Below are 70,558 nucleotides of genomic sequence, written 5' to 3'. Positions count from 1 at the left end.
CGGTGGCTATAGTGGGACCAGCCAGTACTTGGACTCATTGATGCTCTATGATCCCAAACTTGAGAAGCCTGAGACACTTTTGAGTCCAATGAAAGTAGCTCGGGCTAGTCATGTGATGGCTGCTCTGGGTGGGAAGTTGTATGTGGCTGGTGGGATAGGTGACACTGGGGACCTACTGAGCTTTGAAGTCTATGAACCAAAGACCAATAGCTGGACACACCTGGCACCCTTGCCCTCCCCCCACGTGGGGGCTGCAGGTGCTGTGCTACAGGGGGAGTTACTGGTACTGGGGGGCTATAGCCACCGTACTTATGCCATCTCCCACCTTGTTCATGCCTACTGCCCCGGTCTGGACCGCTGGCTCTGCCTGGGAACTCTGCCGAGGCCTCGGGCTGAGATGCCTGCCTGCATCTTGACATTGCCCAGTGTGTAGCACATGGCTTTGGTCCCTACCCAGCACCAAAACAAACCTGCTGGGTGACTGAGTATGACCAGTGTATGAGGGAAGAAGGGATGAGTACCATGACAAAAGGACAAAAATTATGAGAGGATAAAAACAATTGTACTTGCTTGCTTACTTTTAAAAATTATCAAAATATATAATGAGAAAGGCTCTTATTATTGTAGCTCTGGCTGGCCTTGAACTTGATGTGTGGCCTAGGCTGGCCTCAAACTCAAAGTCCTGCCTCAGTCTCCTGAGTGCTAGGATTGCTTGTACTACCCCACCTTGATTGAGAGGTCTGATGATGATAATGATGAATGATGATTGACAGGGACTCATGTATCCCAGGCTGGCTTACATCAAGGATGACCTTGAGCTCTTACTTAATACTCCTGACTCCATCTTGAAAGAATTGAGTTCACAGGCATATACAACATACCTGGTTTGTGCTAGAGATCAAACTCAGGACTTCCTGCATGCTAAGTGGGTACCAAACCAACTTAGCTACATCCATAATCCTAAAAGAAGGCTTTATTCTTTTTTGCTTGCTTGTTTTTAAATTGTGTAATATTTATTTTATATGTATTGGTGTTTTGCTAACATGTATAATATGAACCACATGTTTATCTAGTGGCTGCAGAGGCCAGAAGAGGGCAGCAGATCCTCTGGAACTGGAGTTACAGATGGTTGTGAGCAGTCATTTGGGTGCTTGGAACTGAATCCTGATCCTCTAGAAGAGCAGCAAGTATTCTTAACCATGGGGCCATCTCTCTAGCCCTGTATTTTGTGTTTAGGGGCAGACTTATCATGTAGTGCAGGTGAGAACGCTTTATTCTTGTTAGTATTTTACTCCACCTCAGACCCTGAAGCTCATAAACTTCCTTTGTGTATTTGATCTCTACTAAGGACCAGGCAGTTCTGGAACTCATGGAAAATGGGCCTTGGGAGAAAAACTGGCAAATAAATACTCCAGGAGAGACAGGCACCTAGGAAGAATTCCCAAAGATTAATGGTTAGTTGGGAGGTAAAGCTGGAGCTCATTGATGGAGTGCTTACTCAGCATAGGTAAGGTTCTGGTTTAATAATTTCTGGCATCAAGAAAAATAAAACTACAAAAACCAAACTTCAGTAGTCAAAATATATGGATCAAGAAAGGACATTGGGACAATTGGGAAACTGATGAAGGAATGTGGAAGGAATTAAATAGTCCTCCCTTTCTTGGCACTTTCCCATTTTACTCTCCCATCTCAGGAGACCTAAGTCATCCTAACAATATTCTTTGTAGGGTAGACTTGTAGACCCATCCTTGGCTCTATAGGCTGCCTGTAGAGTCTTTTGGTACACTTGAGACAGAAATCCCCATTAGGTCTAGACATGGTGGTGCACACTGAGAATTGCATTTGAGAAGTGTAAGCAGAAGGACCAGGACTTGAGACCGTTTTAAGAGAACCAAACCAAACCCAACAGAACAAACAAAAACACCAAAAAGAAGAGCTCCCATTAAGATTTGGACCCCAGGTATGGAGATCTGAAGCCAGTGTATGATGGGAATATTCATCATACAGGCTGGGGAGAAAGACAGAGGCCAAGGAGAGAGTATCCATGGTGACAAATGGGCAGTATGAGGTTGAGAAGACGGGAAGAATCTACTCCCAGGACTAGAAAAAGGACAATTGTTTGAGGTCTTCTGGGATCAAGAAGGGGAAGACATGGCTGAGGAAAGTGAAGGCTTTTCAAAAAGACTTGGGAGAGCTGTTTCTTCTTTCAGTCCCTTTCCCCTCATATTGTTTTGAACCTATTTCCCCTCTATTTTTTTTTTTTTTTGGTGTAGGTTTTTATTTGTTTTAGATAAGGTTGCATGTAGCCTAGGCTAGCCTTGAACTCATTTTGTAGCTGCTATGAACTTGAACTTCCAGGCCTCTTGCTTCTAACATGGGAGTGTTGGGATAGCAAGTGCGGGCCACCATGTTAAACTATATGTCTCTGTTTAAGATAGATAAGGACTATAGTTGAAAAATGAAGAAGGTTAAGTAGAATGTATAAAAAAGAAGATTGAAGAAGGAAGGGAAGAGGGAAGTTGGGGGCATGAACACATTTTGCTTGTGATTTGTTCATAAACACTGCTGTAAATAAATGTTTCATACTGACAAAATCATTCTTATTTGAATGCCTCTGCTATAAACATCGTCCAAAGTACAAGTCCTGTAATTTGGCTTCTGCATCATTATTCTCTGAAACCTCCCTCCATTCATTGTTACCAATGGAACAATCCATGGCATCCTCATTTTCCCTCATCTTTCTCCAGGATCTGGTTGGCTGAAAACTGACTCTCATCCTAAAACTGTCTCTTCTCTTGGCTCCAAAGATAGCACAACCTCCTAGGTAAGCTTTTCCATCTTTCCCTAACCCAAAGGCAGCGATCCTCCTCGAGGGGTGTGGCTTTGTCCCAGGTGACAGCCATCAGTTTTGGGTTAGAGCATCAAAAATAGCTAACCTAGTCTGAAAAACTAAACTGACCCCACAGTTATTCTCTGATCTCCATACATGTGCGCAGCACACCCCACATAACACCTATCATGCACTCATGTGTACAATAGTACATAAGTGATTTCAAAAGTGAGCACTGTACAGAAAGATTATGTAATAGAATTGTGGAATGGAGAGATTTTGGAGAGAACATAATTCAAACATGTTTTCTTTTTAAGATTTAGTTTTTGAACATTTAAAGCATGTATATACTGTTTTCATCAAGTCCAGCCCCCATTCATCTCTAGCCCCTCCCATACTTCTCCACTTTACCCTCCCAATTTCCTGTGTTCTTTTTATAATCCAATGACTCCACTTAGTGCTGCCAGTATGGGCATCTCTGGGGCCACTGGGGCTAACATTGATCCCAGCGAGATGCAAGAAGGAAATCAGGTTCAGCAAGACTTAGTCAGGCTGGCTCAAACTTCCAGAGTCTGACCCCAAGCAGTTTACTGTAAGCATATTTAAGTAAGCACAGTATTGGGGGGAATAAACTTTCCTGGTGTAATACAATCCCCTGTGCATAAGGAGGCATAGTTACATTGAAACTCAACTCAAACTAATGTCATTTCTTCCAAGAAGACAGGTTCTAGAGATAGCTGTATTAGCTGAAGGGCCTAGGGAGGGGTCTGGCCTGGTCTCAATCATACAGATAACATAGAAGTCATCTAGGCAATTAACTCCCTCTGGTCTTGGATGGGGAAACTTGGGGGAGCCTCTGGCCATACAGATAATGCAGAGGTCACCTAGACTACTAGGTATTGCAGTAGTTGCTATGGCCTGGCAATTCAGATAATATAGATCACCACGCTATTAATCTACTCCTTTCCCAGCTGTATTGGTGGGAAATCAAGTTATGTATCATTTTCTTTAAAAAGACAACCTTGCAAACATTCCTGGTGTCCCTAGTGATCTGAGCATGTAAGGACATTTATGGTTCCAACACTGCCGGCATGGGCATGGGTTTTCTGGACAGGACAGTGCTGCTGCACATATAAACTCACATGGACTGTGACTGCACATACAACACTTGCACATGGTCAAGCCAGATAGGAATGCTGGCATAGATAAGGGAGGGTCTCACAAAGTAGTACTCCTAGCTGGGTAGCTATTGGCAACTGATGGTTTCTGGAGACAGGAGAATGAAATGTTTTTTTTTTTTTTAACTACATTACATTTATTTATTTATTTGTGTGTGTGTGTGTGTGTGTGTGTGTACATGTGTACATGTGCAATTACTTCAGCACTTGTGTGAAGATCAGAGGATAACCTGCGGAATCAATTCTTTCCTTCTACTATTTGGGTTCCAGAGATCACTCTCAGATTGTCAGGCTTGGTGACAAGTACCCTTATCTACTGAGCCATCTTGCTGGCCCACCTCTTTTTAAAAATTGAATTTTATTTATTATGAGCTATGTGTATGTTATGTATGAATGTGGGAACTCATGGACCATTGTGCATATTCTGTTTTGATTCTGTTACTGTGATATACATTGACCAAAAACAACTTGGGAAGGAAAGGGTTTATTTCATCTTACAAGCTGTAGCCCATTAGTGGAGGGCAGGATCTTGAGGCAGGAACCTGGAGGCAGAGACTGAAGCAGAGACCATGCAGGAGCGCTGCTTACTCACTTACTCTCCACAGCTTGCTCAGCTTGCTGTCTACTTGCCCAGGGGATACTCAGCCCATAGTGGCAGGGCCTTCCCACATCAGTCAAGAAAATGCCCACCACATGTGTCCATAGATCAATGTAAGAGAGACAAATCCTCAGCTGAGGTTCCATTGTCCCAGGTAACCTCACTTTTATCAAACTGACAACATCTAGCCAGCACAATGTATATGCAGGAGTCAGAGGAGAACTCTGGGGAATTAGTTCTATCTTCCATGGGGATGGTTCCAGAGAATGGACAGGTCATCAAGCTTTCACGGTAAGTGTTTTTACAGGCCTGCAATCCATCCTTTATAAGGGAAAAAAATTAAAAGCAGGGGTTACCCCATGGAACTTAGAAAGCGAAGAGGAGGGGTTTTTTGATTATGCCCCTAAGAGGACTGAAAGCCTGGCCAGCAAGACCATCACAGTCGCAGGTGAGGTTTGAAGACAGGACTGTCCTAATTACTCTCTTATGGGTATAGACTATGTTCTAAATCCTAGCTAACCTTTAAGTTCAAGGGGTTGTAGACAATGATTATGAATTTATATAGTTCCTGATAACTGTTTTTAAAAAGTATGTGTTTGTACATGCACATGTGGGTCCAGCTTTGAAAGATGTTCATGTATTGAAGGGCACACAAACCAGTCAAAGATGGCACCAAGGGGAAGTCAGGAGGGCAAGCCCTGAGATGTTTACAAAAAAGAGTGATTGGCTGCCAAGATTGAACCAGATGAGGTCACTGCATGAATGGCTCATGTTCACTAGGTAAAGCATAGAGCACCTAGGCAAATGATAGGTTGACCTTTAAAACCATTGGTTAGCTGTTTTCCTGCCCTGTGGTTTTTTTGCTTTAAAAGATGCTTGCTATGGGGCAATAAATTAGTTCCTGCTTGACTAGACTCCCTGCTGCATCTGATTGTCTCCTGGATCCTGGAAGGCACACTTATCCTTCTTTGGACCCAGCTCAACCTTCTTTGAGGTTGGGCTAAGACCCTACAATGTATGTTACCATAGCTGACTTAGAATATAGTGACCTGTGTCCCCTCTGAAACAGATAAAGCTTTGAAAGCCTACTGAGCTAGAATACAAACATGGATACAAGTTCCATTTCAGTTGCTGCTTTGGTATCCATTAATCAGTCATTCAGTCAGTTTCTATGCTAATGTCCTAATCTATAATATTGGCTTATACTATAATTGCCTATCCTATCCTATAAACACCACAGGGTTACCACGGTTCTGAATATGGAGGCATATTTGGGAAAAGTGGCCTCCGTAGGCCACAAATCAAGTTCCCAGTTATCTTGCTGTGAAGAGACTCCATGAACATGGAAGCTTTTATAAATGAAAATATTTAGTTGGGGTGGCTTGCTTATGGTTTCAGAGGTTCATCAATTATTATCATGTCAGGGAGCAATGTAGCATACAGGCAGGCAGACATGGTGCTGACTACATCTTGATCAAAAGGCAACAGGAAAGTGGACTATGACACTGGGCAGTATCTTGAGCATAGGAAACCTCAAAGTCTGTCCCCACAATGACACACTTCCTCCAACAAGGCCACACTCACTCCAACAAAGCCACACCTCCTAATAGTGCCACTCCCTTTGGGGACCATTTCCTTTCAAACTACCACAGGAGAAGATGATTGCCCTGGTATACTGTCCCCACTTCTACTTCCACCATTGCTCTACTTTCATGTATATGCTCAAGCCACATCCAGTGTCTCAGACTACTTCCTATTGTCTGTAATGTAGAACTCTTGGCTCTTCTCCAGCATCATGTCTTGTATGCATGCCACCACCATTGTTGGAGTACCTGCCATGATGATAATGGACTAAACCTCTGAAACTGTAAGCTGCCATCTCAATTATAAGAGTTGCTGTGGTCATGGTGTCTCTTCACAGCAATAGAAACCCTAACTAAGACATATGGGATGACATACTTCCTTTGTGAATAGGGCTCACCTCATGAACAAAATGATGCTGCCCAAACAATTTATTAATCAAAACATGTATTATAATTTTGGAAACACAGATGCAATCACCTGTCACAGAGGCACAACCTTGTACAGATCCTTCAATATATAACTCATCCTTGGTTTTATGTCCCGGTATCCATTCCAGGGCTACAAACACTCCTTCATGTAGGTCATCTCATATAGGTGATAGGAATGCAATCAGGCTGTGGCAGCTGTTGCATGGCTTTTGCTGTGAGTGAGAAGACATACAACTGAGGCCAAGCTATCTGCCTAGAAAGAATGTGCCCATGCAAGACAGGAATTATGATGAAGACACATTTATCCTATCTTTACATTAGCCGGGAAAAGTAGGAAAGGGATTTTGAGATGGATGTGTTGGTTTGCTGCTTCTTATGTCTAGTAGACTGTGGGGGAGAGGGTTATGCTAAAGAGCCTTTCTTAGGGTCCAAAATCTTGGGACTCATGAAAGAATTGTATAGTGAGTATATTATTAGTTCTCTGACAAAAGACCATGGCCAACAAAGAGAGAATCCATTTGATTTGTAGTTGGCTTGCAGTTCCAGAGAGGTAGGAGTCCATCTGAGTGAGGAGACATGGCAACATGGAGGTGTGGCTGTTGGAGAATAAGCTGAGACATATCCTCAACCGTAAGCATGAAGTAGAGAAAACTAGAAGCAGAATGAGGCTATGAAATCTCAAAACCTGGCCCTTGTGGCATACTCCATCATCCATACTTCTTCCATCAAGGCTACACCTCCTACATACACTTCCTTAAACAGTTCCAACTGGGGATGAAGTTTAGATATCTGTGAGTCTGGGGAGGGAGCTATTTCTTATTCAAGCCACCACAGTGAGGAAAAAAAAAGACCACTGTAGAAGTAATAGAGGATATCACCTAGGCCTGAATACAGAAGCTTTACTAATGGCCTCCTGCAAGTAACCATGATAATCAGGTGAGCACACCAAATCTGAATTGCTTGACTTGGAATGCATGTATGTATGTATGTATGTATGTATGTATGTATGTATGTATGTATGTATTGACTGAGGGGGAAAGGCTCCTAAGGCTGTGAGACCTGGGACCAGATTGGACTAATTTGAGAGCTGTGGAAGTGGAAAGATTGGGTAAAACAAGTATCCATCCCTTTTGAAGATAAAACTGACTAAACCTCAAGCGCTGATGGGCTAACTAGAACTGAGTTCATAGGATAATTTAAAAAGAACCTGAGCTGAGCCAATCAGTGGTGGCACACACCTTTAATCCCAGCACTTGGGAGTAGAGGCAGGTGGATTTCTGTGAGTTTGAGGCTATCCTGGTCTACAGAGTGAGTTCCAGGACAGGTTCCAAAGCTACACAAAGAAACCCTGTCTGGAAAAACAAAACAAACAAACAAACAAACAAAGAACCTGAGCTGGACGCTGGACATGGTGGCACATAGGTGGAGATCAGACAACAACGGGCAGGAGTCAGCTCTTTCTTTCTACCATGCTGAAGGAGAACAGCAGGGGCAAGCCCCATCAGGAGGGGCTACCTGTTGCTTCTGGGGTTGTTCCCTTCCATGGTCCCAACCGTTACAAACTATTAATGCTGGAAGAAAAGAGCTTACCTGAGGGAGGATACCGTGGATGGGACAAATCTGGGCGAAGGAGAGGAAGTCAGGAAGGGGAAGGGCCAGGAGCCTTAGCTCCACTCAGAGTGAGGCCTCTCCCATCTCCTTGATGGGAGCAGTTTGCCTGTTCTTTCATGCTACTTTTTATTTTTTGAGATTATAATATAATTACACCATCTTCTTCTTTCTCTTCCTCCCTCCAAACCCTATCCCTCCTATTGTTCTCTTTCAAATTCATGGCTTCTTTGTAAAAATTTAGTTGTTATTACACACATATGTGTGTGTATACATAGATATATTACTAAATGCATAAATACAACCTGCTTAGTCTCTATAGTATTAGTCATATGTATGTTTTCAGTGGTGACCATTTGGTATGGGATAGCAAACTTCCTTGGGGAAGATTATTTTTTCCCAATCTCAGCACTCCAGTTGACTGTAGTTCTTTGTGTAGGGGTGAAGTCTCTTAGACTTCCTTATCCATGTTAACATGTCTATTGGTGTTACCCCTGTCAGTCATGCTTGTGCAGTCATATTGGTGAGACTTTATGGGTGCATTTTCTGACATTTCTAGGAACACAGTCTCACAGTAAACTCCTTGATTCCCTGGTTCCTTCAATCTTTCCACCCTCTCTTCTACAGTGACCCCTGAGCCTTAGTTGTATCACTGGGATAGGGATCCACAATTGAATGTTGATTGGTTATAGTTCTATATAATGATCTACATCTGTTGCCAAGTTGCCTTGATGTGGGGTGAGGACTATACTTATCTTTGGTTGTAAAGGCAAATATTTAGAATGTAGTTAGGGAGTGCACTGGATAGTTTCAGGCCAACTTGACACAAGCTAAAGTCATCTGAGAGGAGGGAGCCTCAATTAAGGAAATGCTTCCATAATATCAGGCTGTAGGCAAACCTGTAGGGCATTTTTTAAAATTAGTGATTGATGGGGGAGCTCTCAGCCCATTGGGGTTTGTGGTGCCATCCCTGGGCTGATGGTCCTGGGTTCTATAAGAAATCAGGCTGAGCAAGCCACAAGGAACAAGCCTTTAAGCAGCACCCCTCCAAGGCCCCTGAGTCAGCTCCTGCCTCCAGGATCCTGCCCTGCTTGAATTCTTGTCCTGACTTCTTTGATACTGAATATGGCATAGAAGGATAAGCCAAACAAACCCTTTCCTCCTCACCTTGCCCTTTCATGGTGTTTCATCACAGCAATAGTAACCCTAACGAAGAAGACGGGGATCAGGATGGTTTAGTAAAGTGTCGGGTCTGTCTATTCTAATAAAGTTTGTCTTTCTTCTCTGTGTCTGCTGCTTTAAATCTCCCAACTGTCACCCGAATTCCCTTGGTGCCTGCTGCTGTTGTCCTTTCACGTTCTGTCTACTATTTTTCCCAGAGGTCCAATCATTTGTCATCCCACAGAACAAACCCAGCTGATTCCCTAACCAGCTGCCTCTAACCCCATATCTCTCCCATAACATTGTGAGTTTCAGGGATCAAGCTCAGGTTGTTGGTCTTGGCAACAAGTGACTTTACCCTCCGAGCCAACTAAGATTTTCACATATGCCAAGATTTTTTTTATTAGAGAGAACTAGTGCAAATGAATGGACATTAATAATTCATTTGGTAGAAATAGAGAAATCCTCATACATGTCAGGGAATGGTGCAGACAACTCATAGTTAGAACAACGAAAACATTATAAGCCCAAGTTTTCTGAATAGCTTCACTATTAAAATTGGATAAAGCAGAGCTTTTTCACATAGTCCATTAGCCAAAGAACAAGATTGCTTCCTGAGAGCTTATAATTTAATTACTCTCTCTCCTGGATAAAGACGTTAAGATTATGTGCAAGCCTAATTTTTTTTTTTTTTTTTTTTTTTTTTTGTAAATAAAAGTAACAGAACTACGTGTAGATGGCTTTTTTTTTTTTAAGTAAAGTTAATGGTATTTTAAAAGGAGAAATATAAATCTATAAATCTAAAGAAAGTTGTTGGAGATGAAGGGGAAAACATTCAGGTAAAACCAATGGTGTTTTCATTCCTGATTTTCTTACTCCCCTTTTAGCTTCTTATCAGAGGTTTATCCTTCCTAGTTCAAAGTCTGTCTTCTCCAGGAAGTTGCTGGAAATTCTCTAACCCGAGACACTATATATCCCTGTAGTTTATGCCTTGTAGCAGTGCCCTTTGTGCTTGACAGATGTTTGTTGAATGAAAGTGGAGGATAATGAGTGGGAAATAAAACTGACTACTACAGCAAGCAATTTTAAAATATGTAAGGGTCTTTTCAAAAAGGCTTTCCAGGCCTGCCAGATGGCTCTGCTGGTAGAGGCATGCTGCTTAGTCTGACCACGGAGTTTGATTCCCAGAGCCTTCCTGGTATAAGAAAGGCAACTCCTGCCGGTTCTCCAGCTGTGAGCACACACGTGTGTGTGTGTGTGTGTGTGTGTGCATACACTCAAACCAACTTCCAAAGATTGAAGGGAAGGGATACAACTCAGAGGTAAGTCAGTGTAGATATTAGCCAATGGCCACTGAAGCTCAATGTCATTCAGCAACAATTAGGGGTATAGGTAATGAAGAGCGGAAAACATGATAGGGAAGACGAGATCTTAAGGCAAGGGTGGAGAAGGTATAAAAGAAAGGTGATGGAGTACATGTGATGTGACAGTAGAAGGGACAGCTATTGGGGAGGAGTGGAGCAAGAGGAAGACAGGGAATTGGGGTCAGGTAGTGGGGGAAGAGAAGATAGCCAAGAGTAAAATATAATGACATGTGTATGAAAATGTCAGAAGTATCAGGGGAGGAGCAGGGTATTAATATAATCAAAATACATTGTATGAAATTCTCTAAGAATTCGTAACAATACTTAAAAAAGAAAATGCCACAATTAGACCCATTATTTTGTATGCTAACTTAAAAAAAATAAATTGTAGAGGTTATAGATATGGTTCAGTAGTTAAGAGTATGCACTGCTCTTCCAGAGGACCTGAGTTCAATTCCCAGCACTTGTGTCAGGTGACTCATAAATACCTGTAACTCCAGATCCTCTAACTCCAACACTTCTACCCTCCCCTTCTGAGGGCACCCATGCACATACCCACTCACAGACACACTTGTACATGTTATTAAAAGTAAATCTAAAGCTAAAACATTTAAAGGTGAGTGGTTCTCTAAGCACTTGAAAATAAAGAAAATATGAGGCTTGGGGATTAAATAAATTTATGGTGGTGGAAAATGACAGAGTGTCTCATTGGCTCTGAATAGTTACTTGACTGGCAAAACTCCTAATTCAGCAATGTAAAGAAAGAATGTTTTAACTTGAAAAAGCTGCTACTTGGGGAAGTAGGGTGTATCGAAGCAAATGTGGATAATGGACATTTAGCACCAACCACCCCAAAGACAAGCTGAGACTGGACTTGGTCACCATCTTCTTAGTTAACAGTTTTCTTTGTTCCAAGCAAAGACAAAAGTTATGCTAACTCCCAGCAGAAATGTCCTTTAGCACTCAGTCAGTGACTGTCTGGAAATGAAGTCCAATTCTTAGTTTAGTTTTTGTTTTGTTTTGCTTTTTAATAGGACCTCATGTAGTTCTAGCTGATTTGAAGCTTGGTCTCAAACATAACAATTCTCTTGCTTCTGCCTCTGTACTTTGGTTACAGGCATGTAATTATGCCTATCAAATTTTTAAACTATATACTTGTAATTCAGACTGGAAGGTGTATTCCTTTTTAAACTTATTCAATAAAAATTACAGGAAACGGTTGTTTTGGATTAAGTTCCTACACTATGGTTCAATAGGCTAAAACTAAAAATGGAAGCTGGTGTGGTAGAGCATGCCTATAAACCCGAAGCACTGGGAATACAGAGGCAGGAGGATCACTTCAAGTTCAAGGCTAGCTTAGTCTCCATATGGAGTTCCAGGCCAACCAGGACTTGGTAGTAAGTAAGACTCTATCTCAAAGAGCCAAACCAATAAATCAAAGAAATTAGAAAACAAAACAAAACAACCTCATTGATATTGAAACTCCCCAATGCTGAGTGCTTTCCCTGAGTGGAGAAATTTTATTTGAGGATGTTGGGCATATTTTCAACTGCAGAGACAGGGATTTCTTTGCTTTAGTCCATGCAGGGAAGAAGTCACCAAAAATCACTGGCTGTTAACCAATGTTTCCTGCTTAGCCTATAGGAATGTGTACTTTCCCAAGTGCTACTCAATTCTAGACTCATATCTAGTTAAGATCTTTAATGACTGAGGGTGTAGTTTTGTCCTAGAGTGCCTGCTTAGCATGCTTTAGGCCCAGAGTTGGACCCATAGCACCTCCATTCCTAAAAAAGAAAGTCATAGGTGGGGGTCTCCTCTCTTATTTCCCTTTTCTCCCTATGTCTCTTGCAATGGCTGTCCTTTTTTAAAAAGATGTATTTACTCATATATATACAGTGTTCTGTCTGCCTGTCTGCCTGCATGCTAGAAGAAGAATTCAGATCTCATTATAGATGGTTGTGAGCCACCATGTGGTTTCTGGGAATTGAACTTAGGACCTCTGGAAGAGTAGTCAATGTTCTCAACCTCTGAGGCATCTCTCCAGCCCCTGACTATTCTTCTTTTAAATACAATTTTTATTTACTTTAATTCTATGTATATATGTGGTTTGTCTGAATGAATGTAATACACCACTTGAGGGTATTGCCTGAAGAAGCCAGAAGAGGGACTCAGATCCTCAGGAACTGGAATTATGATTGTTAACCACTGTTTAGGTACTGGGACTCGAACCCTGGTCCTCAGCAAGAGTAGCCTCGGTGCTTCTAACTGCTGAGCCACATGACCAGCATTCTTAGATGTCAACTTGACACAGGTGGGAAGAGGGAATCTCAGATGAGGAACTGACTCAATCAAACTGGCCTATGGACAAGTCTGTGGCCATATCATTATTATTAATCGATGAGGAGAGCCAAGGCCACCAGGGGTAGTACTACCCTTGGGCAGATGGGCCTGGGATATATATGAAATCTTGTTGAGCAGAAGCAGGAAGCCAGCCAATAAGTGGCGTTCTTCCAGTGTTTCTACCTTGGCTTCCCATGATGACAGACCTGAAAGAGGAAATAAACCCTTTTCACCATGTTGTTTTGGGCAGGTTTTCCCCTTCCTTCCTTCCTTCCTTCCTTCCTTCCTTCCTTCCTTCTCATCCTAAAGGTAGTTTCCTCTCCCTCTTCTCCTCCCATTCCCTCTCCCACTCTCCACCCCCCAATCCACTTCTCCTGTTTCTGTTCAAAAAGGTATATCAAGTTGCAGTAAGCACATCCTAAGAGCCAGCCAAAGTGTTAGGGACAGCGCCTGCTCCCATTGTTAGGAGTCCCACAAGTTGGTCAAGCTACACAACTGCCACATATATGTAGAGGACCCAGGTCAGTCCCATGCAGGCTCCTTGGTTTTTGGTCCAGACTCTGTGAATTCCTATAAATCAGGTTAGTTTTTCTGTGAATTTTCTTGTGATGGCCTTGACCCCTCTGGCTCCTACAATATTTCCTGCCTCTTTTCAGCAAGATCCATTGAGTTAGGCCTAATGTTTGGCTGTGGGTCTCTGCATCTATTTCCATCAGTTACTGGATGAAGGCTCTCTGATGACAATTGGGGCATTCACCAATCTTATCAAAGAAGAAGGCCAGTTCAGGCACCCTCTCCACTATTGCTAGGAGTCTTAGCTGGGGTCATCCTTATAGATTTGTGGGAGTTTCCCTTGCATCAGGTTTCTACCTGACCCCCAAATGTCCCATCTTTCCAGTCATCTCTTTCACTACTCTCCCCCATATCAACCCCCCCAACCTTATCCCTCAAGTTCCCACCTACTCCCCCCACCCCACATCCACCTAGGACCACTCTTGAGTACATACCAAAGGAGGTTCAATCATACCACAAGGACATCTGTTCAACTGTGTTCCTAGCTGCATTATTCATAATTGCCAGAACCTGGACAACTAGATACCCCTCAACCAAAGAATGGATAAAGAAAATGTGGTACATTTACACAATGGAGTACTACTCAGCTGTTAAAAACAACGGCATTGGGAAACTTGAAGGCAAATGGATGGAACTGGCAGAGGAAACTGTTCACTTCCAGTGGATGGAAGGAAGGGAGAGGGAGAGAAGGGATCTGACTTTTCATAGTCACTTCAATGAAACACTCTTGGAGATTCAACTGCTTTTCTAAAGTTTTCACCACCTCCCAATAGCTTGCCTAAACTGGCAATCATGCTTTTAGCTCATACACCTCTGGGAGATATTTAAGACACATAATATCATCAGAACATGACTGTATTGGGTAGGGATGCAGCACAGTTGGTAAAGGTGGCCTGACCCTGAGGATGAATCCGAAACCACACAAACCAACCCGGGTGTGGTTAGCACAAGCCTGCAATCCCAGCATTTGCGATTACACTCCCCGCAGCAGTCCGCCCTCAGCCCCGCCCAGGTCACTGCCCGCCCCGCCCACAGCCCAGCCTCGCCCATTCTCCTTGGTGGGGTGCTTTCCTTTCAGTTCCCTGGTTTCCAACCTTTCCACCGGCTGACGCAGGCCGCTTTCTACTCCCAGTTGCGGCGAACCAACGCGCCCCTCATTGTGCAGTTTTTCCAGTCCAGAGCGCACGCAGGTAGAGAGCCCTGGCTGAGTCCTGTGTGACTGGACCCTGGGAAGGATCTCCGGGCGAGCGCAGTGCAGCAGCCTAGTCCTTCCGGGACGCCTGGGGTGGGGGTGGGGGTGGGGTGATGGAGGGAGGGGGTGGTAGGTAGTTGGGGAGAACAGGTTCCTTTTGCCTTACATGATCCTGGGAGGAGTGAGTGAGTGTCACAAATGAGGGGTGTTGCGAACAACTTTAGCAACAGAAACTCGCTAGACTCTCCATGCTTAACACCAATTTGTACGCTAAGATGCTAACACAGCAGGCTTTCACGACTTCCTAAGACCAGAATAATGTTTGAAGTATGGCTCCATTCGTGAAGCCAAAGAAGAGGGGCGAGAGGTAGAAGCAGAGGCAGACATACATACTTGTACATGCACAGACAATGTTTGAATGCTAGTATAAAATCATCAATAGCAGTTATCCCTGGGACACGGGGAAGAACTTCTAAGTTTTCTGATTTGTTCTTCTGAATCGCCACAAACTCCAGGGAGGGGAAAAAATTACATGTCTTTATTTTTCTGTTGACTTAATTTTTATTTTGGTAACTTGTTTTTCAGGCCTGGATTATGCCAGGTGTAGTTGTATATGCCTTTAATCCTAGCACTGGGGAGGCAGTGGCAGGTGGTTCTCTGTGAGTTGGAGGCCAGCCTGGTCTACATAGTTCCAGGTCAGCCAAACCTATATAGTGGGACCTTGTCTTAACAACAAACAAACAAGTAAAATCTTGGGTTAATTCTGAGATTCATTGCTGTTCATTGTGTGTGTGTGTGTGTATGTGTGCGCACGCGCGCTTGTATGCATGTTCCGTGTGTGCAAGAGTATGTGCATGTGCAGATGTGTATACAGGGCTAGAGTGCACACCAGGTATCTTCCTCCGTTGCTCCCCACCTCACTGTTGGTAGGCTGGCTGGCCAGCTTGCTGGAAGAACCCACCTGTGGACGCATTACCACCCCTTTGGGACAAAGCCTCCTGTATTCCAGGGTGGTTTTGTTCTTTTAACTTGCTAGGAAGTCAAGGATGACCTTGAACTCCTGATCCTGAGAGGACAGGTGTGTGCCATGCCTACCCTTATTGCTTCCCCTCCCCCCCTCTTCTAGCCAGACACATTTCCTTCTGAGAAAGGGTCTGTTAGTGTAGCTCACAGGAACCTGGAATTTGCTATGGGGCCCAGGGTGGTCTTTCTCATGCCCTCCTCTTCAGCTGGGATTCTAGGCAGGTCACCACCATGCTAGACTTTCTTTTCCTTTTAAGCTTTTGCTTTATTTTTTTCCTACCTTGTTCTCTTAGAATTCTCCCTGGATGAATTAAAAAAAAAAAAAGGATCAACAAGCAAGAAGGTGGCTCATTGGCTAAAAATGCTCACTGTGCATCCCTGATCACCGAGTTCTATCCCTGATCCCACAATGGAAGGACAGAACCAACTCCCAAGGGTTATCCTCTAACTTCACACACTGCATGACACATGTGCCTGAACTTAAACACACACCTCTCTCCCCAACACATACATTCACACAATAATATTAACAACAACCTGGGTGGTGGTGGCACACGCCTTTAGTCCCAGCACTCGGGAAACAGAGGCAGGCAAATCTCTGAGTTTGAGGCCAGCCTGGTCTACAGAGAGAGTTCCTGGACAGGCTCCAAAGCTACACAGAGAAACCCTGTCCCCCCAAAATAAAATAATGATAATAAGTTTTAAAAGAAATAAAAAATGTTTGTTTTTTGCATATCACTGGTACAAACAGATGAATATGGAGTTGGCATGTTTCTAATGCAACTCATCACTTGTTCTTTCCCTCTAGGCATATGTTGATTTGCTGCAATTATGGAAAAACTCTGTGGGCACGTGTCTGCCCATCGAGACACCCTCTCCTTGGAGAACCAGTGTCTGACCATGCTCCCTGACCTCCAGCTGGTGGAAAAATTACATGGACATACATCTGCCCACCCAGACATTCTCTCCTTGGAGAACCGGTGCCTGCCCATGCTCCCTGACCTCCAGCATCTGGAGAAGCTATGTGGACATATGTCCCATCACTCAGACATTCTCTCCTTGGAGAACCGGTGCCTGCCCATGCTCCCTGACCTCCAGCATCTGGAGAAGCTATGTGGACATATGTCCCGTCACTCAGACGTTCTCTCCTTGGAGAACCGGTGTCTAGCTACCCTCTCCACTGTAAAGAGCACTGTATCTACCAGCCCTTTGTTCCAGTGCCATCATGTGTCTCACATGATGCAAGCTGATTTGTGCAGCCCAAACATTAGCAGTTGCCTGTTTCCTGAACCTCCTACCAAGAAGGTTCCATGTTTCTCTGAGAATCTAGACCCTTCAGCGTGTTCCAGGGACCCGAAGTCCATCTCCACCACAACTGGAGTTCAGGAAGTAGCTTTGGTAACTGTTTTTGGAGGCTGATCTTGACTCTAGCTGTTTCTGTTATGTTATTATCACTAGATAATATCCATAGATATTAGATAATAGATAAAATCTATTATCACTAGATTTCAGTGCCTTCTCTGCTGTTCTGCATCTAGGGACCTTTTTTTTTCTCAGAGCTTTTTTGATATCAGCCTTTTGGTGTCTTTGACAGTTCTAGGAGTTGAACCCGTAGGCATGCACATGGTAGGTAGGCTGTACTGCTGAGCTACATTTCCAGTCCCTCATGGCCTTTTCTGAGTTAACTCTTTACCTTAGTGCTGTCTTCACTGCCATCTTTGTTCTCATCAAGTACTTAGTGCAGAGATTCTAGGTAATAGATATCAAAAACTGTCCTTGTCTCCAGAAAGCCTCTGATCATTACAACGGAGTTAGCTGGGTGCATCCAAGGTTAGACATGCAGTGTATCTACTACATCAGAACTCACTTCCTTGTATACTTGTGTGCTAGCACAAGCACATGGCCACTCAACCGATCCATGTAAGTACATTTACTATATAGATCAGAATTGGCAGACCCAAACCCATTCCCTCTGTGGAAAGTTTATGAACCTTATGGCATCTCTGGTAACTATAAAGTATGTGGTCTTAGGCAAAGATAATATCCCTTTTGGAGCTTTAATTTCCCCATCTTTCAAATCGAGTCAGTAAAAAGGTGCTTCACAAAGTTCTGGTTTCAAAGTACAGCTGCTGCTACCCTACTGTGATTTGGGGTTTTACAATTTGTAGAGTCGAAAATACATTATTCCATTGAATTTCCCAAGAGCCCTGTCAGGGAGGTGGGAGTGAATGTAGAAGCTCTTTGCTTCTGGGGAATTGATATGGGGCTTGACATTCTTCTGATCCAGAAATTACCATACTGCATTTGGAAGGTATGTGCGAGGCTTTGGGCTCCCAGACAGACAATCCTAAGAGCATTTGGGTAAAAACTTAGAAGTCTGAACAGAGAAAGGTAGCATGAGAAAGAGTACTAAGCTAGACAGGACTGAGTAAAGTAAAAGTGATTGGCGTAGGGGTGAAGGCAGAGATGTGGGCCTTCCCTATCAAAAGGGAGACACTTTGATCCCTCTTTGAGGACTGTGCGCACACGGTGAGATTTGTAACTGCCACTGTTTCTAGGGTCGGTGGTGCTTCTCAGAAGAACAGGAAATGCAGGGGGAGACAGAGAGAGCACAGGCCCAAATGCCGTTGTACAGTCTCAGCTTGGGAGAGGAGGAGGAAGATGCACCAATCCTGAAATTCACATCTGCAAACTCTGAATCTCACCCAGAAAACACTGATCAGGTCCTACAGGAAAAGAAGGTAAAACTGGAGAGGGAAGGCTGGTGGTGGAGGGAATGGTGAGGATGGAGACCAGAACCAGGGCTGCTCTCTAGGAAGGTGGCAGAGAGGACATGATCCTGTCCTCATTTCCTGCTTTCCCAACCTGTCAGTTGAGTAGACACCTTTCTGAACCTGGAGTCCATTCTTTCTGTTTTTTGTTTTTGTTTTTACGCTTGTTGAGTATTTGCCAGCATGTATAGATATGCACTGTGTGACTTGTACTTGTGGGTGTGGTGGCACATGACTTTTAGTCCAAGTGCATGGGAGGCAGAGGCAGATGGATCTCTGGAGTTTGAAGCCAGCCTGGTCTATAATAGTGAGTTCTAGCTAGGGCTACAAACTGAGACTCTGCCCCCTCTCCCTAAAAAAAAATGTTGTATCCTCTGGAGCTGGAGTTCATGAACCACCATGTGAATACTAGGAACTGAACCTGGGCCCTCTGCAAGAGCAGCAAGTGCCCTTAACCACTGAGGCATCTTTCCAGCCCCTCTGTCCTTGATTGTCCAAGTTGGTCAATGTAAATCTTTAGTTACTCCTTTCTTCTGCGTTTCCCGGTTCTTAGATGGCTCTCTTGACCTTACTGTGCTCTGCTCTGGCCTCACATACAAATGTAAAAAGTTCATCTGACCCAACCCGGGCATCCATCCTTGAAGTCTGCCGTGAACTGGCCCCCTTGGAACCTGAGTTCATCCTTAAGGTATTGTGGTATGAAGGCGTGGGGAGAAGAGGAAAGCCTGGAGATATTGATGTGGTTATGGCATGAAGAGCTGGTAGGGGTGGAGGGGACATTTGCTGAGGAAGGGAGCACAATGTCTGGGTGAGTCTGGGACCCCTGGGGTTCTGTGGAGTGGAGAAAGGTGGGATGGGGGAAGGTATACTAGGATTGGGTTTGTACAAGCTAAATGCACAAGACTAGGCTGTGGGAGTCTTAACAGGATGAAACTTGGATTTGTTCCAAGAAAGTAAATAAAGCACTTTCCCAAACATCACGTGTCGAGTAGATCACGGCAGAGAAGGGCCCTGCGCTAGTGTTATTCTGTTGCCATGACAAGCCGCCCTAACTTCCAGGTCACAGTCCATCATGGAGGGAGGCTAGAGCAGGAACGTGAGGTAGGGACCCTTGAAGAACACTGCTTGCTAGCTCACACAGGCTCAAGCTTATCTTTCTTTCTTTTCATTTTACTTTTATTTACTGTGATGAGAATATGCACAGTATCCAGACAGCTCAAAGGGTCATTGTCACAAAACGAACACAGCTGTTTAATCTGGCTAACTAGTTCCAGAAACAGAACATTCCCACAGTCGCTCTCAGACCTACTTCAGACCCAGTCCCTGTCACTTCCTCATTCAGTAAAAGCAGCCACCACCCTTAGAGAAGTTGCCCAGTAAGGAGAAAGTGTCCTCAGTTAGATCGTCCTTGCTTGGGGGAAGGGGTGGGAACAATTAGGATACTCAAACAGCAACTCTCCGTGTCATATAGAGAGTTATATATACTTTGGGCTTTTATGGGGAGGGAGTATTTTGCCAACATTATAACATTCATCCACAATGTTGCATACAGCTGAGGCTTACTGTTGCTGTAAGGTATTCTATACACCACAGCTTATCTATGCTACAATTTAATAGTGAATTATTTGTGTTTTAGGCTATCTCAAATAATGTTGCTATGAACACATGCCACTTCAGTGTACACATACAAGCATCTTTATTGTATATTTTTGTACCAAGATTTAAAATTTCGGATGCTGACCAACCATTATTCAAAAGAATTTATAACAATCCCAACTCTTTAGCCAGCTTTCTTATACAGCCCAGGATGACCTGCCTAGGAATACTGTCACCCACAGTGGGTGGGCCCTTCAGCAGTTAGTAATTAAGACAATTTCCCCTGAGACATGCCCATGGGCCAGTCTGATCTAGGGGCAAATGTTTTCTATGGGGCTTTGGAGGACAGCAGGTTTAATTAGCAATTTGAATTCCGGATAAGCTTTTTTTTTTTTTTTTTTTAAGTTACAGCATTTTATTTAGAAGTAATCTCAATATATAGTTAATATCTCACTTAATATAATTTGGCATAATTCTGAGTCTGAAAGATTTCAGAAACTACCTTCAGGAAGATCATAACTAGTTACCAGCTCATTATTTCTCTTTGCTTTTTTATAACACATCCATGTTGCAATTGGTAAGTTTTTGATAGATGTTGGTATGAAGGGTCTTCCAAACAAGGACAGCCTGGTTAACTTAGGAGATGGTTGGAAGACCAAGATGGCATTTAGGTTTAATATTTTGTCGGTGTGTGGATCTCAGCAAAGGTTTTTATGCCAGCAGATACAATGAGCAAGACAGTTCAGGGCGAGGAGCTATGAGATAAGTGACAGACGTGCAATCGTTTCTGCCCTCCACACTAGGCCTCTCTGTATGCCAGGCAGCAACTTAACATCCGGGAGGTGGCCAATACAGTTTTGGCTGTAGCGGCCTTCTTGCCAGCCTGCCGGCCCCACGTGCGACGGTATTACTCTGCCATTGTTCGCCTGCCTTCAGATTGGATCCAGGTAGCCGAGTTCTACCAGGTATGGTATTTAGTACCCTGCACCCCTTCATGGGTCCCCCCCTTTCTTCACTAAGGAGATTTTCAGACAGGGTAGCTTGCTCAATTTTCCTCCATCCAAGTCCTTAGGGGGGGATACATTTTCTCTGCAAGAGCTGAGTGGACTAATAATGAGACAAGGGCTGGACCAAAGTTTGAGGGGGAAAAATGGTCTTATTCTAGACATCCTTTATAATGATGACAATGAGTTCAGAAAAGACCAGTGACTTGACTTATACACAGAAATGTAGTTTTGGTTGTGAGGCTAGGAAATTGTTCCCTATTCTTGTTTCTATATAACTCCAGGATCCAGTTTTTGTTGTTGTTGTTGTTGTTTTGTTTGTGTGCGTGTGTGCGCGCGTGCGCGTCTGCGTTCCTTGGGTCTCTCTTCTGCTGATCTCCTCTCTTCTCAACAGAGCCTGGCAGAAGGAGATGACAAGAAGTTGGTGCCCCTGCCTGCCTGCCTCCGTGCTGCCATGACTGACAAATTTGCACAGTTTGATGAATACCAGCTAGCTAAGTACAATCCACGGAAACACCGATTCAAGAAATGTTCCCGCAAGCCGCCCCGCCCCCAGGTTAGTCTTTGCCTCAGTCCTGGGAGTCCACAGCCCCTTTTCTCTGGGAAGGGAGGGATAAAGGAACATGATGAGCCTCGGGGCGCCTACACAAAAGTATCTGACATGTCCATATATCAGAAAGCAAAGGAACCAGAGAAGTCCAGATGACCTGTGTGGAGCTCAGGGTGAGAACGAACAGTCACCTGTGGAAACTCACTTCCTGTTTGGCAGAGATATTCACTCAGGGCTACTGGAATGGGAATCTCCAGGGGCTACTTCTGTTTCCCTGTTTGAAAATGTTTCTCCTATCCTTGTAGAAAACAGAACGACCATTTTCAGAGCGAGGGAAATGTTTTCCGAAGAGCCTTTGGTCCCTTAAAAACGAACAGATTTTGGTGAGTCACTTCCTTGGGAGTTGTCTGTACATACGCATGCACAATCCCTCCCGAACTTGTATTTAGAAATAGAATCCCATTAATTTTTAAAATTCCAGTAGCTAGTGTGGTAGACACTTGTCCCTACCTGATGATTCTCAGTTGTGGTTTGGTTTGGAGGGTAAAGGGATCTTTTTTTCATCTCTGTTGTTCTTATTGTTATACTTTGTTGACCGATGACATATCTAGTTGGGTAAGTGAGTTTAAAAAGTTATAAAATATCTCCACTCTACATAAAATTTTTTCTTTTAATTTTCTTTGCTTCATGGGAACTTGTGTTTTGTCTGCACGTGTGTCTGTGTACCACATGTATGCCTAGTGCTCTTGGAGGCCAGAAGAGGGCAGCAGATTCCCTGGGTTTAGAGTTGCAGACATTTGTGAGTCTCCATGGGGATGCTGGGAACTGAACCTGGGACCTCTGGAAAAGCAGCAATGTTCTTAACCACTGAGCCATCTCTCCAGCCTCTCGTAGAAAGTTTTCAAAACAGCAGGTGCTACTACTATTATAGGTTTATGATATAGATAAGAGTTGCCTTCTTATTCCTTCTCTAGGAGAAAAAGGATGTTCTCTGTTCTCATTCCTGGCCTTTTTTTTTTTTTTTTAATTTTAATGTCAATAACCCCATAGTAACCCCTGATAGTTCAGTCTTATATAAATGAAACATGGGGACTTCCAAGAAGCTGCCCCCCCCCCAAACACTTATCTTTTGGATCCCGGAGAACTACTTTTATTTCTTTTTATGTTTTGAGATCATATACCATGTTGCCCATGCTGCCTGCACGATTGGGGTCTGGGATTGTAGGAATGCTGTTGCTGTAGCATTTAGCTGCAGCTGTGTCTGTGGGAACTTCTTCCTTCCTGCAGGGTTTTTCCTTGCTGTTTCTACCCTTTGTCCAAATGAGTTTTAGAGAATAAAGTTACCTCATGGTCTATGCTTCCTGATGTGGTATGGCAGGCTTACACTTTTATTTCTGATACCTCACGATCATGGATAAAACAAAACTTTTTGGTGCTTGGGGCCTTTTCCACAGTTTGAAGCAGCTTACAATGCAGTGCCAGAGAAAAGTCAGCCAAGGTTCACTCTGAAGAAGCTGGTAGAGCAACTGCATATCCACAAGCCTGCCCAGCACGTCCAGGCCCTTCTGGGCTACAGGTGAGACCCTGTATTTCAAGCACATGCCGTCACCGTGATCATCTCTGTTCATCCATGGCTCTTATTGCTGTGGTTCTCAATCCCAGTAGTATGAGTTTAGGCAGACAATGTTTTGAGCCAAACTTTGGCTTATTTCTATTTTTGTTAGCTTAGAAATGATAGGTACTTTTCTCCCTCTGCTAGGTACCCATCAACCCTAGAGCTCTTTTCTCGGAGTCATCTCCCTGGGCCATGGGATCCTAGCAGAGCTGGGCAGCGGATGAAGCTCCAAAGGCCAGAGACCTGGGAGAGGGAGCTGAGCTTGCGGGGGAACAAAGCTCGTGTCTGGGAGGAACTCATAGGTAGGTGACCTTGACCACCATGTTCCTTTCAGTCTCCCCTTTCTTGTTTCTGTATTGTAGATGCCATGTTGAAGATTTCCACAAAATGGTGCAGTTTTTTTTTTTTTTTTATTTTCAATTTAGTTTACATAACCAAAATTTGATTGGTGTTTTGAGGTTTTCTACCAATGTGGACAATCAAACTTGTTTTAAATAGTGTTTATATCTTAAGTTGATCATTATTCCAGATGTGCTTACATGATACACAAGTCTTCAGAAACACAGGACAAAAAAAGTGGTACCTCTTCCCTGTTTGCACCTGTATCAACATATCTGTAATTTATTCCAGATGAGGTAGGAGTAGATCGTGAGATGTTAGAACTTCTATAGCAATTCATGTAGGACCTGGATATTTTAATCATTTCCCAATACTGGTAAAGGGGAAAAATTCATATTGGGGTAAAACAAATTACCCCCAGTATTTTCTCTCTCCCTTTGCTGTCTATTTTTAACTATTAAAGACTCTTTTGTGCTTTCCTTTTTTAAAAAGGACTTATTTTATTGTGTATGTGTGCGTGTGAGTGCAGGTGCCCTCAGAGACCAGAAACGGGCATCACATATCTGGAGCTGAGTAATAGGCCCACTGCAGGTGTTAGGAACCAAACTTAGTTCCTCTGCAAGAGCTGTTCTCACTGTTGGCTGCTGACTCACTCTCTTCAGCCCATTTTGAGGGGCTGGAAGATGGCTTAGTGGTTAAGAATATTTGTTTCTCTTCAAGACACCCTGGGTTTGATGTCCAGCATCCACATGGTAGCTCACACCATCTGTAACTCCAGTCTAGAGGATCTTGTATTCTCTTCTGGCTTCCACAGTACCAGGCATGCATGTGTACAGAAGGAAGGAAGGAAAGAAGGAAGGAAGGAAGGAAGGCAGAGTAATTTTAAAAAGGAAAAGAAAAGCTCCATTCTCTTGTATACCCCTTTCCTTTTGCTTCATCTTTTGTCTTTGGAAATTCAAAGGTATTTTTCTCTTTGTTGAAATGTGTGTAACTTCATACCTTGATGGAATTTTGAAGCTTTCCAATTTTAGAGCTTAAGAAGCTCCAGTGTCCTTTGCTGGTTGTCACATATTAAACTCAGGACAGCCTGAATTGCGTGGCTACTTATTATTCTCTCTGTTGGTGCCACTGGTGGTGTGTGTATCAGAATCACCTGGGAATTAAATGCCATATCTATCTGACAGCCTTTTTACCAATTCACAAGTTAAGATACAGCAATGAAGGGGCTTGGATGTGGGTAGATGTGGTGATGCACATTTTAAATTGCAGTTCTTGAGAAGCTGAGGCAGGAGGATGACTATTTTGAGATCATCCTGGAGCTCCTGTCTCAAGCAAACAAATAACAAAGAAGGATGTGGCATAGGACTGAGTCTATACATGCCTTTACTTCCTCCTTTTACATAAGAATCACTAACCCTGATTGTGACCTTTACCTTGCTTGAGACTAATACCTAATATAGACTAAATCCCCATGGTTAATTTTTCTCAAATTTTTATTTTATTTATTTATTTTATATGTATAGATGTCTTAGTCACTAAGACTAATCCTTTTGCTGTGAAGAGACACCATGATCAAGGCAGCTCTTATAAAATAAAGCACTTAATTGGGGACTGGCTTAAAATTTCAGAGGTTTGGTCCATTGTCATGGAGGGGAACATGGTGTTATGAATGGCCGGAGCAATAGAGGAGAGGTATATCCTGATCTGCAGGAAGAGAGAGGGAGGGAGAGAGAGCAACTGGATCTGGCATAGGCTTTTGAAAACCTCAAGGCCCATCTCCAGGGCTTCCTCCAAGACCACACTTCCTAATCCTTCTAATCCTTTCAAACAGCTTTCAAATATATGAGTCTATGAGAGCTGTTTTTATTCAAACCACCACAGTGGGTGCTTTGAATGCATGTATGTCTGTGATCCACGTTTGCATTTGGAGCCTGAAAATGCCAGAAGAGGGTATTGGCTCTCCTTGGACTGGAGTGACAGATGGTTGTGAACCACCTCTTGGGGGCTGGGAATTAAAGCCAAGTCCTCTGGAAGAGCAAGCAGCCAGTGTTCTTAACTGCCGAGGCGTCTCCCTAGCCCTACTTTTTATTTTGAGATAGAGTTTCTTTATATTGCCCAGGCTGTCCTATTTTTCCTCCTGCTGAGATGTGGGCATGCACCTAGGCCTAAAGGCTTTTCTTTTCTTTTTCTTCTTCTCCTTGCCCCTCTCTTTTTGAGAACATCTACCTGTGTAATCCAAGCTAGTCTCAAACTGGCAATCCTGCTTCAAGCTCCTCGGTACTGTGAGTATGCCTCCATGCTCCATGTATGGTCACCTAGAACATACAGCAAGGCCAGAACATTGATGGAGCTGGATGTGGTGGACCACACCTGTAATCTCACTTACCTAGATCTACAGTGAACTCACTATTTTCTTTCTTTTTTTATTTCTTAATCTTGAAAATACTTTTTATTTTTTCCTCCCTCTAACTCTTCTCATGTATTGACCACTTGCTGTCTCTCAGGTTCATTGCCCTTATTTCTTTGTTATACATAACATGAATAATAAAAATCCAGAGATTAATATTGTGGTTCAAGCTTCAAGCTGATGGTCAGAGAAGCAAAGCAGACAGGCACTATCTTTTTCTTACTACTACCTCAGGCTGAAAGGGCTGTCCTGTCCTTAGCGTGGCTGGAGAATAAATCTTTCCACCAAGCCTCAGACTATAATCCAGTCTCCACCAAGCCTCAGACTGCAATCCCAGACTGCTGTCTCTTCCTTTTATACTTCTCAAATCCTGGGATTAAAGGTGTGTGATCTCAAGTGCTGAGATCACTTTTGTGTGAGCTGTTTCTCATTAGGGCTGGATCAATTTAATGTAGCTCAGTGTGGCCTTGAACTAACAGAGATTCATCTGCTGGTCTCTTGAGTCCTGGGATTAAAGGTGTGTGCCACCACCTTCTGGCTCTATGGCTAGCTAGTATGGCTGCTGGGGTTAAAGGTGTGTGTCACCATTGCCTGGCTCTACAGCTTGTAGCTAGCTTTGCATTTTGACCCTAAGTGGCTTTATTAGATCATAAACAATATATCACCACAGTTATTATTTCTAAATATATAAATACAACCTGCTCAGGCTGTATAGAGTTAACCTGTGTGTACATATTTCCTCTGTAGAGGACCCGAGTTCAGTTCCCAGCACCCACATCAGGCGGCTCACAGCCTCCTGTAACTCTAGCTCCAGGGATCCTACATCCTCTTCTGACCTGTGTGGGCACAGCACCTTTGAACAAGTGGTACAAGTGGTATTTGCACCCACACATACAAACACATGCTCATGAATAAAAACAATTTTAAAAAGAAAAGGAAAAGCCAGGTGGTTGCAGAACACACCTTTAATCCAGGAATTTAGGAAGCAGAGACAGGTAGATCTCTGAGTTTGAGGCCAGCCTGGTCTACAGAGTAAGTTCCGGGACTAGCTATACAGAGAGACCCTGTCTTGAAAAACGAGGACAAAAGAAAATAAAGAAAACCAAAGAAAAATTACATTTTTTTATTTTCTTGGGGACAACTTGCAGTAGTTAGTTCTTGCCTTCAATCAGGTTGGTGGAAAAAAAGAGGAATGCATTTTACCATTTGAACCACAACTAAAACCAACAAATATGTTGTTATTGAAACAGCTGTCCCATAAACAGAGTTATATAACATTTTCTGACTACTTCAGGCCAATCTCTGTTTCATATTCCTGGATCTTTAAAACATTTTGAGTAGAGCATATTGCATTCTCCCACTTGAGTTTCTGTGTGACTCTGTTTCCTGCTATGGGCTGCAACTTTGTGCCTGTCACTCACTCACTTTATCCTGCCCCCCATGTCTGAAGACAATGGGAAACTCCCCTTCATGGCCATGCTCCGGAACCTGTGCAACCTGCTGCGGTCTGGGATCAGTGCCCGCCACCATGAACTCATTCTGCAGAAACTCCAGGATGAGGTGAGTGTAATCAGTGGGGAGTGTGTGGCTTAGCTAGTCCACACTGGTCAGGAGTGAGGCATCTCTAGTGGCCAGCTCTCCGAATGGCTGAGAATGGTCATGGCTACCAGCTGGTTTCTGTGTGGGATTGGGATATGATAAGTGTGGAAACACGGATATGCAGGGAAGGACAGGTCTTGGGCATTAGTCTCACGAAGATTACAAATAGAGAACAATAACTTCCCTGTTTACTTTGTAAACACAATAGCATACAGAAAGATCCCCATCTATGGAACTCATTTCAGGGGCAGTGTAGTATAAAAACAATGGGGCTCTGGGGCTGGAGAAATGGCTTAAAAGGATTAAGAATACTGGCTGCTCTTCCAGAGGACCTGGATTTGATTCCCACACATGGCTGCTCACAACCATCTGTAACTACATTTCCTGGGGATATGGTGCCCTCTTCTGGCCTGTGTAGGTACCAGACAGACATGTGACACACATACAAACTGGTATACCCACACACATAAAATATTTTTTAATTAAAAAAAATAAAAAGTGCCGGGTGTTGGTGGTGCACGCCTTGGGAGGCAGAGGCAGGCAGAGCTCTATGAGTTTGAGGCCAGCCTGGTCTACAGAGCAAGTTCCAGGACAGGTTCCAAAGCAATATAGAGAAACCCTGTCTTGAAAAATAAAATAAAATAAAATGGAAGAAATGGGGCTCCAGTTACATTCTCTTTTTATTCTTTTTTCATACCTCTCTTCCTTTTCTTCTGTTCCTTCCTGAGATCTACTTTTCTCTCTTTATCTTCCCACAAACCTCATGGAATTACAGCTCCATCGTCCTGTAGGCCCCATGGCCCTGGTCTTCCCTGCCTCTCTGCTCATAATTCTTCCTTGTTTTTCAGAAATCTGTGGTTAACAGTCGGCAGTTTCCATTCAGATTCCTTAATGCTCATGATTCCATTGATAAACTTGAGGCTCAACTCAGAAATAAAGGTATTCTTTCTCTTCTGGCTCAAGTGTAAATGAGATCACACAGATACTTTCAGCCACTTGCTTTGCAGACTTAGAGTGTGTTGTAATCAGTGGTAGACCACTGGCTGCCCTAGGGATAGGGGTTTAGAATACTAAGGTATTAGAAATTGCCTGATTTGGGTATTTTCTGTCGTCACACAGCATTGCCCTTTCCTTCCAATACAACACTGATGAGGAGGATAATGGTCAGAAACTCAAAAACTATCAAGAAGCCTTCCAACGCCAGGCACCTGCGCACCCTGACACGTCGGCAGCTTCGGGTGGCAATGACTATACCTGTGATGTATGAGAAGCTCAAGCGGGAAAAGCTGAGGCTGCGCAAGACCAGGTATGTGCTTGCTAGCTGGGGAAAAAGTGGGGCGAAGGAACTCAAGGACAGGGCAAAGGAGCCATCTGGGAGCAGGCATCAATTATCCTCGGGAGTTAGGCTTGTCAGTCATTCAGTGCTGCATACCTGTTGGGTTCCCGTCAATTTTACACCAAAACCCAGTCTTTAGCTCTTATATTGAACTCTGTCCTATGAAATTATGAAACCCAAACTTCTCTAGCTTGCACTTTGGTACTTGAGATGATTTCATGGGTTCCGATGGGGTCTGTGAATGTGTGTAGCATCTCTTGCTGCATGCTGAGTTGTAAGTGGTGTGAACCACCTGATGTGGTTGTGGGGAGTCGGGGGCTTGAACTCCTGTCCTCTGCAAGAGCAGTACACACTCGTAATCACTGAGCCATCACTCTAGCCTGAGACAGTCTCTTGCTGTAGCTTGGGCTGACCTTGAACTTGTTGTGTAGCCCAGTTGGTCTCAAAAGTGAGATCCTCTTGCCTCAGACTCCTCAGTACTGAGAGTTCAGCTGTGTGCCAGCATGCTCGGCCTAAACTCCTTAGTGTAGATGATGCTTGTTCATTGATGTTTTGTTTTTTCTTTTTCCTTAGCCAGGTTGTATTATTGGCAATTGGAGCATGAGTTTTCTGTCATTCTGTTGTATTTATTAGCTGGAAATCTAAAAAGTGATTCCCTCATCTGCTATATCCATTGGGAGGTAGAGGCCTGAGGATCAGCAATATGTAGACAACCTGATCTATGTGAGACCTTATCTCAAAATTAAAATCCCCATGGCTACAGCGATGGATAGCCCAGTGGTTAAGAACACTGGATACACTCCTCAGAGCTCAGGGAACCCCACAGAAAAGGAGGCAGAAATAATGTAAGAGCCAGAGAAGATGGAGAACACCAGTACAACAAGGTCCTCTAAGTCGACACGATTATGCTCACAAGAACTCACAGAGACTGAGGCAGCATGCACAGGGCCTGCACGGGTCTATATCAGGGCTCCTGCATATATGTTAGGGTTTGCAGGTTCAGTGTTGTTGTGGGATTCCTGAGTGTGTGAACAAGAGGGTCTCTGACTCTCAGGCCTTTTCCTTCTGTTGGCTTGTCTTGTCCAACTTTGATGAGATAGTTCTTGTTTTATCATCTATTTTTTTTTATTATTATCTCTTAGAAGCCTGTCCTTAATAGACAGACAGGGAGTGGATCTGGATGGGAAGGGAGCTGGAGGGGACCTGGAAAGAGTGGAAGAGGGGAAACCATAAACCAGGGTATATTATGTGAGAAAACAATCTGTTTCTAATAAAAGGGAAACAACAACAACAAAATCAAACATACACGTAAAAATTTAAAAAAAAAAAAAAAAAAAGAACACTGGATGCTCTTCAGAAAATCTGGGTTTGAAGCTGGGTGGGTAGTGGTGGCGCTCGCCTTTAATCCCAGCACTTGGGAGGCAGAGGCAGAGGCAGAGGCAGAGGCAGAGGGGCAGAGGGGCAGAGGGGCAGAGGCGCAGAGGCACAGAGGCACAGAGGCAGAGAGGCAGAGGCAGAGGCAGGGGAATATCTGTGAGTTCGAGGCCACCCTGGTCTGCAAAGCTAGTTCCAAAACAGCCAGGGCTGTTACATGGAGAAACCCTGTCTTGAAAAACAAGCAAATAGACAGACCAAACAAAAACCAAAAAAAAAAAAAAAAAAAAAAAAAAAAAAAAAAAGAAGGAAGAAAGAAAATTCGTGTTTCAATCCCACCCACCATGTGGTAGCTCACCACTGTCTTTAATTCCATTCTCAGGGGATCCAACACCATCTTCTGGCTCCTGCAGGCTTTGCACATAGGTGCTGCACAGACATATATGTAGGCAAACCACTCATCCATACAAAATAGTAAAATGATTTTGAAAAATTTAATATCCCCTGATAAGCTTGTAGCAGTTAAGCCACACCTCTTGAAGCAATTACAGATGGACATGCCAGGCGACTGCAGCACTGGTTCCGAGTCCCCAAGGAAAGCTTTTTTGGCAGCTTGGGAGGTGGGCTGTGGGAGGGTGGGGGTGCTTGAGGAGGGAGAGAGGACTAGAGTGACACATGTATGTCTTTCCATCTGCTTCAGAGTTGCAGACGGATGGACGAGCCTGTGTCTGTGTCTTTTCTTGTTGTAGACAATGGAATTGTGATGTCAGGTTGCTGGAGCGGTATCGCCAGGCCCTGGAAACCGCTGTCAACCTCTCTGTAAAACACAACCTAGCCCCACTGCCAGGCCGGACCCTCTTGGTCTATCTCACGGATGCAAACGCCGACAGGCTCTGTCCCAAGAGTCACTCACAAGGGGTAAAGAAATAAAAAACCCATCTTCCATCTTCCATAGGACTGGCAGGATATAGGGTCTTGAGAGGATTTGTCTTCCCTCTGGTTCTCTGAGAGCCACACAGGCTGAAAGAAGTGGTAGGGATGCTTCCAAGTGCCAGTTATTGTTCCCTGGGACAATTTTCCTCAGTCTTACTTATGCCTCATAATACTAACATTTCAAGTTTGGCTAGCTCAGAATGACCTCTGAATTTCTGTCACAAGCGTGTCTGGAATTCCCTTTGCTGTATCCCATGATTGACTTGGGCAGGGATTCTGTCTGTCTCCTGCTCCCACAAGTCAGTTTTCCAGAGGCTGCTGAAGGTGACCTTCTGAGAGAGCCATAATCCTTCCCCGATTTCCCCAAGCCAGGAGTTTGGCCTCTAGAGCTAGGTAGGCAAGCATGGGTTCTGAAGTGTGACTAAACGATGATGCTCTGTCCTGTCAGCCTCCCCTGAATTATGTGCTGCTGCTGATTGGAATGATGATGGCCCGGGCAGAGCAGGGGACTGTTTTGTTGTGCGGAAGAGGAACCGTGAAGATGCCAGTACTTGAGACAGATGAAGGTATCCTGAAGACTGCCATCAAACTTCAGGCTCAAGTCCAGGTCAGATACATACCCCCATTGCTTAAAAATATATAAATGACCATGAGCCTGAGAGCACCTCAGATAGTGAAGGCATGAATGGCCAGGTGTGATAGTGCACACCTTCAGTCCAGCACACGGGGAGCAGGAAGCACAGGCAGGAGGGATGCACATGTGGCGTCAGCCTGGGATACAGAGAGATTTTTCCCTTCTCTTTAAGAAGCATAGATGCTGGCCATGGTGGTGCATGCCTTCAATTCCAGCACTTGAGTTCAATGCCTGACCTACATAATGAGTCCCAGCCTAGTCAGGACAACATAGAGAGACCCTATGCTGGAGGCAAGCTGACTTTACAAAGGAAAGGTATTTATCTTGCTCACAGTTCTCCAGGCTTGAGAGCATATCACTGGCGTTGCCTGAGTCTGGTGAGGACCTCATGGCAGGTGGCGTGTGGAAAATACATGAGGAAGGAAAGGACTGCATCCTGAAACAAGCCAGGGAGTGAATTATGGTTTAGCTCCAGGCTTTTACAACTTAGGTTTTGCAGGAACTCAGAGATACCTCAGAGTCTCCCAAGAGTGCTTCCCTAAGAGCTAAGGATGTCCCACTATGCCTCACCTATAAATACCATGGTCCAGCTGAGTCCCCTCTTTCTAGCTCACAGTGAGTGAGACCAGATTTCAGATAACCTGTAGGGGATCCATGGAAACTGCCTCCAGAGAGAGCATTGATACCCCAGGCACAACCTTCTAATCTGTTTCTTTCTGTCAGGAGTTGGAGGAAAATGATGAATGGCCCCTGAACACTTTTGGGAAGTACCTGCTATCTCTGGCTGTCCAAAGGACACCCGTGAGTCCAGTTCAGTCCCCATGAAACTCTCCCTTCTGGCATTTCCTCCACAACCTGCTCCTCGCATTTGTTGTCTCCTGTAGATGAGGCTGGCCTTCTTCACCTTATTCTCCCGCCTCTACCTCCCAAGTACTGGGTTCACATGTGGAATGTGTATCTAGTTGCTTCTCATTTCTTGACTCTTCAACATGACCTTTCATACTTGGCAGTGTTCTCATCACTGGCTCACTGCTCGGGGTAGTCCTTCAGACAGGGTTGTGCTGATAATCTCTAGTGATAAATGGAAACTAAGAGTATAGTTTAATGTTTGCTAGTTCCCATAGTGTAAATTGCTTGGCAATCCTCACTAAATATAGAACTGTACAGAAGTGCTCAGCATGTTGTTGCTGCATCATATTTCCACAATACAGATGATAATGAGATGTAGTAAGATTATTAGAAGGCAATACTCTTTGAGAATGTATTACTGTTGTCTTAAGCATAATAGTAGTGTTGAGAACTGAAATCAGGGCAAGTGCATCACCATGAACTATACCCTTTATTTATCAACCTGAATGTTTGAAATGGCCATGTTGACTGGGTATGTGTAGAGAATAAACTTAGCTTAGCCTGCTCAAGGCCCACACCAATAAATATAAAATAGACAAACTTAAGAACTGACTCAGTGTTCGTGGAGACACACACCTTTAATCCCTGTAGAGGTAGGAGAATCTCTGTGACTTCAAGGCCAGCCTGGTCTACATAGTGAGTGCCAGGACAGCCAGGACTACATAGAAAGACTCTCAAAAAACAACCAAAACCCAAACCAAACCAAACTGTCTCACAAAATGAGCAGTCATCTCTCATATCATCAATGAGCTATACAGTGCCCTGCCCCCTTTGTATTTTCTTCCCATCCCTGCTGTCCTAAGTTGGGGTGTAGTGGTATCCCTCCTATGCATTCATAGGAGCTGTGGTTTCCTTTCCCTTTCAGAGTTCTAACCCTTCAATCTTTAAACGTCTTGATGCTCTGAGCTCATCCATGTCTATTCTAGCCTTGTACTCTGGTTTCAGCCTCCTCTTTTCATCTTACAGGTTGACAGGGTCATCCTATTTGGTGAAATGATGGATACCGAGATGCTGAATGTAGCCAAACAGATTGTTTGGCAGCATGTGAATTCCAAGTGCCTCTTTGTTGGTGTCCTCCTACGGAAAGCACAGTACATGTAAGGATGCTGGTCATTCTTGTCCAGTGTCTGAAGGCACTGATCCATATTTCCTGTTGTCTCTTACCAGAGTCTCACCTATACTTCCTGTCTCTTGCCTTCTTGGTTTATTAATTCTACTGAACTTAAGTTTCTGGGACCTTCTTTAAGGCCATTTTACCCCTTTGTGCTATTGGAAACTGGACCCAGGGCTTTGCCCCTTTTAGGCTGTACTCTGGTCACATAATTCTATTAGACAAGATGGGTGATATAGCCATAGATCACAAACCTATTATACAGAGATGAAGTATATATCTTAAGGTATTGGAAATAGAGTCTAGGTATGTAGCCTAGGCTGGCTTTGAACTTTCTATCTTCTTGATTTCTTGGGCAGGAGACTGCAGGTGTAAGCCACCACACCTGGCTGCAGGCATTGGTTTTGGTGTTTAGTGACTGATTCTTCTTTTGCCAGATCAGCAAATTTGAATCCCAATGATGTGACGCTCTCGGGCTGTTCTGATGGAATACTGAAGTGAGTAGAGTGGGCTTTAGAGGGGAGAGGCAGCATTAGAATTCCCTTAGGAGGTTTCCATGTCTGTCAGCTCATTTATTTACTTTTCAAAGTAAGATGGTTTATTTTCTTTCCTGGATGTCTAGGTTTATCAGCAACATAGTGTGATAGGGACGCCAGCCTTTGCTGTCTTAGTGCTTGTCACCCTCAACAGCCTGTATCTCCTGGCTGGGGGTGGTGCTTCTGCTCTGTCTTATATACATTCAAGTTTGTGCAATACTCAAAAAGAAGGAGGATAAATGTGGGCTAGAGGACTGGACCATCCATTAAGAGCACATACTGCTCTTGCAGAGGTCATAGATTGGTTCCCAGTACCCATGCCAGCCAGGTGACTCACAACTTCCGTTAACTCCAGCTCCACAGGGATCCAACAGCTGCCTGCATCTCCAGGAGATCTGTTGCCTTTGGCCCCTACAGATATCATTACATTTATGCTCACACATCCACAGACATACACACAGATGCATAATTAATTTTTTCCTTAAAAAAATGGGATTTTTCCAGCTTCCTATTTTACTGACATTATTTGCAATTTATTTTCTATTTGTGATTTTATCACTCATAGTCATACTTATTTCCTTATTTTTTTAGCATTTGAAATTATAATCGCATCATTTCTCCCTTCTCTTTCCTTTTATCCAGCTCCTCCCATGTCCTGCTTTTCTTGCTTCCTCTCAAATCTGTAGTTTCATTTTCTTTGTTATTGTTATGTATACACACACACACACACACACACACACACACACACACACACACACACGTACATAAATACATGAGTACAATTTGCTCAGTTTGTTTGGTATTACTTGTGTATGTATGGTTTCAGGTCTGACCACTTGGTATTGGATAACAAAGTTAGGGGCTCATCCCTGGGGAAGACTATTTCTCCTACTCTCAGCATCCCTTAGCTGCCTGTGGTGTTTTGTTTAGGGTGGAGCCTAGTAAGATTTGCCTTTTCCATGTTAGTGGCTCTATTGCTGTTGTACTTGTTCAGGTCTTACATAGGAAGCCACGAAGAGTCATATAGACAAACACACAATTGAAAATTTTAAAACATATTTTTAGAAAGGAAATAAAGCTGAGTGTGGTAGTATACACCTTTATTCCCACCATTTGAGAAGCAGTACCTGGCAGATCTTTGTGAGTTTGAGATGAGCTTGGTCTACATAGTAAGTTCCAGGATAGCCAAGACTGCATACTGAGACCCTGTCTCAAAAACAAATATGAATAAATAAATAAATAGAAAGGAAGGGAAGGAAAATAGATATAAGAAATGGCATTACTTGTGTTTTTTTTATTGTGTGAGTGTTTTGCCTGTGTATGTGTATATGCCTGTGGCCAAGGCCACAGAGGTTGTCAGATTCCCTGGAATTATAGTTACAAACAGATGGTGCATCCATGTGGACACGTGGGTGGTGGGAGCCAAATCCATATGCCCTGGAAGAACTGCAAGTTGTATTTGTTTTCCTTACTTTATGGCAATTGGGAGCTTCTGTAGTTGGTACAGAGCTAATCACCCAAGACAGGGAAAGTCTTAACCAGTATTAATTAACCTGTAACCTTGGCTCAACCCGGTTTTTTGTTTTTATTTTGTTTTTTCCCCTTTCAGGGTATAGCCCTAGTTGTCCTGGAACTAGCTCTTATAGATCAGGTTGGCCTTGAACTCACAGAGCTCTGCCTGCTCTGCCTCCCAAGTGTGCACCACCGTTGCCCGTTCTCAGTCCAGTTTTCTAATAGGGATCCAAAGGTCACCATATACGACGAGTGGAAGGGATGGGCTGGGACTGGTGTCTTCTTTCTGCTTTGGTGCTCTGTAGCCTCATTTATTTTCAAATGTGCTTTCCCAGCTTGTGGTTATCTTTTTTGTTTGGCTAGTCTTGAGATGGGGCTTTCATCTCCAAGACTGACCTCAACCTGTGATCCTCCTAGCTGAGGTTGAGAATTGTGGACCTGAGCTATCAGGCCTGCTTTATGTCTGTCTTCCTAAGGGGTACCACTGAACTGGGTGGGCATGTCTTTGTTCCCGTTCTGAACTCTAATATTCAGTTCTCGTGATGCTTTTTGTTAGGTTTATAGCAGAGCATGGAGCCTCTCGTCTTCTGGATCATGTGGGCCAACTAGATAAAGTATTCAAGATTCCCCCACTCCCAGGAAAGACACAGACCCTGTCTCTCCGGCCCCTGGAAGAGGACATGCCAGGCCCCTTGGGTCCTATTTCCCAGCATGGGTTAGTCAGGGTTCTGTGTCCTAGTGAACTGGGAGGGTTTCATCAGAACCTGGAGGAATCCTGTGACTGCCATTTTGTCTGTTAAGGTTGCATTTGTTGTATTTATGAAGGTATTTGTTCTCCTCCCCAGGCAGGGGTTTCCTGGAAACTGTCACTTTATGACAGTGTGTATCCTTGCTTTACTAGAAAAAAAAAAACAATGTTTGAATGAAGATAAGGCAGCAGACTCCATGAGGATACAGCCAGGGCTTAGGCAAAGGTTTCAGAACACAGGTTCTGGCTTTTCACACAGGCTTTGCTAGATGGTAGCTTAAAGATATAATTAAGGATGAGGTTCAAGTTTGCCTCAAAGTATTGCATTGATCAAATAGTAACTTTGTAGTACTGAATTTCTGAAGAAAGAGGCACATAAGAGAAATGGCAAGTGGAACCCAAATGTCAGGTTTCTGCAGTTGGTTCCATAGCTAGGTTATTCCCTGGAGGCCTATAAGACACCCTTCTGCTGTTTGTTGTAGGGGTTTATGTCAAGTGCAGAAGGGTGATTGCACTTATGGCTGTGGACTGGAGATGGGGGCTGAGTCTAACCCTCCCCTTACCCCAGGTGGCGCCACATCCGGCTTTTCATTTCATCCACTTTTCGGGACATGCACGGGGAGCGAGACCTGCTGATGAGATGTGTGTTGCCGGCTCTGCAGGCACGAGTGTCCCCCCACCGCATCAGTCTCCATGCCATTGACCTGCGCTGGGGTGTCACTGAGGAAGAAACCCGTAGGAACAGGTACAGGGACCCAGGGAAGAGAGGCTGGGTCAGGGATGAGAGGGTCCAGTGGCACAACTCAAGTAATCATGGTGGGACTGCAAGAACAAATTGGCGGGGGTGGGCGGGGGTGGGAGGGGTATGGGGGTGTCAGGGCTTTGCCTCTTAGATACCAGCGGGAGCATTTTATCTTCACTTTGCCCGGTATGAGTCAGGGCCCTGCCTCCTCTGTTATTTTTCCCTGGATTGCTTGGAACTGTCCTCAGTGACTCCTCCCTGTCCCCATAATTATGCCTACAGACAACTGGAAGTGTGCCTTGGGGAAGTGGAGAACTCACAGCTGTTTGTGGGCATTCTGGGTTCCCGCTATGGCTACATTCCCCCCAGCTATGACCTGCCCGACCATCCTCACTTCTACTGGGTAAGACAGACAAGGGTGGAGGGGCTGGAGAAGAAACAGGGGTGGGAAAACCCAGCTTGGCAGGAATACGGGAATGATGCACTAACAGGTCCTTGAGTATTGAGGTAAAACAGGCTGTCCAAGATCATGGCCTAGATGAAGCCTGGAAGGAGCGTTGGCCTGGGTCCTCAGAGGTTTGAGGGTTCCCAGAGAATCTGCTTAGCTTTTGCCATCAGCCAGATCTGGTTCAGCCCTCTCTTTGGATATGTGTAGGTTGTGTGGCTTTTTGGAAACAGAGTGGTGTAAACTAGCCTCAGTTCCAACATGTATTAACTAGAAACAACATCTACATTTCAAGGGTACTATTAGATAGAATTTTATTTAGCTGGGTGTAGTAGTTACGCCTACCTGAGATTGGGTAGGAAGGCCAGGTGTTCCAGGCCATCATTATCTCACAATATAATAAAAAAGGTCAGAAGTGGGGAATGGTCCACACACCTTTAATTCCAGCACTGGGGAATCTGAGGCGCTCTGAGAGTGTGAGCTTGAACCAGCCTATTTATGTAGCAAGTTCCACGACAGCCAAAGCCATATAGTGAGACACACCCTACCCCATACACAAGGTCTGTGAACATAGCTTAGTGGTAGATCACCTACCATATGTAAGGTGCTGAGTTCAATCTCCAACTGTGTCAGTCATTTGGTAATCGTTAGCTGGTTACATTTTACTGCCTGTGTCTTTGGGGAGGACACAAGCTTACTGAGATAAGGGTGATCACGGGCATTTGAAGATTTCCAGGGATGGAGTGACGCTTGGGACTGATCCTGCCTGTGTCTTCCTTCTCCATATAGGCCCAGCAGTACCCTTCAGGGCGTTCTGTGACAGAGATGGAGGTGATGCAATTCCTGAGTCGTAGCCAACGCTTGCAGCCCTCCGCTAAAGCTCTCATCTACTTCCGGGACCCTGACTTCCTCAGGTACCTCCTGTTGCTACCCAGTCAAATTTCCCTTCATAGAAAGCCAGGCAGGTTCAGTTCTCAGCCCCCAGCATCCAGTGCTGAAAGAGAAACAGGCCTCAGAGAGCGTGTCTCTGCCACCCCAAGTAACATCTCAAGCTCAGGGCAGAGTTTCGGGGAGCCCGAGCCTTGTCTCCTGGCTGGTTCAGGAGGCCAGGCTCTGAGTGTGGCTCCACTCCGGTGTGTCTTTGGTGGTCAGCTCTGTGCCGGATGCCTGGAAACCTGACTTTATCTCTGAGTCAGAGGAGACTGCACATCGGGTCTCAGAACTGAAGAGCTACCTACACAAACATAAAGAGGTTACCTGTCGCAGGTGAGCGCGGGAGGTGCTGGCACCTGTCCAGGTGAGGTGTGGTGAAGCGAGCCAGGCCTACTCTGACTGCTTGTGTTTGCTTTGCCTACAGGTACTCCTGTGAGTGGGGAGGTGTAGCAGCCGGCCGGCCCTTTGCTGGGGGCTTGGAGGAGTTTGGACAGTTGGTTCTTCAGGATGTGTGGAGCATGATCCAGAAGCTTTACCTGCAGGTAAGCAGGAGTGCAGATGATGGAAGCAAGCTTGGTAGTCCTGGGTGGAAAATGGACTGGTGGGGGTTTAGGCCAGGAGATCTGAGGAACATGAAAACATAACCAGTACCCATGACCTCCAGCGTGAAGCCCAGTCGGAGCAGCCAGCATCCATCTTGGATGATGATTTGGTCCAGGCCAGCTTTCAGCAGCTGAAGAACCCACCCAGTCCTTCGCGGCCACGCCTTCTTCAGGATGCAGTGCAGCAGCTCATGCTGCCCCGTGGGAGGCTGAGCCTGGTGACTGGGCAGGCAGGACAAGGAAAGACTGCCTTCCTGGTATGTGTCTCAGGCAAGAGGAAGGACTGTGGGGCTGAGGAGGTGGGGCAGGAAGATTGTGCACATAGTAAACTGTAAAGATGGCTTTGTTCTGCCCCCATGCAGGCATCCCTTGTGTCGGCGCTGCAGGCCCCCGACCAACGCAACGTGCCCCCCTTAGTTTTCTTCCACTTTTCAGCAGCCCGCCCCGACCAGTGTCTTGCCCTCAACCTTCTCAGACGCCTCTGTACCTATCTGCATCGAAAACTGCAAGAGCCCAGTGCCCTCCCCAGCACGTACAGGTATGTGCCCCGAGAGTAGCAGACTCTGCTGCCCTCCCTGCTTCCCCACCTCTGACCCTGAACTCTTCACACACAGAGGCCTGGTGTGGGAACTGCAGCAGAAGCTGCTCCTCAAATCTGCTCAGGCACTGCAACCTGGTCAGACCTTGGTCCTTATTATCGACGGGGCGGATAAGATGGTGGGTCAGAATGGACAGCTGACTTCAGACTGGGTCCCCAAGTCCCTTCCCCGGGTGAGTGTGAGGCCAGGCTGAGAAAGGAGGAAGATTGGAGAGGAGGGTGCCATGAAGCTGTAGGGAGAGGGTCCTCATTAATGCTGTTCCCTTTTCCCCCTCTACCTTTCTGTTCCTTTGTGCAAATGTCACAGCGGGTACACCTGGTGCTGAGTGTGTCTAGTGACTCAGGCCTGGGAGAGACCCTTCAGCAAAGTCAGGCAGCTTCCGTGGTGGCCTTGGGGCCTTTGGTCCCATCTTCGCGGGCTCAGCTTGTGAGAGAAGAGCTAGCACTGTATGGGAAACGGCTGGAGGAGTCACCTTTTAACAACCAGGTGGGACCCAGACCAGGGCTGGTGGGGATGTAGCGCGGCGCCATGAGGGTACAGCTGTGGAGGCTGCTAGCTGCCTCCCTATGGCTGCTCTTTAGATTTCTCTAGACCTCTCTGCCCTGGGAAATTGTTCATAAGGTAACTCATAAGACTACTAACCTAGATGTTTCTGTGGTGAACGGTCTCCCTGGGGAGAGTGAGTAGAATCATGAGGTGCACTAGGCTAAGCCATGGAAGTTTTTCTGACAGGATCTGGCTGGAAAGTAGGAGGGGGGTGTGTTTTGAGGTGATGTTGTGTGCCTATCACTTAATTAGACTCTCAGAGAGGAGCCACTTGGCAGTAGCTTGGTGCTATAGTAGAGGCAAGCTACATACAGCAGTGTTCCCTCGTCCCCATGCTGAATCATCCGAATCTCCTCAGATGCGGCTGCTGCTGGTAAAGCAGGGTTCAGCCCTGCCACTGTACCTGCACCTTGTCACTGACTACCTGAGGCTCTTCACGCTCTATGAGCAGGTTGGTTTGCTTCTTATCCACACAGCTGTTAGCCTTCTTGGGTTCCATGCCTCATGCCTGTCTGTCTTAGTTTCTTTTCTGCTGTTACGATAAAATACACTACCACAAGCGACTTAGGAAGGAAGGGTTTATTTGGGCTCACAGTTCAAGTATATAGTCTGTTGTCTCGGGGTTGTTATAGTGGCAGGAGCTTGGGGTAGCTGATCATAATGCACATGCAGTCACGAAGCAAAGAGCTATAAATGCTTGTTCTCAACAGTTTTTGCTTTTTAATACAGTGCAAGGGAATGGCGCCACCCACAGGAGGTAGGTCTTTCCACCTCAAGTTCTCAGGACATGGTCAGAATGAAACTTGATTTTTGGCTAAAATACCACACAAATAGGCCCCATCCAGGTTCCTGATAAATTCCTTGCTGCTTTTTGAAACTTTTTTTTTTTTCTTTTTGAATTGAAACTTCTGGCATCACTTTGTTTCCCCCCCCCCTTGGTCTCATTTTCTTTTTCTGTGATGACACTGTGACAACGGCTACTTAAGGAGTAAGGATTTCTTCTGGTTCACAGTTGATGGGTATAGTGCATCATGGTGGGGAAGCCAAGAGGAGCCTGAGCCAGGAAGCAGAGAAGGATGAAGGCATGATTCAGCTTAGCTTTGTCACTTAGTTTGTTTTATGTGTGACTGTCCGACCTGTATGTGTACTATGTGTACTTGGTGCCTGCAGAGGTCAGAAGAGGGCATCAGACCCTCTGGAACTGGAGTTGTGAACCATTATGTGGGTCTGAGAATTAAACCCCAAGTCCTCTGCCAGAACATGCTCTTAACTGCTGAACCCTCTTCCCACTCCCTTGGCCTCTTTTCTAGCCCAAGATCCACCCAGGGGATAATGCCACCTTGATTAATGCACCCAAGGCACTCCCCACAGGCATGTCTAGAGCTCCATCTTCCAGGCGGTTCTAGACTGTCAAGTTGAAAATCAACACTGAGTATCATCTCTCATCGGTTGCTGTCTCTGATCTCCTATTCCATCTTTGCCTGACCCCTACTTTTCTCTCAACTGTGTTTTCTTTACCGTTTCGTTCCATCCCGCTGTAGGTCACGCCACTCCATCCGCTCCGGTACTACCTGTCACTCACAGAGCCTGCTCTTCTTTTTCTCCCAGGTGTCTGAGAGACTGCGAACCCTGCCCGCCACTCTCCCATTACTGTTGCAGCAGATCCTGAGCACCTTGGAGCAAGAGCATGGCCACAATGTCCTTCCTCGAGCTCTGGCTGCCCTTGAGGTCACGAGGAGTGGTTAGTGGTCGGGGGAAGGATGGGAGGCTGAGGGCTCAGCTACTGGGTAACTTTAGCCAGGGGTGTCGGGAGGGGTCATGTGTCATGGACATAGATTCCCTGTGTGGCTCAGGTTGTCAGAGAGTTTATGGTTTCAGGTCTGACTGTGGACCAGCTGCACGCAGTGCTGAGCACATGGCTGGGTTTGCCCAAGGAGACTAAGAGCTGGGAAGAAGCAATGGCTGCTGGGCACAGTAGAAGCCCTTACCCCTTGGGTCCGTTTGCCTATCTTGTCCAGAGTCTGCGAAGGTAATGCTGCCCCAGCCAAGCTCCCACCAGCCTCACTCCTCTCCAGTCAGGACATCGTAGGATTCTTTCTTCCTCCTGCCCTTTCTTTGGTATAGCCCCAGCACTTGCCTCCCAGGCCCTGAATGCTGCTGGTCCAGTTGCCACTGTGCAGTGGGAATGCCAGCACACTGCTGTGCCAGCAGGTTCACGGATTGGCTCTGTTTCTCCTTCCTTACTCTTCTCCCTATTCTCTCGAGCACAGTTTACTACGGGAGGGCCCGGTGGATCGCCCTGGTGCCCGTCTCTGCCTCTCTGATGGGCCTTTGAGGACAGCAGTTAAACGTCGCTATGGAAAAAAGCTGGGTCTAGAGAAACCTGCACATGTGCTCATTGCAGGTGATTGCAGCCTGTGTTAGCATGGGCGGGAGTGTGAGGCTTGGACCTGGAGCTTGGGACCATACACTGGCCACTGGGTTGATAACTCTGCTGTAGCCTAAGACCTTGGGGATGCTACAAGGATAAGACCTGCTCAATGTCTGTTCTTACAGCTCACCTCTGGAAGATGTGTGATCCTGATGCCTCTGGCACCTTCCGAAGTTGCCCTCCTGAGGCTCTGAGAGATTTACCTTACCACCTGGTCAGTCCCCGCACCTCATAGATTGCTTGTGCCATTCTTAGGTTCCTCTCCCCTTTTCCACCAGTGTCATAGCCTCCTTTCAGACTCCCTCTGCCTTCTTGGAGTTCTCCTGCTTTCCCCCTTTGTCTCAGGGGGATGCATAGGCACGCTCTAAGACTAGCCCATTCCTCCTCACCAGCTCCTTCATATCCTAATGAATCCAATATTCTCTCCCCAGCTCCAGAGCAGGAACCATGATCTCCTTGCAAAGTTTCTCACCAATATCCACGTGGTAGCTGCGTATCTGGAAATGGGTCTAGTCTCTGACCTCTTGGAGGCCCATGTGCTCTATGGTGAGATAAGTCACCGGATTTTCTTTTCAGCTATGGGATACCCTGCTCAAAGGGAGGTGTAAAAATCAGCCGATTTCCATTCCAATTTGAAAATGCCACCAGTGTGAGCAGATCTTTCTTAGTAGACCCTTTTGCTTAGACCTCTTAGTGTTTCTAAGTTTTTAATTGAAGTAAATTTTCTAGGAAGTTTGTTAAAATCGTAGACTCTAAGGTCACAAGATTCCACTTTCCTAGGTCTGCAGTGAGACCCAAAGCTTTATACTTAGAATATGTGTTTCTGATATAAAATTCAGAGGGTCACACTTTGAGACTTAGAATTTTTTTTATTAATTTATTTTATTTTATATAACAAAGTCCAATTAAATGAAAACAAACATTTATACACAATATTTGGGAATTTGGGCGTTGTTCTTTCCAAACTACTTCCTGCTGGTAAGGGGCGCTGTCATGGGGGATTCGAAGAAGATTCAGAAATCCTGGCTGTAGTCTGTAAGGCTGCTTTGTCCAGCTGTTTTGAATGTAGGATCACCTTGTACTTTGTTTCAGGTGGTCTGGCGTGGAGACTTAGAATTTTAAATACACTGTATACTGGTTCTGAGGTTAATGGAGTCTAGGCTGGCTTCCTAATGCTAATGTGCTTCCTACTGACCTCCACTCCATTGGTGTGTGTATTTATGTATGTGTATGTTTTTGTATTGTGTATTTCTCTGTGTGTATATGAGTATGTGTATGTGTATGAGTGCGTGTATGTGTGTGTTTATATATGAGTGTGTGTTCATGTGTGTTGTGTTTGTGTGTGTGTGTGTGTTTGAATGTGTATGTGTATATTGTGTATGCATATATGTGTGAGTGTGTATTTGTGTTTGTGTATGTATATGTGGGTGAGTGTGTGTGTGTGTGTGTGTGTGTGTGTGAATACTACACACAGTTACCTACAAAGGCTAGAGCTGCCGTTAGTTGTAGCCTGTTGCTCTCTACCTTTCTCTGTTGAGGTGGGGTCTTTAATTGAATCTGAAGCTCACTGTTTTTTGGTTAGGCTGATGGCCAATAAGATCCAGTGATTCTCCTGTCTTCTCTTCCCCAGCCCCCAGCACCAGCACTAGGGTTACAGGCACATGTGGCACACCTGGCTTCTTCTGTAGGCGCTCGGAATCTGAACTCAGGCCTCGTGCTGGTGCAGCGAGCTCTCCAGCCCACTGAGTCACCTCAGCTACTCTCAGTCTTTCCTCTCTTTCTTTTAAAATAGCTTCTTCAACACCTGAAGCGAACCCGAAGCCCCTGGAGGCAGATGTTGCTGCTTTCCATGCCTTCCTGAGACAGCAGGCTTCGCTCCTTGCCCAGTATCCTCTGCTCCTGCTCCAGCAGGCAGCCAGCCAGCCTGTAGAGTCTCCTGTTTGCTGCCAGGCCCCCCTGCTCACCCAGCGATGGCACCTCCAGTTCACACTACGATGGATTAATAAACCCCAGACCTTGAAGAAGCAGCAAAGGTAAGAAAGACCCTTGACTCCCAGCTCTGGTAGGCTGTTCAGACTAGAACTACCATGGAGAGGGATTGGGGCATAGAATTGCAGAAGTTGATTCCCATTGACTTTCTTTCCCTCACTCCTCTTTCCTCCTAGCTTGTCTCTGGCAATTTCCTCCCCGACCGCTGTGGCCTTATCCCCTAATGGACAAAGAGCAGCTGTGGGCACTGGCAATGGGACACTTTACCTGTTGGACGTGAGGACCTGGCAGGTATGATGCAGAGGGCAGGACAGAGTAACCATCAGAAAACCCTCACATACTGCCCTGAAAGTCTAGGCAAGCCTGTACTTCCTTAAAACCCTGATTGATTCAGCAACACCATTCAACTCATATCAAATTAGACATCTTTGTTAAAGGGTCATTCTTCAGCTGGAAGGTCCACAACATAATCCCAGCAGCAGGGAGACTGGGGCAGGAGGACTGTGAGCTCAAAGTCAGTCTGGGCTGTCTGTTAAGTACAAGACCGACTGGCATTGCTTAGAACAGAATGAAACAATCAGCAGATACGACTGTGCAGCATCACTGTCCGGCTCCCACGGAAGGCATGTTACTTAGGATTTAGAGGAACACAGGGCTCAGAGTCAGAGCCCAGCTGCCCACATAATAAGATCTATGGGAGTTGTGTAGACAGAGGACGACCTTGGATGGAAACAGGCAGGCCTGGCTGGCATAAGGAGCCCAAGAACGACACAGGAGAGAATGGTCCCATAAATTGCTGTGAATGATTGCAGCAGGAGGTAATACCAGACTGGAGGGAGGAGACACAGACACAGCCTTTCTCTTCTTACCCACATCACCCCCTCACCTGTGTACATGCATTTACATAATACCCTTTCTTTGAACCCTACAAATCTGTGGCTTGGGGCCTTGGAGTGAGAGAAAGTGACCCTGCATTGATTATGAGGTACCCCTGAACCTGTGTTTGGGCTGGGAGTGTAGACAGCCAAGGACTTAAGCTCTTTTTGCCTTGGCCTCCTTTTTATGACTAGAATGGTTTGGTTATGGAGGACTCAGGGACTCGCCTGAGCCACACTTCCAACCGGCTTTACAGGAGGAGAAGGCTCTGGTGAGTGGCTGTGATGGGATCTCCTCCTTTGCATTCCTCTCGGACAATGCTCTTTTCCTTACTACCTTCAATGGACTCCTGGAGCTTTGGGACCTGCAGCATGGCTGCTGGTAAGCGGTTTCCTCATGTTTCTGAGTGAGAATCCCCGATAGAAAGGAGTGAGGAAGGAGCCTAATTGCCAAATGACCCCAGGACCCTGATTTTGTCTTCCTGGGACAGGGTGTTCCAAGCCAAGGCCCACCAGTACCAAATCACAGGCTGCTGCCTAAGCCCAGACCGGCGCCTGCTGGCCACTGTGTGTTTGGGAGGACACCTAAAGGTAACAGAAAGTGACCCTAAACCATGAGTCAACCTCATTTGTTGCTCAACATGGTAGAACTGCTGACTGCCTGTCCTGGGGAAGTTTGCTGAGGTGGGGGACTAGATACGGTAACCCTCAGGAACTCTGGGGCTGGCACGCTCTGCCATTTGTGCCCAGCACCCCGATTCCTCTTCTCTTTCTTCTCCAGCTGTGGGACACAGTCAGGGGACAGCTGGCCTTCCAGCAGACATGTCCCAAGTCCCTGAACTGCATAGCTTTCCACCCAGAAGGGCAGATGGTAGCCACAGGCAACTGGGCTGGCAGCATTACCTTCTTCCAGGCAGATGGACTCAAAATCATCAAGGTAAAAAGGTCCTGTGTGGTGCATGAACTGGCATTTTGGAGCCCATTCCCTATGGTGGGATACCTTACTCAGGGGAGGGGCTTGGTCTTGCCTCAACATGGTATGCCAGACTTTGTGGACTCCCCAAGGGAGGCCTTATCTTATCTGAGGAATATGATGGGGGAGAGGGGACGGAGGTGGAGGGGCAGGATAAGGGGAAGAAGGGGGAACTGGGGTTGGTATGTAAAAATGAAAAAGAAATTTAAAAACGTTAAGAAAATAAAAGGTTCTGTGTAGCTCTCAGGGAGAATACACAGAACAGGAGTGAAAGTGGAGAGTGATTGAGACTGTGCTGAGAACAGGCCCTGTGGTTCCTGTTTCTATATCCTCATCTAGGAACTAGGCGCCCCGGGAGCCTCTGTGCGCACTCTGGCATTCAGTGCACCTGGGAAGTCTGTTGCTGTAGGCCGGATAGATGGGGCAGTGGAACTGTGGGCCTGGCAAGAGGGCGCACGGCTGGCAGCCTTCCCTGCACACTGTGGCTGTGTCGCTGCTGTTCTTTTCTTGCATACTGGAGGCCGGTTCCTGACGGCTGGAGAAGATGGCAAGGTGAGCGTACAAAGGGCCTGTGGTGGGTTTGGGGACAGAGAAGCAAAAGTAGGGATGTGTTCAGGTGATGCTGGGGGCCTTTGTTGAGGATCCTGGGGGAGTTTGCATGGTGAGGGAGATTTTCTGAAGTCTTTTGAAGGGAGATGTCATAGGGGATGGGAACCAGGCAGCAGAAGGGAGTGTCTTTAAACTCTTTTCTGGCATCCTAGGCTCAGTTATGGTCAGGATTTCTTGGCCGGCCCAGGGGTTGCCTGGGCTCCTTTCCTCTGTCTCCTGCACTCTGTGTGGCTCTCAGCCCAGATGGTGGCCAGGTGGCTGTTGGGTACCGAGAGGATGGCATTAAGATCTACAACATTTCTTCAGGTATCAGAGGGAGAGTAGAAGGGTTTGCACCCTTGGAAAGAAGGTACCCGCTGCCTCACTTCTTTTCTCAAATGTCTTTCCTGTACTCTTTCATTGTCTAGGCTCCCAGGAGACTCAGTGTCAAGTGCTAAATGTGGCAGTGTCCGCACTAGTTTGGCTCAGTCCCATTGTTTTGGTGAGCGGTGCAGAAGATGGATCCCTGCGTGGCTGGATGATCAAGGGATGCTCCCTCCATTCCCTATGGCTGTTGTCCCGACACCAGAAGCCTGTGCTTGGACTGGCTACCTCCCAGGAACTCTTGGCTTCTGCCTCAGGTACTACTGAGTAGTGTTATTGAATCATTTCTTTGAAATATGCTGGTGTCACCCTTCAATTTATAACTAATTACACGTGCTCATCAAAATCCATGCCCATACAGTTCTTATTTATAACTTTTAAATGTGTCTGAAAGAGTTAATCTTACATAATTACTCTAGACTGTTTCTAGAAAGAGAAGAGGAGAGGGAGTACAGAATGGCCTGGGTCCTCTGGAAGTGAGAGATTTTATTCTCACAGATGGTGAGGCCTTGAGAAATGTAGCTTCTGCAGCAGCTGCTGTGAAAAGTGTGGCAGGGAATGACAGATACAAGGAGCCACCTTCCTGACCCCTGGCAAGCAGGACCTGGGGTGCAGGGCGTTCCCTGCTGTGTGCTTATGTAGTGTCTGACCTTGCCCGGGGCCTGTGTACATTCTGGTGGTGCGCCATCTCTCTTCCTCAGGGCGGTGTTCCTGAGTGCTGTGTTGTGCTCTGCTCCCATGTGTCCCTCTGGCCTCCTGGGCCAGTCTTGCATTGATTTTCCAGAAGCTCTTCCCTCTCTGTTTCCAATGCAGAGGACTTCACAGTGCGGCTGTGGCCCAGGCAGCTGCTGACACAGCCACATGAGCTGGAAGAAGACTTTCCCTGCTGTGCTGAACTCCGGGGACATGAGGGCCCAGTGTGTTGCTGTAGCTTCAGCCCTGATGGAGGCATTTTGGCCACTTCGGGCAGGGATCGGGTGAGCTGCAGAAGGGTGAAATGCAGAAGCATTTCCCATTGCTTTCTCCCACCTTTTGATCTGCCAGCTCTGCAGGTAGGTCGTCCTGCATGCCTTACACTTTTTCTCCTCTTTAAAACTTGCTGCTTGAAACCAGGTGTGGTGGCAGCAACTTTGATCTCAGTACTTAGATGATGAAGTCAGGAGGATCAGGAGTTCATTGATCATTAGTCCAGGGCCAGCTTAGGACACACGAGGCTTGGTCAAAAACAAAACAACCAACTATCTGAAATGGCTTCGGCATTACCATGGTCTGTGCCCTGATGGATCCATGTCCTTGCCTACCCAGAATCTCCTCTGCTGGGACGTGAAGACGGCCCAAGCCCCTCTTCTGATTCGCTCCCTCACTTCCTGTCACCGTGACTGGATCACTGGCTGTGCATGGACCAAAGATAATTTACTGGTGAGTGAAGGGATGGAAAGAATCCACAGGGCCCAGCAAGTAACCTGGAGGAAAGCAATCTCCATTTCAGACTTTTTCTAGCATCTGTTAATAATAGTCTTGCTGACCTCTTCTGGGTACATAGTATATACTAGATTTGCCACGAGCTCAGTTTTACTTATTAGCATGATTAATCTTTACAATACCCTGTAAAGTAGTGAAGTAGTCACTACCATATGTCTTCTTCACAGATAAGAAAATTGACCCCAGACAAGCATTTTCAAGCACATGCAGTGATAAAGCTGAGCTAACAAGCATTCTTTTTTGTTTTAACTCTTTACACTTTTATGTGCATGTGTGTATCTGTGTAGATGGATGTGTCATTGTGCTACAGTGTGTACATGCAGGTCAAAAGATAGCTTGCAGTAGGCAGTGCTCTTTTCACATTTTGGTTCTGGGCATTGAATTCAGGTTGTCAGGCTTGGTGACAAGCACCGTTATCCACTGAGCTGTCCCACCATCCCTGACCCAGTAAACACTATGATAGAAAAGCCCCTCTGCCTTTCCGGTGTTGGGTATTGAACCCAGTTGGGGCCTTGCGCATACTAGGCAGGTGCTCTGCAGTCTAGCCACATTCCTGTAACCCATGCCTTTTTTATTTAAGATGTAAGTTTTTTTAAACTATGTTTTTAATATGTATGTGTCTGTGTCTGGGTTTATGCATGTGAGTGCCATGCCTGTGGAGGCCAGAAGAGGATGTGGATCCCTGAATCCAGAGTTACAGGCCTTTGTGAGCTACCTGGCCAGGTGCTAAGGAGCGAGTTTCTGTCTTCTAGAACAGAGCAATTTTGCAATTGGAGCTATCACCAGCCCCAAAGCCCATGCTCCTAACAAAAACATAGTACTGTCTCTCCAGCTTTAGAATGCCTGAGAAAGATTTATAAATCTCAAGTATCTTCTTAGGGTTTGTGAAGTATATTTTCCTTATGTAGAGTTCTTATGTTATTTTATGTTCATTGGTGTTTTGCCTGCATGTATGTCTGTGTCAGGAGTTCAGAAGCCCAGAACTGGAGTTGCAGACAGGTGTGAGCTGCCATGTGGTTGCTGGGACTTGAACCCGGGTCTTCTGCTTTTAACCACTGAGCCATCTCTCCAGCCCCTCTTATGTAGCTTCTTTTAAAAAGAGAAATAAGAAAAGACACCCCACACACACGGTTCTGCGCTACTTTAATCCTAGCACAGTGAGTTCAAGGCCAGCCAGAGCTACATAGTGAAACCTGGTCTCAAAGCCACACAAAGAAAATGCTAAAGGAATGCTGATGATCTTTCTCCTTTCCTTTTTGGCTATAGGTCTCCTGCTCTAGTGATGGCTCTGTGGGACTCTGGGATCCAGAGTCAGGACAGCAACTCGGTCAGTTCCTGGGTCACCAGAGTGCAGTGAGCTCTGTGGTTGCTGTGGTAAGCAATGGATTCACCAGCATTTTCTGGGAAGGTCAGGAGAATCTGGGAGACTGAATGCATTAGGTATCTACTCTCAAAGGCAAATAGTAAAAATGTGATACTTAGGACTGTATTACAGTGCTGAGTCCGATGGGTGAGATGATGATGGGTGAGATGATGGATGGCACATAAACACATCCTCTCAGTATTATGAATTTCTGGCAAGATGGCAGTCCTGAGCCACTCAGCTCCACAGTTCTGAGTTCCTCATCCTTTTACATCTTCCAAGCCCCTGATATTTACCTTCCCCTCTCTGGAGGGAGTTAGGGTCTTGGCCAGGTGTTTTCTAGGTCCTCGGTGTCTTAATCAGGAACTAATTAAATGCACACACAGAATGGACTGGAGAGATGGCTCAGCAGCTAAGAGCACTTCCTAAAGATCTGAGCTCAAACCCCAGCACCCATGTCAGGCAGCTCATAGCTGCCAGTATCTCTGGCTCCATGGAGATCTGAAGCCTCTGCCCTCCTTGGGCACCTCCATTCATCTACACATGCCTACACACACACACACACACACACACACACACAGAGAGAGAGAGAGAGAGAGAGAGAGAGAGAGAAAGAGAAAGAGAGAGAGAGACACACACACATACACACATGCACACACACGTACACACATGCACACACATTTAAAGTTTCTAAAGAAATTTTAAAGCACATACAGATTGTGAAAGCAGATGCTAAACTATTCCCTTTGCTTGCCTGCCTCATTTCCCATATCCCATCTGTCCTCTGACACTGTGATCTGGGGACAGGAGGAGCACATAGTGTCTGTGAGCCGGAACGGGACCTTGAAAGTGTGGGACCATCAGGGAGTGGAGCTGACCAGCATCCCTGCTCACTCAGGACCCATCAGCCAGTGTGCAGCTGCCCTGGAGCCCTGCCCAGGTATTGAACCATCAGCCCTTCCCCCTCATTGCTACTGTTTTTGTTTCCTTCTCCTCGTTTTCTTTTTCAGTACTAGAGATTAAACCTAGGGCCCAGTCCTTGCTAGCTAACACTCTATTACAAGCCTTTGCATCTGCTCCTGACCATTCCTTCTGAGTTGGTTTCTCTGTCTTTTCAGCTGGACAGCCTGGATCAGAGCTTCTGGCAGTGACAGTTGGACTGGATGGGGCCACAAAGTTGTGGCATCCCCTCTTGGTGAGCTCTCTGCAAGAACTGGGGTAGGGGAGAGGTAGAGAACACATGAAGGACAACCTCTGCAACCCCCTTTTTCCTAGGTGTGCCAAATAAGCACCCTCCAGGGACACAGTGGTCCAGTCACTGCTGCTGCTGCTTCTGAGGCCTCGGGCCACCTGCTGACCTCAGATAATAGCTCTGTACAGCTCTGGAAGATACCTAAGGAAGCAGGTGAGTGAGGAGAGGAGGAGGGAGCATGAAAGCAGACTAGAACAAAGAATGCCAAGGGTAACCTTACACCTCTATCCTGTCCAATGGCCCAGATCTACCTTCCTTCCTTCCTTCCTTCCTTCCTTCCTTCCTTCCTTCCTTCCTTCCTCCCTCCCTCCCTCCCTCCTTCCCTTCCTTCTTTCCTTCCTTTCTGAGATAAGCTCTCACTTTGTAGTCTTGGCTAGCCTGGAACTTTAGACCAGGTTGGCCTTAGACTCACAGACGTCCACCTGCTTCTATATCCCCAGTGCTAGGATTAAAGGCATGCACTCTCTTAGTATCAGAACTTTTCCTGCATCCCCTCCTTTCTTTACCAGATGATACACACACACCCAGGAGTGCTGCGGTCATCACTGCTGTGGCATGGGCACCAGATGGTTCTCTGGCAGTGTCTGCAAATGAAGCTGGGGAGCTAATCCTGTGGCAAGAAGCCAAAGCTGTGGCCACAGCACAGGTGTCTAAGTCTGTGTGAATTCTGACCACCAGTGGAACTTCTTGGGTTGGAGTTTTGCTTGCATATCCGGGAGGGGGAAGGTCTATGCTTTTTCCTCAAAAGTACTGAACTGAACTTGCTTCACACACAGGCTCCAGGCCGTGTCAGTGATGTGATCTGGTACTCGGCCCATTCGTTTTTTGTTCTCAGTGCCAATGAGAAAGTCAGCGAGTGGCAAGTGGGCCTGATGGAAGGTGCAACGCCCAGAAATCCCAGGTGAGACAAGGCAATGGCTGATGGGAATATCGAGCTACACATACCTAGGATTTGTTATGATCTATGTCTATGCTTCTGGGTGAGGCTGACAGGATGTCAGCTGCCTCAGTTATTTTCAGAGTATGTTCATTGATCTTTGTGTGTTCTTGTGACAAGGAACTGGATGTGTGGGGCAGCTAAGACATTTTGCTTTACACTCTGTAATTTGTGAGTAGTACCTGTGGAATTGGAGTCTGAGGGAGGCTACCTAAAGTAGTGCCTCCCTCTGTTTATGTCTTTATAGTCTTCGCCTGCGTGTGCAGAGGTCGGAGAACAACCTGAGGTAGCTAGCTCTCATACCAACATGTGGGTTCTGGGGAATCAAACTAAGGTCACCAGGCTCATTGGCAAGTGTCTTCATCCACTGAGCCCTCTCACCAGCCTCTGGACTTGTCAGTTTAAATGAGCAATTCTTTTTTGGAGGTTGGGGGGTTGAGATAGGGTTTCTCTGTATAACAGTTCTGGCTGTCCTGGAACTCACTTTATAAACCAGGCTGGCCTCAACCTTAGAGATCCTACCTGCCTCTGCCTCCCAAGTGCTGGGATTAAAGGTGTGCGCCACCACCGCCCGGCATAAATTCGTATTCTTAAATGTCTACTTGGTGTTAAATTCTGGACCAGAGAGTGTGGTACACATGAATTGTTTATCTATTTATTACTTTTTTGAGGCAGAGTATTGTTATATTTCTCAGGCTAGCAGCTCAGAGTCTTTTTCCACTCAGTCCCCTGAGTGGCTAGAATTAGAGTGTATGGCACAAAACCCAGCTGAATTTTTAAAAGCCCTCCAGTAACTCATAGGTCTGCAAAATTTGAGAAATGGTAGCAAAGAGATGGTCTTTAAAATTAGATATAAAAAATGAAGAATTTTCTGGGACAGTAAAAGAAGGGAATGGTGTTCCAGCAAAGCAAAAGTGTTAACACAACCCAGAAAAGTTGATAGTGTTAAAATTTATGCATGGGAATCCCCAGAGTGTTCTGGGGTTTTTTGTTGTTGTTGGTTTTGTTTTGTGTGTGTGTGTGTGTGTGTGTGTGTGTGTGTGTGTGTGTGGTAATGAGGTGTGTTTGTTCAGGCCACTTATGTGGAGGTCAGAGGACAGTTCTTGGAATCACTTCTGTCCTACACCATGAGCCTACCTGTTGAGCTGTCTTTCTGGCCAGAATTCTGGGTGTAGCCAAGTCCTTGGGTTCCAAAAGGGGATGGGGAAGGTGGTGGCCAAGAAGACATTAGATGGTGGTGGGGCATTCCTTTAATTCCAGCACTCAGAAGCAGAGGCAGGTAGATCTCTTTGAGTTCAAGGCCACCCTAGTCTACATAGAGAGTTTCAGGTCAAAAAGCAAGGTTAATACATTTAAAGAGCCACCCAGAACTATGGACTTGGATAGATTGAGCCTGTTTCCATTTTTGACTGGTGGTGCTGTTTATGTGCTGAGTTTTATAGCCTGAATGGTACTTCCATCATGGAGTTGGTTGTGCTGAGGTTATGAGGCCTACTAAGGGCGTGGGCCTTGTTACAGGAGGAAGTATCCACAGGCTTATTGATGGAAACAAATGACAGCAGTGTTAGAGAACCCTCTTTTGAGCAAGTAAGGGAGAGTGATGGATGTTGACATGAGAGAGACGGGTGCTGGGAATATAGCTCAGTGCTAGAGTGCTTGTCTGAATCACGCCAGAGGTTCCAGTTGCATCCCCAGGACAGCGAAAGCAAACAAGCACACCACAGATGGTTGGAACAATCACTGTGTTTACACTCCATTCATGGGAAGTGCATGGGAAGGAGACTGAGAGGAGTTAGCTGAAGAAGTACTCTTTCCTGTTTGTGTGTGTGTCTTTTCAGCTACAGTCTTCACGTGAAGCGAGCTCTGCCGGAGGACTTGGGAGTCCTGACAGGTCTGGTCCTGGCCCCTGATGGCCAGTCTCTCATCTTAATGAAAGAGAATGTGGAATTACTACAGATGAAGCCTGGCTGTACTCCATCTGTGATCTGGTAAGATACAAAATGTGAAACTGGAGCTGAAAAGAAAAGTGGTTTAGTGGTTACCCCGAAGACGAGTCAAATTCGGGGTATAACACCAGGGCCTCAAAGAGCCGTGGTCTTTCACTTTCTTATAAAACAGCAGGAGGTTCGGGTCACATTCTTCCATTCTGTGCGCCAGCAAGGAACATGGCATATTCTACCTGCAGCAGGGGAACTCTGGATGTCTTTCTCTCTTGGTGAGTCCTGTTTGGATGTGATACAACAAGCGTTTGTCTACATTCTAGACTCTAGAACTAATGTTGTTAAACATTGGAAAACAACATGGAGGAGAGAGGGAAGGGAAGGCAGGTAGTCCCAGTCCACTGTCTCCCTTTCCCTGGAGTGACTCTATTTTAAAATCATTGGATGCTGAGTTTCCGTGTAAGATTTCATTGTGCAAACAAATGTTCATAGATTTTTTAAAAATCTTCTTCCTCCTCCCCCTTCCCCTCCCCTTTCCTTCCCTTTCATTTTGGGATAGGGCCTCACTAAGTAGCCATGACTGACCTGGAGCTCACAGGCATCTTGCCTCTGCCTCCTTGAATGCTGGGAGGTCTATGCCACCATGCCAGCTCTTTCTCATCTTTTTAAACTTTTGTTTTACGTGTGTGTGTGTTTGTGTGTGTGTCTGTCTGTCTCTCTGTCCATGTGAGCTCTGGTATACTGTAATATGTGTGTGGAAGTCAGAAAGCAAGTTGGGTTGGCTCTCTCTTTCTACCATGTGGGTTCTAGAGATCAAACTCAGGTCGTCAGGCTTGGTGGCAAAAGCGCCTACCTGTTAAGCCATCTCTCTCGTCTCCCTTCCTCCCTCCCTTATTTCTTTCATTCTTTTTGAATTTTTTTAAGACAGGCTCTCTCTGTGTAGCCCTAGCTGTCTTGGGACTCACTCCTTAGGTCAGGATTCCAGGAATTCAAAAATCCACTTGCCTCTGGATCCCTAGGGCTGAGATTGAAGGTGTGTGCCACCACGCCCAGCCTGTCCCCTAGTTTTCTTATTACTGACTCTTGTTAGTATTAGCATTTGAAGGCAGGGGCTGCATTGTGTCTGTGTCGTGATGCAGTTACCTCATAGGTGTTTTACACTTAGCAATTTGGGTATATTAAAGCTGTATTTCATCCCCCCAAATTCCTGAGTCTCTTGCTTCTAGAAAGTTTATGAAACCCTAACCTGATACCTTCTAAAGTAACCTACAAAGCCTGATAGGAAACAGTAATTCTGTTCCCAAACATGAACCTAAGTGAAAGAAGTGTACATAGTCCCCAAATGCCAGGCACAGGCACATCTATGTCATCCTAATTCAACATAGCCAAACCAGTGCACGTGCCTGGACACAGAAAGAAGACAGGTAACTTTCAGTATAGAACTGTGTGGCAGAAAAAGCAGAACATGGCATTGAGTGTTGGAAAATGGGAAATACAGACATGTCATTGTTTTGCTGAAGGAGGCTAGATACAAATGTGTCCACACTGCAGAGACCTCCGTCAAGTGGAGGAAGACATTATGACACTAAAACCTGCTGCCAGCTCTGGGAGTTCTTCCCCCAACTGGGGATGGGCATGATAACTGCATTGAGATGGTAGAGCTGTTGTACATCTTCCCCTGGGGGCCTGCATGGATAGATTCTTATAAGCACCCATTTGATGCATGGACTGTACTTGTAGAGTTTTCTTTTTTAATATCCTGGGCACCTTAAAGGAGAACACCGAGGCTTTGTTAGTGGAGTTATGTCATATGGACAGACGAACAGAGTTACCTAATCACCCATCCTTTCACAGGAGCAGAAGGAGTCAGGAGAGTTTGAGGAGATCCTGGACTTCACTCTGGACATAAAGAATCCTAATGGGTCCTCAGTAGCAATCACTCAGGCCAAACCTGAGTCTGGTTAGTAGTGGGTGTGAAAAACCCAGAGGAGCTCTGGGCTGGCTTAGGGAGGCTGGTGGGCCCTAAAGGCCTGAGACCTGGCTCTCTAACTTCACTCTTAAAATGGCAGAGTCAGCATTTCTGTGCGCCACCTCTGACGGAATGCTGTGGAGCTTAGCTGAGTGTACCCAGGAAGGAGAATGGATTGTAGACAACATCTGGCAGACAAAAGCAAAACCACCTAAAACCCAGTCTCCAGAGACAGATCCATCTGTGCACTCTGAGTCAGATTCCTTCTCGGAGAGCTGGTCAGGACCTAGACATTTAAAGGCAAGGCAGGGTAAAAAGGTAAGCATGGGGGAAGGGCCATAGAGAGAGGGAGGAGGTTCTAAATGTGATGCAGCAGCCTTTGCTGCTTCCTTAATCTGAAGGTCTCCCAGAGAACTCACATTGTTCCCCTCCTCTCTGAGATTCACTTGGGCTCAGTCACAGCCCTCCATGTGCTCCCTGGATTGCTGGTGACTGCTTCGAAGGACAGAGATGTTAAGCTGTGGGAGAGACCCAGCATGCAGCTGGTAAGTATGTATGTATGTGTGTGTGTGAGCTCATGCATGCATGTAAGCTGGGAAAAGGCTATTGCAAGAAAACAGGATAAGGAGGGGCAAAAGGTGAAAGTTGTTTTCTTCAATCTCTCTTGCAGTGGCCTGATTTGAGAGAAAGGTAAGTTGATAAGGAGACCCCAGGCCTGTAGCTTCACCTCCTCCCATTTCTGTTCTTGTTTTAGTTGGGTTTGTTCCGATGTGATGGGCCAGTGAGCTGTGTGGAACCTTGGCTGGGGTCCAACTCTATCCTGAAGCTTGCCGTGGGAGACACACAAGGAAATTTGTATTTTCTGTGTTGGGAAGGAGAATGCAGTACTCAAGACAAAGATGATGTCACTTGTACTAGATGATGCAAACCCAATAAAGTGTTGGAAGATATTAAGTATAACCCTGATTATGTTCTGAACCGGGAAGGATATGGGTGTTCTTTTGTAATTTACCATTCATTTTTATTAGAACTGCAAGAACATGAACCACACCTTTAATTGGTAGGTCAGAGTCCTGTGTCCCTTCCTCCATGCATTCTAAAGTCCCTCTCCTGTTAGGAGGAAGGATGAGAGTATTATTGAGCAGTACTTAGGTTGAATAAACCCAAGGGACCTTGTTTGGTCGTGAAAGGAAGCAAGAAAGAGTGAGTTAAAGTCAATAGAATTGTGAGCATTTAGGAAATGGATAGACCCAGGGCAGTTCTGGTACCTCTCACAGACACAGCCCTCTTCCCAGAACCGGCTGGCCAGAGAGAGAAACCAATGCACTGAGGGTATAATGAGTCTTTTGACTTTGCATTGACTTAGAAGCATTCATTCATAGACTAATTGGCATTCTTGGAAGAAATCGCAAAGATACTTCTCCCTCGGATTAAAGTTCATGGAACTAGAGAGATGACCCCATGGTTAAGGGCACTGGCCACTCTTACAGAGGATGTCATGGTTTTGATTCTCAGTGCCTATATGGTAGCTCACAATTGGTTGTAACTCCAGTTCCAGGAAAGCCATTACCCTCTCTGCCCTCCATAGGCAATTCATGCTTGTGGTGCACAGGCTTACATGCAGTCAACATACTAATACACTTAAAACTAATTTCTTAAAGTGTTTTTTAAGAAAAAAAGCAGGCAGTGGTTGTATGCACCTTTAATCCCAGCACTTGGGAAGCAGAGGCAAGTGGATCTCTGTGAGTTTGAGGCCAGCATGATCTACAGGGAAAGTTTTAGGATAGCCAGGGCTACACAGAGAAACCCTGTCTCAAAAAACAAACAAACAAAAAAAAACAAAAAAAACAAAAGTGAAATTCATAAAGCTTACAACATGTTGACAAGTGGAATAATCGTGTCCATGAATTTACATTGACTCTGACCTATAAAGTTCTTGTAGTCTTGAACTCACAGGGCTCATGGGTGCTGGGACTAAAGGTGTGAGTTACCATGTCCAGTTCTGGAAAAGTAACTGAGAAGTGTAGTGATATATGACTGTAGTCTGTCCTTAGGCTGAGGAAGGAGGATTATTGTGAATTTGAAGTCATCCTGTCCAACATAGTGAGCTCTAAGACAACATGGTATATAGAGTGAGATCCTGTCTCAAAAATGAAGGGGCCAGTGAGATGACTCAGTGGGTAAGAGCACCTGTACCATCCTGAATTTGATCTTCAGAACACACAGTAGGAGGAGAACCAACTACTGAAAATTGCCCTGTGATTTCTGTGGTTGTGCACACCATAGTATGTCTAAAGGTGTGTGTCTCCCTGTTCCCATAAGTAAATAAATAGATTAAGTGGGAAATAATGGGGAAAAAAAACCTTCTCTGAACCTCATTGTTTTTATAAAATGCTGTCTTATGGAAGAGAAAAGAAAGAAATCTGCCTACTCTTAGAGATCTGTGTTTCATGTATCAAGTAATTGCTAGCACTAAGATTTTTCACCTGGTAATAACATACACAATCGCCACTCATTATTTCATAATAACACAATCTCCACTCATTTCATAATTATAACACAATTCCCACTCATTGCTTCATAAATGTTAGCAAAGAATTCATATGGTTATGCTAATGTTGAAGAGGGAGGGACATTAAATTATTATTATTTTTTTTTTTAGACACTAGAAAGACCAGTCTGGCCTCCAACTCAAAGATATGCTTGTCCCTGCCTCCTGAGTGCTGGAATTAAAGGTGTGAATCACCATGCCTGGCTAGGAGATTTATTTCTTGTATCTGAAAGGAGAATCAGAGACAACACAACTAATAGACATATCCCCAAAGAACTTAACTGTTGGTTATATATATGTGTATATATATATATGTGTGTGTGTGTGTGTGTGTGTGTGTGTGTGTGTGTTCTTTTGGTTTTCTGAGACAGGGCCTTGAACTTCCTATGCAGCTGAGGATGACTGATCTCATGATCCTCTTGCCTCAATCCTACCAGATTCTGAGAGTATAGATATATTTGTTCTTTCCTGATGCTTAAGTTTACTCAGGACCACGTGCAAGCTGGATTAGTACTTTATCATTAAGCTACACCCCTACCTAGCTTTTTTTTCTTCAAATCATCTTTCTAAATTTTAGAATTATTTATTTTATGTGTATGAATGTTTTGGGTGCAGGCACCTTGTGCCTGGTACCCACAAGAGTTAGAAGGCAGAGTTGGGTCCCGTGGAACTGGTTATGAGCTACCATGTAGGTTCTGAGAGCCAAGTCTAGGTCCTCTGTAAGAGCAATCCATCCCTCACGGCCCTTTCTTCAAATTGCTTAAGATTTACAAAATAGTTTCAAGAAATGATAAAGGTTATTCTTGGCGTCCTTCATCTGCTTCCGCTAATGCTGACATTTCAATTAACATTTCTACAATGCTATTAATGAAAGTATAGATACTAATTTTTACCAGTTTGAGACCCCACATTACATTTAGCCATGTCTCCCCCAATTGTAAGTTTTTCAGTCTTTTTATAATCTTGATACTTCTGAAGAGTACTGGCTCCGGGTTTTGTAGGATGTACCTTTATTTGGTTTTGTCTGTTCTTGTCTCATGAATAGACTTGCGACTATAGGTTTTAGAGGGGTAGATGTGTGCTTTTCCTTGCGTCCTTTCAGAGGGCAGAAGATGCCAAAATGACTTCTTGCTAGTGGTATCAGCCTTCCTCATTTAAACATTTTTTGTTTTGTTTTTTGAGACATGGTGTCAGTATATAGTATTGGCTGCCTGGAACTTGGAAGTGCGTTGTCCCTCCTGCCTCTGCCTCTTGGGTGCTACAGCCCCTACAGTGCTACACCCCTGTGGCACTGTACCACCAAGCCTGCTGAAAGTTTTGTTTTGATAAGGCGGCCGGGCCAGGTGGGTAGGCCTGTCATTCTAGCTTCTCAGCTAGGCTGAAGCAGGAGATGGTTCAGAGGTAGCCTGAGCTGCATAATTAAGTTTGAATCTAACCTGACCAACTCACTGAGACCCTGATTCACACAGCTTAGTGTTATAGCATTCACCTAGTATGTAGGAGGCCCTAGATTCAGATCCTATTATCACACATGTTCAAAAAGAGACCAACTTAGTTGTTTGTTGTGTTGCTGATGTAGTCCAAGAAACTGTAACTGAACCTAGGTCACAAAGATTCCCTTTATGCTTTGAGTTTGTGGCTCACTGAGTTTTGCACTGTGAGGAATAAGACATCCAATGCTTTAGCGCTGTTTACTTTTCTAAAGATTTAATTTGGGGGCTGAGGAAAGGGCTGAGTTAAGAGAGCTACCTGTTCTTCCAGAGGGCCCAAGTTTGGTTCCCAGCACCTGCATCAGGGGCTTCACTGTTGTTTTTAAGTCCAGCTTCAGGGTCAAACACCCTCTTCATATGGTACACATACAGACACATTAAATAAAAAAAGAGGGGTTGGATGTGGTGGCACACACCTTTAATCCCAGCACTTGGGAGGCAGAGGCAGGCGTATCTCTGTGCCAGGGCTACACAGTGAGACCCTATCTAAACAATGGGGGTGGGGTCTGGAAAGATGACTCAGCAATTAATAGCACTTATTGCTCTTGCTGCAATTCAATTCCCAGCACCCATGTCCAGGTGTCTCACAGCTGCCTTTTGTCCACAAGAACACATGTGGCATGCATATATATATATACATGAATAAAATCAAATCTTTAGAAAATAGTTTTATAAATTTGAACAAATACTTTAAAATTACATGTATTTGTGGAGAGAAGGGTAAATGCATGCGCATGCAGATACCCACAGGTCTGGCCAGATGTGTCCAGTCTGAAGCCAAACCTGACCAGGAGGCTAGACGGTGAGGTTGGTCCCCTAGAAAAGCACTACACACTTCTAAGTGCTGAGCCCCGTCTCCAGCCCTCAACTCCATTTGGTGAAAAGATTATTTTTTTCCTCCTCTGAATGGTCTTGACATCTGTTTAGTTATTTTTCACATTGTGAAGACAAAATATCTCCCCCGAAAGCAGCTTAAGGAAGGAAGGGTGTATGTGGGCTCATCATCAGGGCAGGCATGGCAGCAGGGACAGGAGGTAGATGGTCACATCATAATGGTGGTCAGGAAGCAGAAACTGATGAGTGTTGCTGCTGTCTGGGATGGTGCTGCTCACTTTCTGGGCAGGTCCTCCCACTTCAGTTAACCTCTGTAGAAATGTCCTCACAGAAAAACCCAGGTTTGTTCTTACAGGATTCTAAGTGCCACCAAGTTTGAACATCAAAGTTAATCATCATGACACACTTGTTTAGAGCCAGTGTGCCATATGTGCATGGATTTCCTTCTGGATTCTCAGTTCTATGCCTTAACTATATCTGCCTTAAGGTAACATCACACCATTTTCACACTGTAGCTTTGGAATGAGTTTTAAAATCAGGATGTGTGCATGCTTCCTCCTTGCTCATTTTCAACATTGTTTGGTTATTTAGGATAGATAATTCTACAATTCCACATGAATTATAGGGTTATCTTGTTAATTCTTCAAAAAGGGAGGGGTGAATAGTAACTCTAAAAAATCGTGATCACAATGTCTTTCCATTCACTTAGGTTCTTTCACCTCGGTATTATAGCATCCAATATACAAAATTTACACTTAATGGTGTTAAGTCTACTAACTTGTTTTCTGAGTTGGAAACCAAAGCCTTGTGCATGTTAGCAGGTGTTCTACTACTCATCAAATTATTTTCAGATTATTCATTCCTCGTGTTTAAAAAGCCTTGCTGATTTCAGCCCTAATATATTTTGGTTGTAAATCTTTTGCCTCTGCCTCCCAAGTGCTGGAGTTATGGGCAGATGCTCCTAACCTGGCTTCTTCAATTATTTCTATACAGGAGATTATGGATAGTCCAGTCTCACAGAGTTCAGTCCTGGTCTGAACTCACTATATAGCCAAGGCTAGCCTTGAAATGGTCCTCCTACCTCTATCTGCCAAGGGCAGGATTGTAGATATCCATGTTTGATTTTCTTTTTAAAAAATATGTAAGGAGCAGGGTGGTGGTGGTGCATGCCTTTATTCCCACAGCACTTGGGAGGCAGAGGCAGGTGGATCTCTGTGAGTTTGAGACCAGCCTGGTCTACAAGAGCTAGTTCCAGGACAGGCTCTAAAGCCACAGAGAAACCCTGTCTTGAAAAAAATCAACAAACAAAACATAAGGTTGAGAAAGGAAACTGCGATTGATATGTGAAATAAGATTGCTTCTAATTTAAATAAAAATTCATATAAAAATATCAGGAGCTTATGTCAGCTATCTCTAGTTATATAAGATGAAATAAGTCAGTACAGACATTCACAATGGTAAATCTATTCTGTTGTACAATCACATATTTATATTTGAAATAATTATAAAAAATATGTAAAATTCCATGAAAATATTTCTTTTTATTGTAGCTTGGGAAGTCCTGTTCACATCAGTAGTCTACATCTACCAGTACCTCAGTCACATGGGCAGTCAGTCACATTGTCTACAGTTTTGGTCAGACAGCCTGGACAGCCGAAGCGTCATCTGCATTAGTCCATAAGCAAGACCAAGCATGTCATTCTTGTTGATGATATCTAACTTCTTGTACGTGTGATCCTCAAAGATGAGGCTGCACAGCAAGTCAAAGTTCCCTCATATGCAAAAAACCCATCAATATCTGGATGACTCAATCAGAACATCTAGCAGTCACTTGGTTTCACCATCACAGCATAGTTTTGCTTTGTTTTTTTCTGTATAGCTCTGGGTGTCCTGGAACTCACTATGTATACCAGGCTGTCTGTAGATCTGCTTGCCTCTGCCTCCCTAGTGCTGGGATTACAGGTGGTGCCACCATGGCTGAGTACCATCACAGATTTTAAAGTGGATTGCTATCTTCTGAACATCTCCTCAGGCAGACAAGCCCAGTAGCCAGTGGCAGACTGGGCCACGGAGGGCCTGGGAGACACAGGCTGAGCTCAGAGACCAGTGGCACACCTGTGTCCTTACGACTACCATGGCTTGCATCTCCAGTAAAATACTGAATTTAAGTAGTGGGAATGGACTTTCTGGAATTGACTTGCTCTTAGATTCTTAGATTCCCCCCCCCTTCTGTTTTTAGACAAGGTCTCACTTAGCCCAGAACTTGCTTTGTAAACAACTTTAATATCTGATAATTCTGTCTCCACCTCCTGAGGGCATCGCCATGCCCATTTTGTGCAGTCCTGGGGATGAACCCAGGGATTTATGTATGCTATTCTATCAGTCAGGGTTCTCTAGAGTAACAGAACTTGAATGAATCTCTCTCTATAAACATAAGGGGATTTATTAGAGTGACTTACAAACTGTGGTCCAGCTAATCCAACAGCAGCTGCCTTTGAACAGAAGGTCCAAGAATCTAGCAGTTGTTTGTTCCAAAAGGCTGAATATCTCAGCTGGTCTTTCGTATACTTCAGATTCCCAAAGAAGCAGGCTCTAATGCCAGCGAAGGAATGGACTTGCTAGTGAGGGTGAGAACAAGTAGGCAAGAGAAAATCTTCATTCTTCAAGTCTTTTATTGCAAGATTCCAGCCAAAGGTAAGTTTTGTCCCCCACTGGTTGATTTTCATGTGGGACCAACCTTGCATTCCTGTGATCGAAGTCATGGCATACAATCCTTTTTATGTTGATGGATTAGGCTTAGTCAACATTTTGTTGATCATTACAATTAATCTAAAGGGGCATTTATCTAAATTATTATGGTAGTAACTGTTTTCTGGTTTGGGTTTATGTTGTCCTTTGCTTTTCTTTTTGGTATTTTGAGACAGTGTTTCTTTATGTAACAGAGAACTCACTCTGTAGAGGAGGCTGGCCTCAAACTTGTCTGCCTCTGCCTCTGCCTCCCAAGTACTGGGATTAAAGGCGTGTACCACTAACCCCTGGCTTATGTTTTATAGAATGAACTGTGAAGTACATAAAAACCTACTTCAGTTTTTACATTTAAGGAGTTTTCTTTAGAGCTGGAGAGATGGCTTAGGAGTTAAGAGCACTAGCTGTTCTTCCAGAAGTCCTGAGTTCAGTTCCCAGCAATCACATGGTTCACAATCACAGATCTGGTGCCCTCTTCTGGCCTGTAAGCATGCATGCAGGCAGAACACTGTATACATAATATGTATGTGTGTGAGGGTCCCCTTAAAGGCTAGAGCTGAGAGATGGGTTCTGGGAACCAAACTCCTGTCCTCTGGAAGAGCAGTACACTCTCTTAACTACTGGACCATTTCTGTAGCCACTTCTTCAGTTTTATTAGTGATATAATACTTAAGTGAGTGGGTAGATTTGACTAGATCCTTATCAGTGAAGCCATCTATGCAAACTCGACCATCTGTTCTTGGTCAAAGAATATGCAAGTTTTCTTTTGGATATTTGATGATGAGGAGGATATCAAATAGAATTGGGTTAATTATGATTTTGGGATGGGAAAAGTGAGTCTTTAGAACCTGCACTCTCTCTGCAGTAACATTTAACAGACACTAGTTGGCAGAAAAAAAAAAAAAAAAAGAGTCTAGCAGGGGAAAGCATTAGCTCCTCATTAGTGTCCCTCAGTGGAGAGGCTATATACTGTGAGAGAATAGAATCCAGAGTGACCTAATACCAGCAGTGTGATACGGAGAGCAATGGGTACTTCCTGGAAATGAGATATAGTGATATCAGAGGAAACAAGTGTTTGGTGTCTGAGATGGCTCAGCGGTTATGAGCACAAACTGCTCTTGCAGAGGACGTGTATTAAGAGATTAAGAGTTCTGTAAAAGAAAAACAAAACTGAGAGTATTATATCCATATATATATATGAGACTTATAGGGACTTACAGGCTATAGCCTAGTAGTTCAATAATGACTACCTCACAGTGGAAAGACCAAGAATCCAGTGAGTGTTCAGTTCATGTTTTAGACGGTTTCAGTCTGGTGCTGAGTCCTAGGGAATGTATATTTTGCTCCTGGTCCTCAGTCTACACTGATGTTCTAAAGAGGTAGCTTCTAACCAGTCAAGCCTCAGTAACAGGAGAGATGAACTTGCTAGAAAGTGTAAGAAAAATCAGGCAAAAGTAAAAGCTTCCTTCTTCCATGCCTTTTCATGTGGGCTGTGTAGGTGAATTTTCTTTGGGGCATCAACTAGCTCCCAAATAATGACACAGAGACTTCTAATTAATCATGAAAGCTTGGCTTTTAGCTTAGGCTTGCCCCATTAGCTCTTCCAACTTAATTTAACCTGTTTGTATTTATTTACATTTTGCCTCAGGGCTTTTTACTTTTCTTTCATTCTGAATGCCCTGCCTTCCTGCTTCCTCTGTGTCTCTGGCTGGCTGGTCCCTGGCATCTCCTTCTGTCTCTCTCAAGCCTAAATTCCTCCTCCTACTCACTCTCTCTGCCTGGAAGTCCCACCTATACCTGATGTCTAGCTATTGGCCATTTAGCTTTTTATTAGACCAATTAGGTGTGTTGCGGCATGAACAGTAAACAAATGCAACACATCTTTACATAGTTCAACTAATATCCCACAAAAGGGCTGCTACCAGAAGCTGTGCCCAGTTGTAGGGTGGCTTTTTCTATCTCAGATGATCCAATCAAGAAAATCCCTCATTGGCATGCCCAGCTGCTTGGGTTTTAGTTGATTCTAGATGTAGTTAAACTGATTTACCAAGATCAGCTAGCACAGGGCCTGTAACTCCAGCCCCAGAGGATCCAGCTCCCTCTGCTGGCATCTGCATTCATGTGCACATAATTACACAGACACCAGACACATACACATATTTAAAGACACTCAGAGCAACAATTAATAAATGGGGTCTCCTGGGACTGAGAAGCTTCTATAAAGCAAAGAACACATCAACAAGACAAAAGGGCTCCCTACAGAATGGGAAAAGATCTTTATCAACCCCACATCTGACAGAGGGCTGATCTCCAAAATGTACAAAGAACTCAAGAAACTAGAAATCAAACTACTAAATAATCTAATTAAAAATGGGGTACAGATCTAAACAGAGAATTCTCAACAGAACAATCTCAAATGATGGAAAGACACTCAAGGAAATGTTCAACATCCTTAGTCGTCAGGGACATGCAACTCAAAACCACTCTCAGATTCCATCTTATACAGATCAGAATGGCTAAGATCAAAAATACCAATGACAACTTATGCTGGAGAGGATGCGGAGAAAGGGGAACACTCCTCCATTGCTGGTAGGAGTGCAAACTTGTACAGCTGCTATAAAAATCAGTATGACTATTTCTCAGACACTGCAATACTACTGTTGGGCATATAGCCAGAGGGGGCACATTCATACCACCAGGACATTTGCTCAACTATGTTCATAGCAATATTATTTGTGATAGTCATATTTTATAAATAACCTAGATGCCCCTCAACTGAAGAATGGATAAAGAAAATGTGGTATATTTACACCATGAAGTACTACTCAGATGTAAGAAACAATGACATCCTAAAATTCGCAGGCAAATGGACAGAACTAGAAAAAAAAAGCATAACAAAAACAAACAAAAAAACATCCTGAGTGAGGTAACCCAAAACCAGAAAGACAAATTAGTATGTACTCACTAAGTGGATGGCAGACATAAAGCTCAAGATACCCAGCCTACAATCCACAACCAGAGAAACTAAAATCCTAACCAATGCCAAGCTCCTGGAGTACAGTCATAGTGAGGGAGGAGTAGTATGAACAAAAGAGTCAAGACCAAAGAATCAGCTGGCCAGAGCTAGTGAGAGATCACTGACTCAGGTCTGACAAATAATGAACCTGCATAAGACTGAACTAGACTCCCTTAATATAGGTGACAAAGGTGTCACTGGGACACTATATGAGGCCACTGGCAGTGGGTCCAAGACCTAACAGTAATGCACAAACTGACTTACTTAGTGGAGCCCATTCTATATGGAGAGAAACATTGCCCAGCCACGAAACAGAGGTGGGGGGTGGAGAGGTGCCTTGGTCCTGCCTCAATGAGATGATGGGACAGACTTAGTGTTAGTAGACTTCCTAGGGGAGGCCTACCCTCTCTGAGGAGCACATGGGAGGAGGGGAGGTGAGTGGGGGTAGGGAGAGGAGAGGAGGGGGAACTGGGCTTGGAATGTAAAAAAGAAAAAAAAATACATACAGTAAAAAAAAGAATTAAACTAATAAAGTATTATGGCATAAAAAATAAATCTAAAAAACAAGCTGAGTGTGAATGCACGCATTTGTAATCCCAGCATTTTGGGGTCCAAAGGACTGAGCCATTGGGGCTTGCTGCCCATCAGCCTTTCTCCAGACTCAGTAAGAGCCCATTTCTCAAGAGGACAGAATGGCTGGGCTGTAGCTGTGCATACCTTTAATCTCAGCACTCCAGAGGCAGATAGATCTCTGAGTTGGAAGCCATCCTGGTCTACAGAGTGAGGTCCCGGACAGCCAAAGCTATTCAGAGAAACCCTGTCACAAAAAGCCAACCAATCAAACAACAAACAAAAGGACAGTATGAAGAGTGCTAGAGCACACTCTGACAACCTTCCTCTGGCCTCCGTGTGTGTACACACGCATGCACACCACACACAAGCATGCGTTTGGAGAAGTAAAGCCCAAAGGCGGCAGTGGTAGAATTAGTTATATTGTTTTATTAAACAAATTGTCAAAAAGTTATAAACATAGTATTGCTGGGTTTTGTTTGAAGACTGAATCCTCTCTTGTTTATTTAATCAGCATTCACCACAACTGCAGAAAATTAAACTGAATCTTTAGAAGGTATCTCATATGGACCTGGTTGGGGTTGTAAACAATAAACTCATTGTAGTTGAGGGTATACCCCTCTGGATTGGTAATTCCTGTATCACTTGCCGGTCCTAAGGGCACTGTACTCCCATTCCTGCCAAATGGAAGAGAATGTGTTAACATTAGTATTTGGTCCAGAAGTTGAAATAGACAAGTAGTTCTTTCTCTTTTTCCTTCTTTTTCTCTTTTCTTCCTTCCTTTCATCTGTCTGTCTATCTATCTATCTATCTATCTATCTATCTATCTATCTATCTACATTCCAATCCCAGTTCCCCCTCCCTCCTCTCCTCCTGCTCTTCCCTCCTTCCTCATCCCACCTCCCTAGGATATCAACTAAGTTTGTTTCATCACTGGAACCAAGGCACACCCCTTCCCCCCCAATGTCTAGACCGAGCAAGGTATCCCTCCACAGAGAACGGGCTCCACAAAGTTAGCTTATGAATTATAGTTAGATATTGGTCCCATTGCCAGTGGCTTCATATACTGCCCAAGCCATACCATTAGACAAGTAACTCTTAACATTTTGAGAAAAGTCTTCCAGCAGCCTTAGCTCTGGGTACTTACAGGGTGATGAATTGGGTAGGGTTGGGAGCCATCTTTCCCAGCCCCTTGGTGCTATGCTTGCCCTGAAGCAATTCTTCTGCTGTAGGATTAGCCTTCAATAATTCATTACACTGACCTAGAGCTACCTGTGAAGCAAAAGATCCATAAATGCCTATACCCAGTTCAGAGGTAGGTGATTTCAAAGCTATCCAGGACATCCTCATTTGTATTTTATTCCCTTACTTTAGCAACAGAATCTAATGCAATGGATATCCCATTCCAAGTGTACCTCTTGGAATTTTCTCAGTGAACTAGAGATCATAGCTGTGTTCCCTGCCTTACCTCTGATAGAAGAAGCAGTCCTGTGTTCTTTAGGTGAGAGGCAAAGCAGTAATTGGCACTCTTGGAAGACATGTCAGCAAAGTAGATTCCTTTCCCAAACTGAAATACATCAACAAAAATGGAGATCCATTGTATGAGAAGGTTCTAGTGTGGTGGTCCAAGGCTTTTGCCCCTAGACTCAGGAGGCAGAAGCAGGCAGGTCTTTGAGTTTGAGGCCAGCATGGGCTACACAGCAAGTTCCAAAACACACCAGGTCATAGTGAGACCCTGTCTCAAAACAACAACAAAACTATATGAGGACGAAGACTCAGCATGGTCCCTCCCCTACTGTCCTTTCCTATTCAACTTAAGAAACAAAATAGCCACGGATCTCTGCCATATCCTTTAGAATTTAAAGAAAGAGGGACACAGTAAGAGATGATATGGTTATCAGTGAGCTGTTGTAACTCATTCTGATTGTCTGGGTTGGGGGACCAAGGTCATCATTGTATCTTGTTTTAACTTGGGCTCCTTCTAGAGTTCAGTCTCTACTTACCATATAACCTGTGATGGGAGCCTCAGGTGGGGCCACTCGGAGCCCGTGGCTCAGGATTCCTACCCAGTTACTCAGCCTGGAACCGTGCCAGAGTAGCATCCTAAGAAAGACACATTATTCTACTCCATTGTTCTCCTGAAACATAGGTCACAAATACAAAACAACAAACAAACAAAACAGCTGCCCCTGCCACCCTCCGAGCTCCTTCACTACACTGCAGGCAAGGAAATGTCTACTCGACCAGAGCTGGACCCAGACCTGTTAGGAAGGTCCTTTCTGAAGGCCTCCTTCTCCCCTTCCTTCTCTACTTCAAAAACATCCAGCAAGGTCATAGTGTAGTCCTTGTGTGTAGGAGCATGGGTAGACTGTAGGTACTGTGAAATCACCTGGGGGAAAAGAATGAGGAACAGCAAGAAGGAGGCAGAGCTTCTGCTCTAAGTTAGCAG

General features: G+C 45.0%; 3 protein-coding genes across 5 annotated transcripts in view; 2 read left to right on the top strand and 1 right to left on the bottom strand.

Moving 5' to 3' along the window:
* Positions 1–2,595, top strand: part of Klhl33 (kelch like family member 33) — an 8,062-nt gene extending 5,467 nt beyond the window's left edge. For both annotated transcript variants that reach the window (XM_051176775.1, XM_051176776.1), the window contains one exon: positions 1–2,595. This exon is cut by the window's left edge and continues 72 nt beyond it. In XM_051176775.1, the coding sequence (XP_051032732.1) occupies positions 1–433 (433 nt within the window). In that variant the 3' untranslated portion in view covers positions 434–2,595.
* Positions 2,596–16,694: 14,099 nt separating this feature from the next.
* On the top strand, positions 16,695–57,852 carry Tep1 (telomerase associated protein 1). The gene is made up of 54 exons (XM_051176774.1): positions 16,695–17,277; positions 18,438–18,620; positions 19,204–19,338; positions 21,050–21,211; positions 21,645–21,806; positions 22,106–22,183; positions 23,255–23,376; positions 23,560–23,717; positions 27,612–27,721; positions 28,609–28,699; positions 28,880–29,066; positions 31,220–31,388; positions 31,852–32,010; positions 32,761–32,838; positions 33,913–34,043; positions 34,495–34,554; positions 36,662–36,820; positions 37,422–37,598; positions 37,878–37,998; positions 38,830–38,954; positions 39,193–39,306; positions 39,398–39,515; positions 39,638–39,832; positions 39,938–40,113; positions 40,190–40,346; positions 40,481–40,660; positions 41,079–41,171; positions 42,329–42,461; positions 42,599–42,749; positions 42,991–43,124; positions 43,277–43,365; positions 43,583–43,697; positions 44,944–45,184; positions 45,317–45,431; positions 46,273–46,397; positions 46,507–46,606; positions 46,797–46,952; positions 47,328–47,540; positions 47,750–47,903; positions 48,005–48,217; positions 48,774–48,937; positions 49,266–49,379; positions 50,709–50,816; positions 51,613–51,745; positions 51,924–52,000; positions 52,081–52,210; positions 52,567–52,703; positions 52,834–52,958; positions 54,839–54,982; positions 55,113–55,209; positions 56,789–56,894; positions 57,004–57,221; positions 57,344–57,448; positions 57,658–57,852. The coding sequence occupies exons 1-54, from the start codon at positions 16,711–16,713 to the stop codon at positions 57,823–57,825; spliced, it is 7,932 nt and encodes a 2,643-aa protein (XP_051032731.1). The 5' UTR covers positions 16,695–16,710; the 3' UTR covers positions 57,826–57,852.
* Positions 57,853–68,552: 10,700 nt separating this feature from the next.
* The window catches only part of Parp2 (poly(ADP-ribose) polymerase 2), a 13,465-nt gene continuing 11,459 nt past the window's right edge, over positions 68,553–70,558 (bottom strand). For both annotated transcript variants that reach the window (XM_051176772.1, XM_051176773.1), the window contains exons 12-16: positions 70,371–70,498; positions 70,113–70,212; positions 69,578–69,676; positions 69,257–69,381; positions 68,553–68,786 (exon numbers count right to left, since the gene is read on the bottom strand). In XM_051176772.1, coding sequence (XP_051032729.1) covers positions 68,627–68,786; positions 69,257–69,381; positions 69,578–69,676; positions 70,113–70,212; positions 70,371–70,498 — 612 coding nt within the window. In that variant the 3' untranslated portion in view covers positions 68,553–68,626. The remainder of the gene's footprint in view (positions 68,787–69,256; positions 69,382–69,577; positions 69,677–70,112; positions 70,213–70,370; positions 70,499–70,558) is intronic.

The sequence above is a fragment of the Phodopus roborovskii genome, unplaced genomic scaffold, assembly GCF_943737965.1.
Source record: "Phodopus roborovskii unplaced genomic scaffold, PHOROB, whole genome shotgun sequence".
NCBI lineage: Eukaryota > Metazoa > Chordata > Mammalia > Rodentia > Cricetidae > Phodopus > Phodopus roborovskii.
Note: the sequence above shows the minus strand (reverse complement) of the source record. Positions and strands in the feature narration are given on the sequence as shown.

Bases quoted from the DNA above. Each gene is read 5' to 3' on its own strand.
- Tep1 (XM_051176774.1), top strand. From the start codon at position 16,711: ATGGAAAAACTCTGTGGGCACGTGTCTGCCCATCGAGACACCCTCTCC. The intron at 27,722-28,608 runs GTGAGTGTAATC...CTTGTTTTTCAG, and splicing joins TGCAGAAACTCCAGGATGAG to AAATCTGTGGTTAACAGTCG. The intron at 31,389-31,851 runs GTAAAGAAATAA...CTGTCCTGTCAG, and splicing joins CCAAGAGTCACTCACAAGGG to CCTCCCCTGAATTATGTGCT.